The sequence below is a fragment of the Argiope bruennichi genome, chromosome 1 (assembly GCF_947563725.1).
Source record: "Argiope bruennichi chromosome 1, qqArgBrue1.1, whole genome shotgun sequence".
NCBI classification, from domain to species: domain Eukaryota; kingdom Metazoa; phylum Arthropoda; class Arachnida; order Araneae; family Araneidae; genus Argiope; species Argiope bruennichi.
The window spans coordinates 15,385,466-15,446,413 of NC_079151.1; the positions used below are offsets into that span (position 1 = coordinate 15,385,466).

At 30.1% G+C, this 60,948-nt stretch overlaps 1 protein-coding gene across 1 annotated transcript; it reads left to right on the forward strand.

The window, feature by feature from the left end:
• The first annotated feature begins 31,829 nt into the window (after nt 1-31,829).
• Nucleotides 31,830-60,742, forward strand: LOC129978635 (uncharacterized). The gene is made up of 7 exons (XM_056090651.1): nt 31,830-31,987; nt 42,855-42,957; nt 49,880-50,013; nt 53,906-54,002; nt 55,264-55,451; nt 56,710-56,830; nt 59,599-60,742. Exons 1-7 carry the CDS (start codon nt 31,918-31,920, stop codon nt 59,837-59,839), a joined length of 954 nt encoding a protein of 317 aa, XP_055946626.1. The 5' UTR covers nt 31,830-31,917; the 3' UTR covers nt 59,840-60,742.
• The last annotated feature ends 206 nt before the right edge of the window (nt 60,743-60,948 follow it).

Genomic DNA, 60,948 nt, shown 5'->3' on the forward strand with positions numbered 1-60,948 from the left:
CGATTCTGTTTATTTTCTTAATGTTTTATGCATTTAAAATTAAACATTGTTAATTAATCCATGTTTCAGATTCATTCTGAAGTACTTTTGAATTAAAATAACACAGAATAAAGAAAATTAAAAATATCTTATCTGCATAGCGTTACCCCAACTGGAGTAGAAAAATTCACGCATTTGCGTTAACGTAACTGGCGAAGAAAATCCACGCATGCGCAGTGTTCTGATTGTTGGCATGACAACCAACGGACGATTTAAATTATTTTTAGGTTAGTTGCATGCTTTTGTAAGTAAAATGTATTTATGTTAGTTATATATTTTTTGTATATGCTTATAGTTTTAAGTCCATCGTTTTTTAAGTAGTTTTTTTTTAAACCTGTTTTCGACCGATTATTTTAAAAGATTCATTTTATTTTCTTAGTGTTTGATGCATTTAAAATTAAACATTGTTAATGAATCGATCTGTTCATGATGAATCTGAGAAATTTTTGTTGACAAATTCTTGAGATATTACATAAATTAAGAAAGATATTCTTTAGTGACCATAAAGTTTAAACGCTCAGTGACTCTATTATCAGTAATCATATTATTAAAAAAATGCTTTGTTTCAGTAAAAAATATTATTATATTAATTGCAGATTAATCATTTACACTTTAATTTAAAGCATAAATTCTACGAGGAGTAACAGAAAATGAGAGAGATACATATCACTTTATGACTGAAGGCCTTTATAATATTATGAGTGAATTATATGACTATCAAAATTTGAAGTTTTAAAATATTTTGCTGAAGAATCTATTAAAGTTGGAATTGCGTAAAATATTTAATGGTACGACCGGAGTTTAACCCCCTGCTTAGCACAATTTTTTAAAATATCCAACAACGGCTTAGCGAAATGTTCAAAAGCAAAGGAGCAGATGTTCAATTATAGTGCATAATAAAGATTCCCAGCTTTGGCGCGTTATCGCAACTTGGCGAAGGGGGTTAAACTCCGGTTCAACCCATCTCATTAAAATTTAAACGAACATTAAGATTGGCGAACCGGCTGGTCGCCAAAGGCGGCTAGTTTAACAATAAAATATGCGGTGTTTTTGGAATCTAATTATTAGGCTACAATTACTTTATTAATGAAATATTATCAACTGTAATTAATGAAAAATAAATGATATTGTAGATTGTTAACTACATTAAAAGAGCTTAATCAAATATTCATTAAACATGTTGAATAAATTAATAAATTTATAAAAATTCTACGTTCAGTATCGTAACTATAAAATCGAAGAATTTTTTTCCTCCTTCGAATTTTCTTTGTTGGACTTTACGACAAATTTCAAGTGCTTCTAAATTTTTAGATTTTTTTTCTAAATTTTTTTTTGATAAATGTGTGTTAATTATTACTAAAGAAAATTAAGTATATTTATAAAAAATGAGAATATTCATAATGTTAGGTATCAACGCTCATTTTCCCTTCTTTATCCTCTCTCCTAAAATGGAATTTTCTGTTATATACTAATCAAAGCTGCACATGCGTGAAATGCTAGACATTTACGCCATATATTCACGATTGAGAACCAGTTGGATGCTCACTTTCCTCCTTGTTTTTTTAATTTTTTAATTTACAATAATATTTTCTGAAGCATATTGGTGTATAAAATGAATGCTTGATATTTAGCAAAATTTGTCGCATAAATCTCCAACACAGAAATATAGAGTGCAAATTTATTTCACGATGACATTTTAGATGTGCATATAAACTTGGAGATAGCTTTTCGATTCCTGGTTAAAGTCATGGTATTTTACTTTTTAAAAAAACTTAAGTAGCAAAATTACAACTATTTGATAAATATTTAAATATATTAAATATTTTGATTAAGATTTAAGTACATTATAAAATCAGCAACGAAGGTTAAAACATCTTTATACAATATTGCCAAATTCGCAGCTCAAAGAATCGAATCAAATTTTTATTGCAGAATTCTAATCATCCATAATATATAAATAGAAAAAAGTAATAAATATACCAAGAAAAAATGATTTTAAATCCAAAATGGCAATACAACTGTATATATTTAATAACTGATTAATAAAACAGCAGTCAAGAAAAATTTTAACTTATTTTCAGATGGAAAATAAGCAAAACTAGTGCAACGAAACTTCTACGTAAACTGTACAGTTCATATCCGACTTATTCAAAAAAACCATTTATAACACATATAGAAATTAAAAGTAAAAATTCTTATTTCTTAGACGACGTAAATGTATGTACCGTCTTAAGTCTACCAATATGTTAGAAATGTAGTTTCGAGAAAATACTGAACTATCAAAATATATATCCGAAAGACAAGAATATTTGGTAATTGAATAAAAATTGAATTCGAAATACATAAATTTTATTTGCAAGTTTGATATACAAAAACAGATGGTTTACAAAATTGTTACAGAATAAAAAGAATATAAATGTATATGAAATAAGGATTCTTAACAAGTAAATTGGCCTTTGCAAATTTTATGCAAAATTTGCTTAACAAGAATTCGTACAATTTTTTAAAGTAAAGCATTCACTACATAAAAATGATAGTTGAGTTCTGAATTCTGCTGTCAAGTACACACATTTTAACAATCTAATACATTTAAACAAATTAAAGTATGATAGACAGTATAGCAAATATAATAATTTCTACATTTTTTTTTCTCCATTGTATAGTACAACTCTGAATAAATACAAGATTTAATTTTCATTTAATATTCAAGAAAATGTTTTTCCAAATTTAATATTAAAGAACTCCAAATAATCAGCTGCTAAAAAGTTCCTTTTAATTATTGAAAAAGAAAATTAAGAAGCAATTAAGTTTTGGCTACATACATCAACATCCATTCACCATTTTTCTCAAATGCTATATTTTATTCATAAAATATTTCCCGAATAAAGGGCCTTCAAAATTTATGCACTTTTGACCAGGAAGGAACAAAGTTAAATTTTAGAATTCATCTTCATTCGAATTTAAATCTAATTAAAGATATTGGAATTTCCATGAAAACGATGAAAAAATAGCCAGAAAAAAATTGCAATTCGGCAGATTTTACATTATTTCTAAAGCAGGGCTACCTTTCTAATTTGTCATGTCTATACTCGATCAATAACTAGTAAATAAATTTAAATTAATAAGAGGATTTTACGTAACGGATGGAAACAAATAACTATTAATTCACTTTAGACATTTCTAATTTTCATTTGAATCAATTCGATATTCTTTTAACGACTTGCATGTATGCACGTCTTAAAGTAACAAATTCGTAAACTGAATTTAATTTTCCTGAAACGTCTCCCATCGAATAATTTGTTAAGGGAGTCGAGAATATTCGGAAAATTAAATGCAAAATTGAATTTGAAATACATAAACTTTATTTGCATGTTTGATTTACAAGAGCAAGCCATTTACAGAATTATTACAACATAAGAAGTCGAATATAAACTCATTAAGAATTCAGTACAGGTAAAAAAGCAGAGGCTTATTACATAAATTGGCTAAAGAAACATTCAGTTTTATAAGTAAAGCATTCACTTAGTGTTGACATACTTGAGTTGGAATATTTTAAGCAACATGAATTGCTAACTAGAGAAAAAACATGCAAATTAGTGCATATTGGCAGAATTTCAATTGAAAATTCATTATGAAGATTTTATTTTAATGCGTAATATAACACAGAACAAGTGAAAAATTAATATTCCATTAAATTAGAAGAAAAACATTTAGCGTATTTATTAATAAAAAGTTGTAATCCAGAATCCTAGACTTTATCACGTTATTGGAAAAAACTCAACCTGCACTACATTAAATTCTTTAGCATTCATCGCATCCATTCACTTCCTTCAAACAAGTGATATTTTATTAATTCGAGTAGAATCTTGGGTATAGTATTTTTTGTTAATCATTAAAGAGCATCATTTTCTCTAAAAGCATGCTGATCACCGTGGTGATCGGGCACAATGATCAAATGCTTTTCGAGAAATAAAGGATATTTTGATTGGCTGGCCGGCCGAGTCAATCAAAGTATCCTTTAACCACGAATGTACACATTTACATAAAATTAAAAGCCGAAGCAGCTGGATAGTTAGCGTTTTAAATTTACAATTAATCTTACTGTAATTTACTATTTTATTTTATGTTTAATATGAATAAAATCTTGCTTTAAAATAATTGCAAATGGATGCAACGAACAAATATCTAATACATCTACATAGACTACGCTAAAAATAATTTAAGTTTTAAAAAAAATTAATATCCATTGATACTACGTAATTAAATTTTAATTTAGAAACAATGTGATGCATTAAGTAATTTTCATAAACAAGCATTTGTAAGGAGAATGTCTAGAACATTAGAAAATACAAAATCCCTTGATATACTCTATACGCATATGGCCATTATAACATTTATTTGATAACTCATTTCATAACCACAAAGTGAAATTCTAAAAATGAACAAGATTATGAAATCGTTTTCACGAGCATTCACATTCAGTACAAAATGAAACCAAAAGACAGCAATTTTTTAAAAAATATTGCAAACTGAAAAGCATACAGATTATGCTTGTGAAAAAATGATAGATCAGTTTACAATAAAATATTAACATTTTTTTCATTGCACTTCCGCATCCTGATTAAAAATATCTAATGGCATAAAGATTCATTTTTCATTCACAATGGGGAGAGTAATGCACGACGCAAATTAAGTTTTCATAGTAATAAATTTGATTCCTGCCTATATTGCCGGAAAAATGAGTTCTGCTTGTCAACTCGTGTGTCTACTAAGAGATCGATACCCACAGAAATTTTAAAGCAAATCAAACATGCAATCTTCTTGCAAATTTGGTTTATATTAGTAGCAAAAATAAATACACACTAAGTAAGCATCACGTTTGATGGGAATGAACCACCAATATTTTAAAGTTGATATAAGAATTAAAATTTCCAAGGAATAATTTTAAGATAAAATATTAACTGAATTGCTAAACACTTGTTTTGAATTTACTCACTTCAAGCTTTGTAAAGTTAAAAAAATTGCTCCAAAAATATATAAATATCCAGTATCTTGTTCTTAGATTAGAATAAAACATTTCAAAAATATATCGACATCCTCAAGTAATGTTGACTGCATACGTTATTACATTTCCCCGATGCAGACCATTTATGTATTAATTTTTTGGCACTAAATATCAATTCAGGCAGAGTCAGAATGAATTTTGCAAACTCAACCGCATAAATTGGATCTCCGTCCATAGTTCCATTGAAAAGGCTCCGAATTGCAAGGTTGAAGGCTCCAAATGGCATCTTGTGCCTTGATCACTTGGTTAAAGCATGTCGGCATCTGAAAAGATTAAATCAATAGATTAAATTAAGCTATAGAGAATGCCATTAAATGTCAGAATATACAAGACTTAATTTTGAATTTTAAGGTGTATGTACACATTTGAAACTCCTAAAATCGTTCAAAATATCAAATTTTTTTTATTGCTTAATAATGTTCTCTGATCCTTTCGCTTTCAAACGATACCAAGATGTTAATATTCGAAATGTTTCTCGAGTTAATTATTTTTCTTCAGATGCTTTCATTAAAAACTCTAGTTAGTTTTTTTTTTTTTATGAAGAATATTTTTCTACTATGTTGCTTCATTCAAACAATCATAACTCAACTAGAAATGAACCAAATACAATTATTTATATATCAAAGTAATCTGTATGAAATAGCGGATGTTTTGTGCTTCAATCAAAGATATATTTATGAAAATATATTTTTACTAGCTATTTAAAAGTTAATTACTGAAAAAATCTCGTTTTCTATTTATCGTTGATGAAAAAATTGTTAAAAAACTATTTTTATAACTTGGAAGCAGACAACACGAAGACTAGTATTAGGCCTCATTTCCAACTAGAATTGTGTGTCTGTACAAATTAGAATTTAACATTCATTTCAAAAAATGCTAGTTTGCTTATTAAATATTATTTAATTAATAATTAGTGTAATATGGGTTTTCCTCACTGAAATGGGTTTAAACATATATTACTGATCTGTGAAAAAAACTGGATTTTTAAAGTTAACATTTAAAAAAATCTAGTGTGTTCGTACACCTTAAATCCACATCGATAATTCAATAATCTGAAGAAAAAAATGTGCTTAATTGCTATCAATAGAAGCGGAATCTACCTTTAGAAATTTGTCACGAATTGTGAAGAATGAAACGAATGATTTAAATAAAATAATTAAGCATTATTTAATTATTCAAGAATCTTCCGAGATTTACGCGTGTTTATTCTCTACGAGAGTCAGAAATGGCAAATAACGAAAGCTCAAATAGTCGTGCGATAGCCATAGCTATTGTTTAGGTTTTAGAATACGGTAGATTTTGCTATGTTCTCGAAATGTTTGCAGAAGCATCGAAAATAAACGCATCCATATATAGTGACGAAAAAAAAAGCCTGAAGTTTCGCTTGAGATATACGCACAGTTCCTTTGGTAGGAATTGCAAATGAATTTTCTGAATTGTTGTTTAAATATTTGAAAAGCATATGCGTTTGCCGAATTTACTAGCAATTATATAATGGTAACTGCGATTAACGAAAGATTGGAAATTTTAAATATCAACTGCAACATGTTTGGTTTGGTCTAAAAAATAACTTTAGAGGAGACACGACACAAAACATCTTTTGCTTATCTGTCGTGATGATCATCAATTGTCCGACTTATGAATAGCTAACGAAGTAACATTTTTACAATTGCAATTATAATTTCATAATCAAAAGCGATTGAATACAATCTTCATTTCGATTTGACAACTATAATTTGAGCAACTTACCGATATAGAGTACCGTTCTTTCCCAGAATACATCTCCCATATTTAGAATTGTCATAGGCACATGTCTGAAGAGGTTTGACCATACATTTCCCTAATGACAAGCAGAAGGCCTACACAGGCAGACTCCATTTTTAGGCCACGAATTATTTCAACACCCATTTATGAAAATTGATCTCGCAGTGTGATACAAACAGAAATTCGGTTCTTATGCACAAAGGTAGCTACGACTAATAAACGTTTCCAGGAAATTATGGTTTATGTACTTTTTGTACCTCCGGAATACTTTCCAAATGATTCAAATAAAATGGTTTCCAAATATCGTGTCATTCTGATAGTTTTATTATTAGAATTCAAGAACTTACCACGCCTTGAGAATTCGATACTTCAAATTGTCTTAAGGGAATTGGCGAGTATTGGCTTGTATATGAACCGTATTGCTGATTATAATGGCACACTTTTATCCAAAAAAAAATGCATCCATAAGGGTCATCAGTTGGCTGCTCTATGAATACCTAAAGAAATAAGAGCATTTCTATATTTATAATTATCATTTCATAAACTATGACTGCATATAATTTTCATTTTGATTTGATAATTATAATTCGTGCAACTTACCGATATAGCTTCAGTAGCCTTCTTTTTCCGACAATACAGATATCTCCCAATTTAGGAATTGTGGTTGGAGCCGAAATAGCAATCATTCCACATAAGGGGAGTGGTGTTAAGCCGTTGTTAAATTAATCAAATTCGTTGTTCAAGGAACCAAATATATTCTTTGCAAAGTGCTTTGCTTCAATATCAATTGCAGGAAATTCTGCCTCGTTTTCCATTCATAAAATGAAATTGACATCCGTTTTTTCTATTCGTCTTTACTAAACAGAACAAGAATATAATCGCCATGGCTTTCCCCTACCTCAGATTATAGATGAAAAATCAACGCAATTCAGACTCGCTACTTAGAATCCAATTATCTGGAATATGCAAGGATTATAAACATTTCTTTTGCTTTCAATCCACTATGCAGGCCGTTTTTAAATTCCAGTCAAGTTTCGTACAAAAACCATACATTTTAAGGTTGGTCTAATATTTCAGGCTTTATAAATTACTCAATAAATCTTGTAGGTCTGTATAGTTGCAAAGGATCCAAATTCCAATATGTGCTTGAAGATCCATACTATCTGTTGTGCCATGGTTATTTCCGTTAAAACCTGTCAAAATCGGAAAAGATTAAATAAATTAACATTGATTAGATAAGAAATCTATTAATAATACTTTAAAATGAAAGAATATATACATTTTACTTTTATCTACATCGAAACTTCTAAAATTTATTAAGAATCTGCTCGCAACTTCATTGACAGAAATGAAAGGTTTCCCATTTTAAATCAGGAAATCTTAAAGCTCACATATCAGTTTTTTTCCCTTCAAAAAAAACAAACTATTCGCAGTATTTTACATTGTTAAAAAATTCAACTAAATGCTTCGTTTGGTCTTTAAAAAATACTTCCAAATTTTTTCAAGAGCTGCAAGCGTATATGGGAAAATAAGTCGTATATGGAAAATAAATTGTTAATTACCCATTAAGCATAATTGATTAGACTTAATATTACAATAGGTTCAATTCATTAAATGTTAGAATAGTCTTCAAAACGACTTACACATGCCTAATGGTAAATTTATATAAATTGACTACAAAAAAACGAGATTTCTTTGAAGAAACACTCGATTTTAAATTTAGTATGAGTGCAATTCAAATTTTATAGAATGTTATTTAGATGCTTGAAAAAGCAAAAAAACGAAATTGTGGATTTTACCAAACATACTTGCATGTTTATTGACCATTGAGACTTATGAAAGATCCAATAAAATAATTCTAAAAATTAATAGAAATATATTTAGTCCTCCCAAAAAGTTTTCCCTCAGTCTATATACACAAAACAGAATTATATTGAGTCACTTTTTATCCTGTTATAGATGCGTGCTGGAACAGATTTAAAGCAGTTCTTGGCCCTGTAGTACTTGGTAATGACGACATGAAAATAGTCACAGTATGACATGTATTTCAATTCCGATAATTCTTATGTTGGCATTTCAAAAGTTACACATATTTCAATAAATATTTCCGAGAAATTATATTTCGCATTTCTTTCCAGCTTTTGGAAACTTTCTTTCTAGACGAACCGAATAAATATACTAAATGCCATGCCGCTTTGTCAGTTTTACTTATATAATTTGCAAACTTACTGTACCCTTGAATTTCTTGCACTTTGATATCATCTTAAGGGAATACATCCTCGCATCCAACATTGGTACAGGTGAATGGCATGTACATGGAACCGAGAAAGCAGTATTGGTGATTGACGGTGTCTCTTTGTCTAACAAAACGGCATGGATACACAAATTCAACCCATGAATATCTAATGAAATAAAACGAGTATTTTTATATTTTTATTACCACTGATGAATTATTGTATCCGATCTTCATTTAGATACGACAATGATAAATAGCGTAACTTACCGATATCACTTCCGTAACGAACCGAGAGAAAGCTCTCAGGCCATCCAAATGGCTGCTATCGACACAATTTTTGTCAAGAGCCGAAGAGGCATTCACTCCAGATATGGGGAATGGTGGTTTGTCATTGTTCCAGCAAACGGCTTAGGAGTCTCTACAGAGAGCTTCTGTAATTTCTTTCGTTGATGATTTCTGAGGTTGCATTTCTTCAAGATGAAAAATATTTCCATGATGATTCTGATGATTCCAACACAAACTTCCTAGTATGTGTGAGGCAGTTGAATGATATCTATGTTTATTTTGACCCCAGAAACTTATCAAATTAAATATTCATTCGGCATATTTTCAGAAATATCACGAGACAATCACTATGGCTCTTTCCTATATCATTAGACTATACCAAGTAAAATCCACATAATTATGGCACTTTCGTCACTTGGAAGCCACTTTGTAGTATATCCACTAATTATTTCTTCCTTATTCAATCAAAACATCAACTCTTCTCATTTTAATGCGTCTTAGAAGATTTCCTCTTAAATTTTTAAAATATCCGAATGGGCAGCTGACAGTTTAGAGGATTAATTTTAAATTCTAGAAGATAAATTACAAAAATATTACACCGCGCTTCGATTTAAAAAAATTGCACTCGAATGGAGCTCCCATCTTTATCTTAAAGTTGTACTATTTTTTTAAAAGGTTTATGAGAAGGTTAACCGATTTTATTTACGCATCAAAGTATAGAGAAAGGCAATACTAAATTTGTCCGATTTCAAATACAGTCAAAATAGCTTGATTTAAAGACATTATCGGTAATGCTTATTTAATTCAATTGCTAAATTTTTTTTATCATTTCTATCATTTTTCTTTTTTCTATTATTGATCTAGATGATTACTTCCTTTCATTCAATTGAAAAAAGGCAATTAAAATTCCTTCGCATTCACTATAAATATCATTCAAACTTCTGGTTTTTGAATTTTGATATGGAACAAACTAAATTATTTCTAATTTCTAGGAGAGTGGTTTTTTAAACAAGTTCAGCTATTTTATTCAATAGAAATTATACTTTATTGCACCTCAAAAATGACTGATCACTTTAATTCGTTCCCGCGTATTAATTAATCTTAAACGAGTTTTTACATACGAGATACGATCTTGTTACATCAACTAGGGAAATAAATTTATCTATAGAAAGAAAAGAACAAGATCCACAATCTTACTTTATTTAGGTTGATTTTAATACGAAAATTAAGAGAAAGGTTGTTAGAAAAATGAAATACTTCGCAATTATGTTGCCGATACGGAATTAATACCACCCTACATACCAAAAACCCCGAGCTGAAATTTAAAGGATTATTAAAAGGCGGTTTTTAATCGAGATGTATAAATTTTCAAATAAGTTTTTAATTTCTAATACGCGGTCAATTTGTATTGCCACCCTACAAATAAATGAATGTAATTTGAAAGAAAAAAATTATCTGAAGTGATTATGTAATAGAAATTAGGGAATTTTTTTTACGAGCCAAAAGATTTTTAATTCGAGTTTGTAACAAAGCATAGTAAACTAAAGACTCTGGAAATTGGATATCTAATTTCATCGAAAGATGAATTCGAATCTATTCTGTGTCATCAAAACTTTTCAAGTGTCATGTGTTGATCTTTTTACATCAAAGAATTTCGATTATTCATTACAATCATAAGGTATTTTAATTGTTGATTTGAGCACAGTTTAATTACGAGAGATTTTCCGAAATATCACAAAACGCACAGCATCAGAAACAATCGCTTTATCTTATTCAATCCCGTTCGAGCTTATTCCTATGTAAATTGGAAGCTTCAATACAAAAAGGCGATTATTCTCGCCGATATAAATATGTAGCTGTCAAATTAATGGTATTCAGAATGGTTTGTCGAGAAATACCTGCTTTAATAATAAACGTGTTTCACTTCGGAACCACCTAGACATTCTGTTCTTCCCATTGTTTTCCTACTTCAAAGCAACTTTTCAAGCTCGACACCGCCTATATTCCTACTTTCTTTTGAAATGATGGTCGTCAAGGTAAAGTTAAAATACCCTGAATGATTAGAACTGGCAAATTCTTGTACAATACTAAAATGTGGCACCGTTTTTCTTTAGCATTTCCCATTTCTTCAGTGTACACACACACACACTATCCCCGAAACAAACATTACCCATTCCTCCGACACCAGCCCCTGAAACCACAGCACAGACACACACAGGCAGCCATTACCCATTCCTCCGACACCAGCCCCTGAAACCACAGCACAGACACACACAGGCAGCCATTACCCATTCCTCCGACACCAGCCCTTGAAACTACATCCCCCCACACACACAATCATTACCCATTCCTCCGACACCAGCCCTTGAAACTACATCCCCCCCACACACAATCATTACCCATTCCTCCAACACCAACCCTTGAAACTACATCCCCCACACACAATCATTACCCATTCCTCCAACACCAACCCTTGAAACTACATCCCCCACACACAATCATTACCCATTCCTCCGACACCAACCACGAAACCACATCTCACACGCTCATTACCCAAGCCGCCAGTTGTACCTCCAGTCCATGGTTCTCGTGAATACACGCCACACGCTAACACCATTCAAAATTCTGACACTCGCATTACCTCACCAACTCCCAAAACTCAATATTAAATATACGATAACACGATTAGTTAACCAAGAAAACAGTCTCTTTTCAATAACTAATGGCAAAAGTAGCATGCATACTTTATCACACATTGGCCGTTACTAAATTTCACTAAACTGTCACTCCATTCACTGCCTGATGAAGCATTGCATAGATTAGAATATACACCCAACTCCCAAAACAAAGTGCATTCAATTCATTCCATGAATCATACTCATGAATAAGATAAGAGTGAGGTCTTCCGTGATGCACATCATTTGGGATTTTTCTTATTAGCATAATAATCACAACCTGATAATAGAATGCATATCAGTATCCTCATTGCTCAGAAAAGACTGAATATTTTACATTAAAATTCATACAAAAACGAAATTTAAGATTCTGAATCCAGCGGTTTTTATGCTAGTTCTGATTTACACAGTTGGAGCAAGATAATAGAACGGTGCATGCAATTTGTTAGAAATGCTTTACAAGTTGCCTACAAATATTAACAGTATTCTGCTCCGCTTACTCGGCCAATATATGAATTTAAATATTAAGAAATGATAAAAATTGCCAAAACCTGACATCTAACAATTGTTGATCATGTTTCTCAACAAATCGATTTATGACAATCATACGTTACGCGTAAATCAAATTTTGGTTGCAGTGCTATTTGTATCGAATAACGCAGGAATTTCTCAAATTTAAGAATAAATATTTGGAAGCACGATTCTGCAGGAAGGCATATCAAATTATCGCTAATTTTTTTCCTTCACATTTCTTTAATTTACTGTTTCAAATTTTTGATCTCTATATTCCAGATTTCTTTGTGCTCAAATCAGGCGGAATTTAGAAAATTATTGTGTACCTAGTTAATAAAATTTGAAAACGTTAAATTGAAATGGTTCGTTTCGGGCCTTAAACAGTTAAAAGAAATCGACTGAAATGTTGCGATAGTTCGTTTTATGAAATAGCATGTGCAAGAATTTGTGATTAAGTAAATAAAGAGAATACTAAACAACGAAACTAGATAACGCTAATTAAATGGCATTACGTAAAGAGGACAAATAAAATGCAGAGATAATAAATACGTCAAAATAATTAATTTGTTTCATTAATGTAAATTACACGAAGTTTCGTTAAAACAAAGACTAAGACTAATTACAGACTAATATTGAAAAGTAATTTAAAAGGTTTTATTTGAAACTTAATATCAATAAAATACTACATGAATTATTTCAAACAGCAAAAGAATGTTTAGGATTACTAATCGGCAGTTTCAATATAAAATACGAATTCCAAATACGAATTAGCGAGGAGTACTTTACTCTTAATTAAAAATGACGTTGTTTAACATCCTTTGATAGGGAAATTAGAATTTCATTCATTTTTTTACATTGTCCTGTCATCTGATTCTATTTTCCATTACCACTATCATCAAGAAATAATCATTTCAGAATATTTCGCAACTCCGAAAGCCACTTTAAATTAAAAATCTAATTCACTTTTACTATCCAGATGAAAAATTTCGTTTTTATCATTTTAACCTTGATATCTGAAATATTAAAGTATTTAGCACATGATCATTTTTAGCACATAGTGCATTAAGCAAATTCTTTAACCTATAGGTGTAAAAAATTAATATGTCTTGATGTTTGGATTTAGTACCTGAACTAATAGTTTATAAGAATTTTTTTTAAATCTGCTTTGACTCCAACATCAAGAAATAACCGGAAAACTAATTTTTATTCCCAACGCACAAGCGCGCCTCTTGATTGAGTCATTAAAGTTAATTTGACTATAAACTTCCCTACTTTAAGATTTGTAACACCCAATACGAGATTTGCGATATCCACTCATAAACAGAAGTTTGAATAACAGCAGGTAATCCACGAAATTTGATTAATTTAGAATATAATGACTGAAATAATTCAAAGTTATATTAGGAAGAAATTAGAAATCTACGAGTTCGATAAAGTGGTCCATTACTTAGAAATACCACGAAATAAAACTACACCGGTATTTAATTGAATGGTTTTTCCACAAAATTTGAATTACTTAGGGGACGAACTTACTCCAAACTATCACTCACAAAAATTAACGAAATTTTAGTTTGAGTGATTCATTTTGGAAAACCTTAATATGTTTAATAGGTTATTTAATCAAAAAAATATTCAGCTTCCGTTTTTATTTTGGGAGGATGCACTTATTGCCAGGTTATTGGTTTGCGATTTATTCGTTTGAATGGCTATTTAATTTCTATATTCTAGTCTGTGTTCCTTTAATATGCTTTCGACACTTCGCAAATTTGTGGAAAACATTAACTGAACTTCTAGTATTTTGAAAGAGTAGGGAAGAATTCATAATTTCCGAATATTCCACAAAAGTAACCTCCAAACAGCTAGGATGCCATAATTATGTAGACATACCTGGTTAGTCCAATGAGATGCGACAGCGGAAAATTCAGGAGAAGATTCAATTTCTCTATCCAAAGACAGCACAACACTTATAACGGTACTCTTGTCAAACCATCTTGAAACCAATATTAAATTTTGTGTCGAACAGTTGGAAGATCGACGCTTGCAACGATAGCTTCAAAATAGACAGTCCATAAAAGTCAGGCATAAAGATGCAGGTGTCGCTTCCACTTCATAATAGAAATTATTTAATGAAATGGCCTGAAAAAGAAATACTAGTTACTCCAGCGCAAATTTAAAATTATAAATTGAATTAAAAATTGTTTTTCTTTTTATGAAATGGGATGCGTTTTCCTACTTTATATCGATTTCATTGAAGAAATTTTTGCTTAATGAGCGTTTCTCATTGCGAATAAGATTCCAAATAAATATATACAATAAAATTTCTGAGCAATAATGTAATCTGTTGTAAGATATTGATAAAAAATATAAAATTACCAAAATTTGGAATTCCTCTGACCATTAAGTGAAATTTTGTACAATAGTATTTTAAAAAGTAACAAAAATCCCTAAATTCAGAATAAGAATTCTCGTTAATATTTCAAAAAATAGCCGAGAAGTTACATTAACACCCTTGAAATTATGTGCCAAATTTGGTAGCATTTGGTCAAATGTCCACACAGTAGAATGTCTGCACACACCCATTCAGATTTATTAGCAGACATGCATAAACTAACAAGCAAATTTGAATTTTGGGATATATTAAATCCTTGATACAAGAACTTATGGCCAGTTTTATAGCGCTGAAAATATACAACTACTTTTATTTAGCTCAAAAAAGAAATGTATTCGAAATTCAAGAGATTTGAAATGCGCTTTAGTCAAGTTTCGGAGTATTTTACAATGCCCCATTCTATACTTAAATTGAGCTACAATTATACGTACAGGCTCACAAATGAGTAAGTAAAGGAAAGAAGTTAAGAAGTCAATCTATCGAATATCTGCGACACTATAAAGGCGTTTTTGACACTAACAGAAATGAATTGAAAAATTTAATCAGACATTAAAACTAATTGGATCTTAGTCGAACGACGAAGTTGGGCTTTTTTTTTCCAAGTGTGCCATTTTCAGTACAAAAAGTTCTAAATGTTTCTATTATATACAAGTTTAATTTATGTAGGAATATTTTTAAAATATATCATGAAAAATTTATTTTATGCGGGATTTTCATTTAAATGATATCTTACAAGAACTGAAACTCTAGACTATTTTTGCCACAATAGAATAATACTGTTGATTTTCTAATTGAATTTTCCAATTCTAGAAACGAATTGGATGAAAATTCAGCTATATGATACTGCTACTATGTTTTACAGCGAGCCATTTACATGAAACTAATAAACAAACTTTCACATTTCAAATTGGTTTACTCATTTAGCTAGTAAAGGATAGTAATGGTTTATTCAATAATTGTATAAATTCTACTACATACTCCATTTTCTAAAAAAGTTGTTTAAAATATAAAGTTTTTTTTTTTTTTTTTGGAAAAGTTCATTGCGGTCGAATATTCAAAGTAAGTCGAGTATTCACAGTTAATATAGACTATTCTTCGAATCGTCAATACATAAAAAATAATTGCTCACTGTTCATTTTTATACCTATACAAACATAAAAACTAAGCAACTTACCCATTACTATTCAATTCAATACGAGTAGTAAGCAGTTCTTGAGACAGATGAGTATTTTTTTTTATTTCCTCTTTGAGCATAGTACCAAAAAGCTGCTAACAGTTTAAATAGTCTTTTTTTATTCAGTCTCGAAAGAGGCATTAATAGTTTACACAATGTTGCCAGTTTAACTGTATTAAGGACCATTTTACAAGATTTGTTATAAGAAATCTTCCACGTGGGGCACACAACAACAAAATGAAAACCGAACAATTCTTTGAGCTTTTATCAGTTTACAGGGTTCTAGAAATTTCTTATAAATCGTTCTCTTCTTCCAAAGATTCGTGCGAGGTGGTTGTTCAGATAGCGCGTACGAGATGGAATATGAGAGGTTTTCTATAGATTGCTCACTTTTTGAAAAGGAATCGAAAATATTTATCCAAATTCGAACCCGAAAAAAGCATACTCAATAAATATAAATATTATTTAAAAATGGCAATTATTTCGACAAATTTAAAAATAAATCTGCCGTCTTTCGCAGAAAATTAGGATAAGATGAAACAAAGGTGAACTATCATTCATTCAATCAGCAATTATAGGTTATTACTTTACATGTTATAAGCGGGATTTTCGCTTAAGGAGCATCAAAAACATGATGACCCAGTAGCATAGTCATCAATGAAGGTACACCATGATATTGTTTGGCACCGAATCCCAGCTAATTCTTGCTGAAATACTTCGGTATTGCTTCTTTAGATGCTGCAAATACCCATTAAAATTGCAACAAACGGAAGGCATAATCTGATGAACGTCAAAATCATAAGAAAGAAAGAAGAAGTTGGGATATGCAAATGATTAACATTTCAGCGCATTTAGATGACGCAGGTGGGCGAAACGACATCTGAAGCATTACATAATAAAGAATTTACTGACTTTCTCAGTTGGAAAATGTTTTGTGAGGTTGGAGTTTACTCAGAGTACCCTCTTATGACTTCAATAATAAGAAATGTTATGCACGAGGTTGAAAATTCAATTCTGGATGAGATTTAGTATATGGTAGTATACATTTAGAATGTTCACTCACGAAAATACTAAAGCTCAATGGATTCTATTTTGAGAAAATAGCCCTGAAACATTTTGCATAGTTTGTATACTGATACTGTGTCGCCGTTGCCGAAGCGTGAATAGTACAGTGGTTAAGACATTGGCGTAGCAATCAGGAGAACCGAATTCAATCTTGAACTAGCATTTTTTGCTTTATTTTTTTAAATTTATTTCACATTAATTTAATAACTTACAAACATTTATTCACCTAATTCTTGGATTATAATTTAGTTTTTAAAAGAAAAATAATTATACGTATGAACACATTTTTTTTTAAATATTCAAAATTACTCAAATTAAATTACAATTTAAAGATGGTTTCAGTTAATATGATACCCATTTTTATATGAAAGATGTGCATTTTCTCTTGATACAAAAGTTATAATATTTTAAAAAGAGAAATAATTTTGTATGATAAATAACTGCAATTGAATTATAACTATAATTTAATTTGAAGTCTTAAAGTAAATACGATTTTAACCATAAAAAATACTTCAAAATTACTACTTTTATTTTAAAATCATTAAAAGTTTTATATTTTTTGGATTTTAATAAAGATAAATTATTTTTATAACTCAACGAAGCTATATTTATACCAGGAATGAGAGAGTAGCTGAAATAAATAAAATATCATCAACATTTTTTGGATTATTAAATCAAAATATTAATAATCCAAACGAAAAAGTAGAAAGCAGGTGTTAAGTTTTCGAATGCATAGGCAGATGATTCAAAATTATTAGTAACATACAATATGCTTTGAGCTCATTCCGGATTTTCTAAAGAAAAACATTTTTTAATGTAAATAAAACTTGCTTTTTTTTATCGATTCCTGCGGATAATCATTTATGAATGTTGAAAGATTCAAAATATATCTATCTTGTATGAAATGTTTTACGGTAATTATCATTCAGTTTCTTGTATGTAATAAATTAATGAAATATTTTTATGCTGTCGGTAATTTAATTTACATTTATCATGTACGTTATATAACATTATATTTACGTTACATTATATGTAATTATTTTTCCTGCTTAAAAATGAAATTATTATTCAAGTATTAAGTCAATGAATATTTTTTTTGAGAGATTTATTTTTAAAACATTCGTTTTTGATTGATAAAAGAGTTGCATATTAATTTAAACTGTCTGTTATTTTATTTAAATAATTTAAATATTCTGATGGCCGTATACGTGTCTGGAGGCTCCTACATTGCCTGCTTACATTCAATATCGGATCTCGTAAGCCATTTTCTTATGCTTGTCTAGGTGGGCTGCTATCCTATTAACAATAGAATGGTGAACTGTCGCAGATTAACTAGCAAAAGTTACAGTAAAAAATATCATAAATGGTGGCAGAATATTTAAAAAATAAAAATATAATAATTTCTAGTGCATTTTGGATGTAGTTATATAGGAACATTAAAAATAAACAATAAAAGCTCGGAATTCTATAAACAAAAAAAAATCAACTCCCAAATCAAAATTAAAAGCTAAAGATAGACCGAAACAAATAATGATCCATTAACGAAAAAATTGCAATGGCGAGTACAAAATCTTTAAAAAAAAAAAAATGCCGTTGGAAAATATTAAAAATAACTACGATTGATGCAAATGGGTAGAATGAAATGAATAAATATAAAATGATAAAAGATGCTGATTTCAGCTCATTAAACTTTGTTTCAATTCAGCATAAAATAAGATAAATAAAGCGGGAAGTTTGAGTCCATAACAAATTTTTATTTATGCGCAGTTTTGTTCAACAAATATTTTAAATATGTAAGGAGGCGGAGGCTTTTGGAGTTGTTTGACATGAAATTAAAAGTTGGGATTTGCACATCCGGTAGACAACTGAAAGAGGGAGGGGGGGGATATTTTTGAACTCCCTCCAACGTTACGATGGCGCTGAACGATTATCTTGTATTTAATTCACAAAGAGATTTCTAAAATGGTCATTTTTTGAGTTTGCAATTTCATTTTCTAGTTTAAAAAAACTTTTTTTATTGACTTTAGATATTTATTACATACATCTTAAGATGTAAATACCCAACCTTTTTTTTTTCTTTTGTCGATATTGTTTATCATCTGTATTTTAAAATATGTTGAAAATATTTCATATGAATGTACATATGTTCTCGTATGAATGTACATATGTTCTCGTATGAATGTACATATGTTCTCGTATGAATGTACATATGTCCTCGTATGAATGTACATATGTTCTCGTATGAATGTACATATGTTCTCATATGAATGTACATATGTTCTCGTATGAATGTACATATGTTCTCGTATGAATGTACATATGTTCTCGTATGAATGTACATATGTTCTCGTATGAATGTACATATGTTCTCATATGAATGTACATATGTTCTCGTATGTACATTCATATGAGAAATACGCAATAAGTACTATAATCTTCAAAAAAAATTCCTTTAACATTTTGATGAATGCACGCAGTTGATTCAAGAATAGAATAGATTCCAAGAATACATTTTTTTTAACTCTTCTGAATCAGAAAAAATTTCAGTTTTGAAATTATGTCAGTTTCTGAATGCATTAATAGTAAAAGGAAGGTTAAATCGTTGAAATTTGACAAGTGGATTAATTATTAGAATTGTAAATTTGTATCGGATTTCGGAACAAATCCAACTACATGCTCATTACATACCCTTCATCCTATTCAGGTGCATGATAGCATGGAAATACAAACTTCAAAGACTATATGTAGTCAATATCGAAGATCAAGGTTTGGACTAAAAATCTAAACCAAATCTTGCTAGAGAGAAGAAAAAAAAGATAGATCAGTCGGGTTTCCCCATGGTACCATGAACACGAATATAATAAGCAGTATAACACGAATTGTATCTATCCCACGAATACGAATTGTGTCAGAGTATGAGGATAGAAGTTAGTTATAATCAATTGATTTGTACTTAATTGTCAGTTGGTTTATATTCAAAATTGCGCTGACTATACATTTTCGTATGAAAAGTCTTCCAATGGAAAAATTTTTTTTTTCTTTATACAATCTGAAATGGAATAAAGCATGGTTCAAGTCAAATGTGTCCTCCAATTTAATCTCGAAATCCATAGCTTAAACAAAAGAAATCCTGAATTTCGGTTTGATATTTATAATCTGAGCATCCAATAGAAATGCTAACTATCAAAAAGCGCAAAAAATATCAAATAAAAATTAAATAAAACAAAATCAAATTAAGAAACAAAAAAAAAATAAAGCAGATGATAAAGAAAAATAAAATTTTATATTTAGATATTGCAATTACCAATTTCCCACCATCTGATTCATTTAAATTTTTGGCATTATTCAGGTCCTTTCGTTTTTTATACAGTAACATTTAGGAACTAGAATTCCTCAGAAGCTAATTCTTTCTAAACATTAAATCCAGTGAATAATTTTTAAGTTAATATATGCAAGTAAAATTTGAAATATTCCACGATAAACAACTAAAATACGAGATTTTTCCGACTGCTCTAGATCTTATATTGACTGAACCCCTTTTGCATTTTGATTAAAAAATTAGGGTAAGCAATAGTTTAGGATAAGATTAACTAAGCTGTTGGCAAATGATAAAAATAAATGACCCGCCCACAAGCAAACAGAAAAATCTGAATAACCAGCCACTGTCTGTTTACTAAATCGGAATAACCAGGACGCCACCACAGCTTATAAAGATTTATCTGCTTTATAAAGACTTTTAGTACTAGATAGTAGGTTTTGAAAATTTAATTCAATAAATTCATGGATAAAAATATTAAACGCATTGTGAAAAATTTCATTATTTATTCCAGAATCATAAAATCGTATATACTGTACAGTGTGTATGAAATACTCTTAAAATAAACAAAACAGGAATGTAAAACATAGACATAATTCTTACAAAATGATCTCAACATTTTTTTTTTACTGATAAAGGACTTTTTTTTATTTTTCATTAATAAATTATATTTTTTTACTGTTCATTGATAAATAAATTTTTTAAACTGTTCGTTGATAAATTAATTTTTTTAACTGTTCGTTGATAAATGCATTTTTTTAACTGTTCGCTGATAAATGCATTTTTTTTAACTGTTCGTTGATAAATGAATTTTTTTTAAACTGTTCGTTGATAAATGATTTTTTTTTTTACTCTTCATTGATAAAAAAAAATAAGCGGACTAAGAAAAAACATCTAATTTGGCAGTCTGTGCTTTGAATATCTTAATTTCAGAAACTACTAGAAACGTAGGGGGGGGGGTTTGCAACAGGTGCCCTTTTACAATGATATTTTGGCAAAGCAAATTATTTATTTTATGATGGAAAACTAGTATTTCATTTGACTGATGAACACAAAAAATTGAATTTAGAATTGCACTGGAGGACTGTTTTAAAGTATCGCTTTCTGTTAATAGTGAGCACCCGCTAAAAACATCCATCTAACAAAAACGGATCACTTCCTCTTTGTTGAGTCATAGTATCTAAGATTCTTATCAAAAACGGAGTAAATTATTCAGTGCTAACAGAGTGATATTTTGTTGTGCCTGAGTTACACACACAACCTTCGAAGCAGCAGCATTTCTGGAAAAGACCACAAAAGCACCACAGGCGATAGGGTTTATTTAAAAATTTGGTGATCTTGTCCTTCAGAAACAATAAGGGCGAGCGAAACGGCGGGCTCATTTCGCTTGTCTAATGAGCCTGTCCGCAATGATTTGTTTTTCTTTCGTGATCGGTTGCTTTATGTGGACAAAAGACCAGGAAAAACGCTCTCTTTACAGAGACCTTGAAGTTCCTCTGTCCACACCGGATGAGGAGAAGGTCCTCAGACAAGGCGCATGCTCAGTCGGATCCTCCGAAGATCAACAGGTGATGTTGCGGGTGGGGAAGTTAAGGTAGAAACAGAAGTTGCGCAATTGGTGCCGCCTTTAGTTTATGTATGCCTCAGGCAAAGTTATGTCAAAACGAAACGGTTGACAGCAAACAAAAAAACCGATGAAACTGAAAGTGTTTTGCTTGAAAGGCTTTCAGAATACCAAGCAAGAAAAAAAAATGTGTTCGATTTGTTGTAGAACCAGAATTCCCTTTTTGGAACTGTCTCTCTTCCGTTTTTTGCGTTGTTTTGAATTATCATTAAACTACACCTGCGCGGTGAGAGCAATGAGCAAAATTAACTTTCGGATCTGGCCTTTACATACAGCGATATGCATTTAATAAGTTCGGTGTTTATAAAGTAAGAACGAAAAATCATTAACATTCCTATTATTATTAAAATTATTCATTTAAGACTCTATCTACGAGAAGTCATAATCTTTAACCAGCGGAAGTAAACTTTCTTGCGTACTTTCAAATAAAGATGAATTTGTGTTTTAGACACGTTTTTTCCCAAGCGATTGACGCCAAGTTTGACACAGAATTCCAACTGAGGTCAAAAAATCGCATAACAAATTTCATATATTTAAGTCATCGCGTTTACGCGCTTCTGAATGTACAAACAGACAGATGTCCAACCCTTTGCTCAATTTCATAGGTGTCTACTATATAAATGCTAAATCTGTTTACAATTTCTTTTTTTCATTTAGCTTTTTCATTTTCTAATAATTGTGTTAACCGATATTCGAACCGACAGACTTTCTCTGAATAGATTTTGCTCAAACTTTGGTAGAAATCTACAGATTTGGTATAAAGACTGCCAAATTCCATCCATCTAGCTCAAAGGGTTTTTGAGTCATCTTTATCACAGACAGATGAACACACATACTTACATGATAAGGCCAACAATGTGTTTCTCGGATTCGCGGAAGACTAAAACGAGGAGACTCATAAAAATCTTGAGTTTTTTTTTTTAAAGATTATTTGTACTTCGTATAAATGAAAGTAAAAATTAGTTAATGACTTTAAAGTGAAACACAATTTAAGTCTTGAAAATTAGGAATATACTCCCGAAGTTTTATATATTCATCATTATATAGTATGTTCCATATTAAACTTCGGCGAATCGAGTAAGAGAATTATCTCTTACAGTTAATTTATTGAATCCAAAGTTTGATACAGATTCATAGTTTCAGTGTCAAGACAAACCTAATTTCACTCGTGTTTATTGCTGATACTTTGAACTATCGTCTTCACATAAACATAGTTGGACATAATTCCAAGGATATGTTTCTGAGACTAAAATGTTTAGATTCCACAAAATTTCGAGATCCAGTTTCTTTGCTGGTTACAGTGTATTTATTCTCTTTGTGTCATATTCCAAAAAATAATAAAATAACTCTTTTTTGAAAGTACAAGTTATAATTAGGAGATATTAGAGGTTATACAAAAACCGACTTTTTGAAAATCCGGTTTTCGAATTCGATATTTCAAAAAAAAAAAAAAAAAAAAAACGGCTTTAGCTGGTTTTCGAATTTTTGTCAAAAAAAATATAATAGGGAAAAATATTTTACTTAATTTATATAAAATAACAAAAAACGAAATCAATATCAAACATATAAAAAACAAAATTAAAGATTACTTACACAAAAAAAACGAAAACTCAAACAAAAATTTCAAATAATATTTATATTATTTTCACTAATTTTAATTTCTCCTAAGAAAATAGGATTTAAAAAAAACATAAAATATCCACTGAACGGTGGCTAAGTCTGGTTCTTATTTTGGACACAGTATTGCCTGAAATTGAATATACTCCTTCACCAGTTACTGACCATGGTTTTATAGTTTTCATGGCATCAAATAACAAATCAAAGTTTTTTGTTCTTTTATTCGTTTCTTCAAATAATGAAAATTCAGCTTTCAGTGTCTTTGGATTTGTAAGTTTTTCTTCAGGGTCTTCAGGAAACTAAACATTTATATTATTTCCGATAATTATTTTATGAACTGCTTTCAAATGATTATGTAGATTACTCGTAAATGATCCTTTGCAGCTCAACATTTTATTACGATGATTGCAGATTTTCTCCTTGTCTATTCCGAACTTTTTGAAACTATCCCAAACTTCCGACTTACTCATTTTTATCTAAAAATGAAATTAAAGTTATTGAATAAATATTTTTGAAGTTTATTTTACAATTTTATTATTTTAACTATTAATATTAATGAAATTTAAAGTAATCTAATCTACACATTTTCTAGGAATTAAAAAAAAACACTAATTCCGAAGCTTGCTAAAGACATAATTTATGTTAAAACGCTGCGAAAAAAAAATATGGAATATTTTAACACCCTGTGTTTTATTTAAAATTCCATTAAACAGAAGCCAGAACTTCTTATTTTACACTAATTTTTGATAGAAGAAATTTATATAATAAAATTTAGATTTTAAAATGTAAAATAGAAAATACAAACATAAAAATTAAACATACTTAAACCTAAACTTTTTACCAAATATAACAACTTTATATTTTTGTTTCCAGTTTTCACTTCATAATATTAAGCAAGCCTGTCGTGACTCAAGACGGATCGGATTCTGAGACCACATTTCGACGATTCCATTTCATTAAGGGGTGAAACGCGTAACGATGAGCACATTTGACCTTGTATTTCTCGCATTAGATATTCTTTTAATTCTATTTTTTTTTCATGTGTATGTGAGTGTTATGTCATTTCTGACAGCATTTTATTTTAACTGAATATTTCGTATTGATATGGCTAGTTCAAGTGGTGTAAAAAAGCTTTCAGGAGTGGTACGAAGAAAATTTTATATGATATCATTAAATACTGTGACCAAGAAGCAGAAAACGCGGAATTATTTATTCTTTTCACACGTTCTTCGAAACGAGCCAGTCAAATTGCTGACGTTTCTATTAGCACCGACTTCATACCGATAGACAAAACATCCGACGAAAAGCAAGAGATTAACTTTATCAAACTTTTGTTTCATCTAGAAAAAAAAGTGAAAAGGGATGTTCATGAAAAAACATAAATTGAAGAATTCGAGGAGCAACTGTGCTGGCCAACACAACTCGCAATGTTGAAAAAATGTGTTTGCTGCCCATTGCATAGAATGAATAGCAAATCAAATAAGTTTAAAATTAATTTTTACATAATAATATGAATTTTTAAAACCGGTTTTCTTAATTTAAAAACTGGTTTTCGAATGTGACAAATTTACTTTAAAAAATCGGCTTTTTAAAAACCGAGCTTGAAAACCGTCAAACCCTAGGAGATATGTCAAGAAATATTTTCTCTTAAATAATCAATAAAAGTTCAGATAAAATCATGATTAAATTGAAATGATATTTTCCATTACTTTGGTTCTAAACTACGACTAGAATTTTAGTGAAATATCTGTATTTGAATAAAATTAAACAGAATAATTAGAATTTAGATAAATTAAATATCTAAATTCTTCTGTATGCATAATTTCCTCATTCATAATCTAAATAATGAATTATTAGTAATCCCATAGGAAACTTTAACACATTCAGTCATCCTCTCCCTCAGAAAAAACACATTTTAATATAAATAGGGATATTAGAAGTTGGTAAAAAATCCTATCCATTGCTATCTTACTTACCGCTAGCGGCTTTATATATTTGAGAAAAGGGAATATTCACACCAGAAATAATACATAGAACTTTGAAATATAAGAAATCAACAAATGTTTGATTTCTCAAATAAAAATAAGTAAAATTAATAGCCTGCTAATTAAATGATGACATTTTCTAAATTAATATTAACACAATGTTCCTGAATTCAATAAAAATAGTTTAAATTTCAAGTCATCAATGTAATCTGTTGTAGAGAATGAGGCAAAAAAGAATATTTTCAAAAAATTGTCAAAATTCTAAAAAAAAAATCACGACTATTGAAATGGTATCATCAAAAATTGATTTTTATAAATTTTTAAACGGTGTGTCATTCATTTTTATGCTGTAATATTTTCAGAAATCCCATCAAACGCCAAAGATTCACTTAATTTTTAATTAATTAAAATTCTAAAAAATTTTTGAAAATAATATATCGCATTGAGGTGCACATTTTTACTCTCCAAGGTATATATATGAGCCAAAATTTGTTGCTTTAGGTCAAACGGTCGGGCCTGTAGCATACCAACACACATACATTCATTTTTATTAGTAGTATAGAAAAAAGTACAAGGAATATCTATTGGAATCAAAAAATGATGCCTCAAATATTTGCTTTACAAAAACTTGCAAAAATAGATTTTTATTGTTATCTTAAGAAACTCTAAAAAATATTAAAAATGAATGAAAGTAAGCATATTAAAATGCTTACCTTAAAAAATATGCTTACTTTGATTAATTTTTATTCCTTAAATAATATTTCATGCATTAAATAAAAAATTGTATCTAGATACACTAGATACAACGTTGCTCCACAAGTGATGAATTAACATAAGAATAATTCGAAATTAAAACAGTAAAATCTCCATACACTATTTTTACAAAATCTTTATATCACTATATTGATTGATATTGTAAATGCATTACTTAAAAATGTTAATAATAAAATGCTAAAAATGTTTATAATCATATTAGAAATAATTAAATGATAAATTTGCGATTTCTTTCCCATTTACGAAACTTTCATATGTTAATTCAATTTGGAAGGAAAAAATCTATCTTTAACCTACATTCTAAGATTTAACATCTGAGGAAACTGGTTGTATCAAATTCACCCGTAGACTTTTTTATGTTATGATCGATATAATAGCCACGATAAAACAGATTTATTGGCGAGATTTGGCGATTATGGAGCACCCGCCTGGCATAGCCAGGCTATCTCCTTCCTAGCAGCTTGGAGTCTTGACTGAATATGTGCCCTGGACTGCGAAAAAACTGAAATCTGAAACTTTTCGTACATAGACAAAATTTCACCTATGTAGCTTACCTCTTCACAGATCTAACAGACTGATCAATAGTCAGACTTAATTCCAAAAACAATTATATCATACTCGCTAAGCTGTAAAACATGAAAAGTTCTCAAATGCCCGGTGGCCAAATTTTTTTTTTTTTTTCAGTTTATCTTAAATGTTTTTGTATATTTCGTAAAAAGAGAATAAAATGAAATGAATTTAAAATGTCTTTAAAAACACGCTTTTATTTGTCTTTTACTCTATCGATATAATTAGTCATTAAATATGATTTTATTTTCAACAGCGGATTCTTTAATTTTACTGTTCCTGTTTTGAATTTTGGGATTTAATGGTTTTCAAACCAGTTGGCAGAGGGCGCTCAAAGTATGAAATCAAATTTTTATTTAATAATTAAATTCTGAAAGTTGAAATAAATGTCGAGTATATATAAGAAATTTGTGAAAAATTTAAAACACATTTATTGGTAAATTTTTGCATTTTATAGTTGCACGGCCTGTTATCAAGCTCCTTTTTTTTACCAGAAAAATATCAACAATAAAAATTATTACACATTTAAATTTTCAAAAAAAAACGAATGCTGATAAAAAAAAAGCGATTTGGTTCATAAATAAATAAAAAAAAAACGCATAATGCAAATAAACATTTCGAAAATAAAAATGGCATGATTTTTGGTGGGAAATGTTGATTGAAGTAGGAGATGTAATGCAAGAAAAAAAAGAGAAAAAAAGACTTTTATAAGTATACAGAAATATAATTATAATTTAATCTGTGGATATAACATTCAGAAATCCTGGAACAATCTTCCTATATTTCAGCTTCTACGCTACCACACGGCCATTTTCGAATTTCGAAGAACAAATAGTAATGAGTCATCAGGTCATCGAAATGAAACAATTTCTGTTTTGACGAAACAATAAGAGCACGATTTTAAGATCACTGATACGTGTTCTTTTGTCCAAATCTAGCAATCTATTTTGCATTCTTTTGTGCGCTTTTAGAAATAATTTATCTGCTCGTATGTTAAGAAATGAGGCATTTTAGTTTATTATGTAAGATTTTCCTAGACACATAAGCTGACCTTGCATTTAATGAAACTTTTGAAATTGGAGTATTTTTCTTTATCATGTTAGAAGATATTTTTGAAAACTTGAAATACAAGAACAAATAAAATGACCGGAAGTCCCTGCTTATCCAGGCTTTGATTTTTTGGCCCGATTTGTCCTTTTGTCTATCAATAAAAATTTTTAAAGAATAACTAGGTTTAATCTTTTATGTAATTATTAAATTATGAAGAATTATCGCTTATATCTTGTTATAGTTATAATATCAAGATTTATTATAACTATATATCTTTTACTTTTTTATGAATTGTTTCAAGAGTTAACTATATCAATGTATCTACTCTTTTTATTTTCAACAAATTCATAATCTGGACTCAATTTTAAAAGTTATAGAAGTTATTACTACGACATTATAATTGTGACTTCAATATAATTTTTAATGTCGAAATTTCAACATCATTAAAGTAGGATAATTTCTCAAAAATGTAAGACTTAAAATAACTTCGGTATAAAGCGTTTAAGAAAAGCCTCGAATTTAGTTTTTCATTTTATATAGAGGAAGTTTATTCATTCTTTCCATTTTTATCTAATATTATCTTATTATCTGAAATATATTTTTTTTTACCTATTTATTCATAAACTGAAAATTTTTGCACAAATTATTATCGATAATATATTAAATTATATACATAACTAAAATATATATTTTCGCATTTACGTTGGGACGTAACAGCCACTGAACAATAGCAGAGACAAATTCTAGACAGTAACTAATTCTCAACCAAATTCTATGCAAAAAGTTAACGTGCTTTCTCTTGTTCATAAAATGCAAAATAGAGTCAAAATATTTTACACACCATCAATGAAAAAATGGTGATTTATTACAAAAGATGGGGAAGAAGTGAGTGGTACTTTTTTTAATTTTAAATTGTTAACCCTATGAAATAGTTAGCTTACTATATTAAAACGTATTCAAAAATTCAAAACAGATAGAGATTTAAAATTAAATAACACATTTACAATAATATTATATAATTGATAATGTATAGCAATCATAAGTTGCTATTTAATACTAATTAATATTAAAATTATAATAAAAAAATTGTTTTAAAGCACTTTGAATCGAAAATATTAATTTTAACGTATTAATAAAGAAGTTATATTAAAATTCGCTTTATACAAACTAACTTATTAGAATACGATGTTAAATAATGAGCGTAAAGGACTTTTATATCATAAAGTTTTGAAGTGGAAGTTTATTGGTACATTGAACCGTTTGTTCAGATATTTCGCAATAATTTTTCAGTTTAATCAGTAAGTAGGAATTGAGAGTTATAAAATTTTTAATGTAACGAGTAAAAATACAGCTAAAAATAAAATTGTGGAATTATTTAAATATATACGCTTGTATAATAAGAATCATATTGAAAAATAAATCATAAATATCACTGTTCGTACAAATGCAACATGCTCAGAACCTTCGATACTTAAAATTCCGTTATCCATGAAATATAAAATTAATTAAAACAAAAGCAGAAATCCCACGCGATAAGGCACCACTGACACACATAAAAAATTAAGAAAATCATAAACAATGTGGTTTTTCCAACAGAAAAACATAAAGGGAGAATATATTCAAATAGACAATATGATTTTTTAATAATTATTAAATTAACAAATGTAGAGTCTACAAGGTCTTTTCATAAAAGAAAGATTATTTTGCACAAAAATTAAATCACAATTAGGAGACCAAAGTATTGATCAGTCATTACTCTTACACGCTTAATTTTCGTTTCATTCCTTTTTTTTACATGCTTAATTAGTTTCTCAAACGTTTAATACGTTCCATGTAGGTAAAGTGCCGGCGTCCTGGCATAGGGGTAGCGCCTCTTCCCCGTGATCTGGGCGTCTCGGGTTCGAGTCCCGGTTGGGGCATGGTTGTTCTCCTACTTCTGTGTTCTATCTGTGAGGTGTGAGAATGTACCCTCCTGTAAAAAGGGGTTGTGCAAGCGAATGAGTGATGCGTGAGTAGTCAAGTTGTACTCTTAGCCCTAGTTGGCTCTACAATAAAAACAAGAGCCGCTCCTCCTTAGGCTTAAATCGGCTGTCTTCGAACAGCGGGTTTGTCCGTGGCAAGTGTCATATGAAACAACAACAATGTAGATAAGGTATTTAAACACATTCTTACAATTGCTTGCATTGAGAAAAATTATCCCTATGTAGGTATTACCTATACAATGTTAAAAAATTTGCAGAATATTTATTATTATCATTAACGTTCAGAATACAATTTATTTTAATACACAGTGCACAAGAATCAAATCAAGTGCCTTTTAATAAATTTCTTGCTCCTCTCTTCTTGTGAGGTAGAATGTGTTCCCCATGCAAAAATATTATGGATTTAATAATTATTATTTATTTTTTAATTAATAATTATTTTTTATTCCCTCCGTTTTTTACTTTATTTTATTTTACCAGAGGCATTGTGTGATTTACTATGCACGCATAAATGTCTGATTCTTGGATACTATCGGGTATTAGGTGCCCCAGTCCTATACATTTTTGAATGCAGAAGATATCGTTACTTTTGATCAATTGTATTGCTGCAAATCACAAGAGCGAGCGAGCGGGACTGCTATCGCCAAGACTTTCCCACATTACTCTCTAATAAAGGAGAATTTGTGTTTTAGATGCATTTTTATCCAGACGGGTTGAAACCAAAACTTGTCACAGAACTACAATTGCAGGCAAAAAATCACATACCAAATGTGATATGTTTAAATCGTCGCGTTTTTGAGCGTTTATATGCTTCTGAAAGTACAGGCCGACAGACGGTCAATCCCTTGTTAGGTTTGACTCAAAATTTGATAGATGCCTACACTTTAGATGTTTTAACAGAAAAAAATCTGTTAAAATGGTATATCTCTTGAGCATAATTTCAGGGGATTTTCGGGTCACGAGGAATCATTTTTAGACAATGTCTGTTTTTCCTCACAGAAAAAATCCCTTTCTTTGAATCCCTGCCTGAGGGTGACCCTTGAAAAAGTCTTCAGGCCGGATTCTTTTTTTATATTTTTTATAATTTTTTGGTTTAATTTTTTTGATTTTTTGTTTTTCCTATTAATTTGATTCTAATACTTTTGTATCAATTCATCTGTGTTTTAGAAGTAGCTGCAATTGCGCTCTCTAAATACTATGAAGTTCTTTTTTTTTGGTTTTAGTTTAAATAGGTTATAAATTTTAGTTGTGATTTCGAAACTGTTTTTGTTTCGTTTTCATTTTAGTTTCGTTTTCAAACTTTTTCTTACTTAAGATTGGTTATATATATATATATATATATATATATATATATATATATATATATATATATATATATATATATATATATATATATAGTATTAATAAACTGAATAGTATTGAAATGAAAGGAATATGTCTTCACTTTAATTTTCAGAAATCTGACAAATGGAAGTTTTTAAAAAAATAATTTTCTCTTAGATCTAACTTATTTGTTTTATAATTTAGTGCCTCGTGGTTATCTTGTCCAGAACAGTTGCCATGTTTGCCATCATCATTACGTCACGCCATTAGCACCGCATGATGCATAGTAAAGAGTGTTCTGAATGAGGCAGGCTTTTTTATTGACAGGCGGGAAATGCGCAACCAATTCCCTCTGATGTTGCGAGAGAACTCCTTCTTGCTCAAGAGTGAAGGAGGGAGCAGGTGGGGAACCGCACCTTGGCCTTGAGGGAAGTGGAAACTCGGATCTCACTTTCGCCCGGACACTCATTCTTCATGCTTGCCCAAGAAATGACCAGTCCTCTGCTCCTGCTGTTCACTCTCTCCCCACTCCTGTGCCAAACAGGTAAGTGATTTTCGCAGTGAAAACGATCAACTACGTAATTTTGAAAAATTATTTGTGGAAATTCAGTATAAAATGACCACTTTATGAACTATATTAATGAAATATTACTTGTATAAGTTGCAGGAAATTTTATAATAGATCTAAAACAGTATTTTTTCTTATCGGGACATTACTTTTATCATTATTTATTTATTTAATTGCATATATACTCTAAATATGATGTTTCTAAATTCAACTGAAATCTTGTAAAATGATTCATAAGTACATACTTTTTGTTACAAGTATTATAAAAATTTTTTATTCATCTCAAATTTTCATTGCCTAGCTTCTTAAATTACGAGTCGTACAAACTTCCTTTTCCGCAATCCTTTTTCAGATTCTTCTTCGGTTGTTAGAAATTTAAGAGCAGAAAATTAAAAGCAAGTCTTTAAAAAAATTTTAATAACAATTTTAAAATTGAAATTAGACTTTTTTTTCTTTATTACTTACTAGCTGGATATAGTTTTACACTCGGGAAAATACTGTAAAACATATATTGCGAGATACAGGTATTTACGTAGAATACTACTAAGAAAAATTCTAATGCCGCATTTTTTGAAAGTAAATTATTGCATATGACCAATCAGCGTAAGAGATTGTAGGTGGTGCAGTTTTGCGCGTCAAATTACTGGCATCTATGAATCGCTTCCAATAGTGAAAATAAAATATAGAAAATGAGCGTTGAATCCCGGTAGTATAACTGCTACCACAAGATTTTATTACCACTGCGACCACTTATTTTTTTCCCCCGGAGTTTGGAATCACAACAGGACTTGGGGTAGAGCGGGGAAATTTCGCTCACCTTAAAGAGTTAACAATCGCAAATTTAATTACGATTTTTCACTGTCCAGTTTTCAATATTCATCAAGTATAAACATTAAGCGGGATTTAAATTTTTTATTTAAAAGGAAATTCCTTTTATTTAAAAAAAAATAATCAATTTTCTAAAAAGTTCATTGCGTTGTATTATCCTCTCAAATTGAGTAAGGAAAAACTTTGTGACTTTCGGCTAAATTTCTCGAATAAGAAGTAAAAATACCATATCTTAACAGTTCTATAATCATAAATCTAAATATTAAACCAATTTGATCAAAAATCTGCCTTTTTTATTAAAATAAAAAATAAATTAGTAAAATAGAGAACATTTTAAAACGAATTTAAAATTCATATAGCTTTCATACCAGTAGCTATCTTTATGCGTCCTAATAGAGTAAATTGTTTAATTAAATTTATTATCATCTTTACACTTTCCAAAGCTTAGATTACAGCAACATTAAAGCAATTTATTTAGTTTTCCAAAATCCTAAAGAAACAAAACCAGGTCGTTCCTTTTTGCCTTCCTTTACTACTTTTGCAAACAATTGCATCGTTTTTAATTGTATATTTATTCTTCAATTGATTTAAGTTTTTTAAAAATGGCTTGTATACTTTTAGAGTTATTGACTTCTTCTTAATTAAAAATTATCAATACGATGTCGATATGATCATCGATACGCTTAAACTTGTCGGTTTAATTTTTTTTAATGATGCGGGCAGAGTACGTTTAAAAATAACGCCAACTAATCCACACTGGCTGTTTTTGTCTATTTTTTAAAAAAAAATCAGTTTAAGTTGGTAGGATTCAGAAAATTGTACATCAATTTTTAAATGCCCTTAAAATAGTCTGTCTATCTTCAGAGCTTGTTCTTGGGAAATTGAAAAGGCCGGCTTCCTTCAAAAATAATTTTCCAAAAGATTAGATTTGAGAAATTTGTCGAGTATAAGATGGATTCAGTGATTCTAAAAGATCCTCCTACTTCTCTGATTTCTCGGCCTCCTTATAAAATAGCTTCAAAGGCCACTTTTAATTTAGTCTGGTTCCAAGGTCCCTTGTTAGTACCCCGTATCTAATTTCGAGTCAACTATAAAAAAATTACCTGTTAGATAAAAGATTTCTGGTGTGGGTCTTCTAAATTAATTACTTTAAAATTTGGAGATCTGAAATTATAAGTAAACATCGATTTTTTTTAATATCTGAAAAACTTCGGACAAAAATGAGAAATTAGAACGTGAGGAGTCCTAATCTAACACCTGACCTTTCCATCATCCAAACAGGTTGTCCAAAACCTTTTCCCGCATCTTTTACTGCCGAATATAGCTGCTAGCGAAATTTCCCACTGCACAGTATTATCTGTTCTCTCCTACATCGATATGCCAGGAAATATATCTATGATATATTTCAAAGTGTGATGATATCTCTTAAGTGTAATGATATCTCTTAATCTAAATTAAATACTATTTAATTTCCAAATTTTTATTTTAATTTAACCCATATTAACTTAATGCTAAAATATTCCCTTATTTTCTTATCCAATTCCACTTTTTTTTTATTTAAATAGTTTTACACGCGCTCCGTAAAACCGTAAATTCGGCATTTTCTCACGCTCTGAGCGAGGAGATAAAAATCCTTAATACTTAGCACATTCTTTTAAAGATACCTAAATTTCCCTATCCTGAATATACACGTGTCTTAGAAATTCTTGTAAAAATCTCATTGTAAAAATCATTGAAGGGAAAATTTCGTTCTTTTTTGTTCTTCTACTCTTGTGCCGCGAGGTAGACTGCCGTATCTTGTCGCTTCTTCCTTGTACGTAATATGTCTCCCGTCGTAAAATAAATCAAAGTTTTAAAGTTTCAAAAGCTTCTTCTTTTCGGCCACGAATCTGCTAAAAATATGTTCACATATATATAAACTGAAAAATTTCATGATCAGTCGCATTGCTGATTTTCTTTATAGTTTACTATTTTTAAATTGTTATGAAATTCGGACAAATAAACATCAGGAAACGAAGACATTGAAAGGAATGTGTAATAAAATGTAGCGGCAGAAGTAAATTAAGTTTCAAATCAATTGAATTTTTCAACACAACCAAATAATGCTAATTGAAAAAATACATGTTTTTACAATATATTTCCTGTAGTAAAAAAATTCCTGACAGGAAAGATAAACATTCTTGTATCACTAAAAAAAAAAAATGTACAGGAACAAAATGAAAAGCAAAAAGAGAGAATTGGGGAATTCCACGCTGACCAATTTTCAATATTCTTTTAGCGCACTTATTCAGTACGAAGTGCGAGCAATTCTTTTTTGTCCAATTAGTTTACTTTTTTACAAAATAACCAATTTTCTAAAAAGTATCTTTGCGCGATATCCCCCCTATGACTGGAAATACCTCGCAGGCTTTTAAATCTTTGTTATTTGGTTTTTTTCTAAACTATAAATTTGTTTTTCCATTAATTTGTATTTTTCAAAAATTACTTGTAAATTTGTAAAATAATTTTCTATTCCTTTTTCTTTAAGTCAACGACTTGGTTTATGATTTTCGATTTGAGCATTTTTTTTCAATTATATGGATTCTTTATAGAAAATCTCCTTTAAATATGCCGCCATATAATTTCGACCATCCATAAATTTAAAAAATATCCATTAGGTAAAGTTCTCACTTTCTCTCTCTCTTTTTTTTTTTTTTTATACAGAAAATATCGAGCTCCAATTTCCATGCTACGCGGAAAACTCAGAATTTATTTATTCAACAGGTCTTATTTCGATTAAATATGGATAAATTGATTAAAAAATTGGTTTATTTTGATGGAAAATGCCATGTCTGACGATATTTGCAGATGCAAGCTGTTTTTATTTTTCTGAAAAAGAGTAAACCTGAAAAACTTAAAGCCGGATTATGTAATCAAAACTTCAGTTTCTTTCAATATCTAATAATGCTGTAATAAAACGAGAAATTAGAAGATAAGAAGACTTCTAACAACTCATAGTATACCTTCCAACATGTAACTATCTTCTGACACGTTCGATGCATGCAGGCGGTTCATCGTTATTTCCCGCGTTTTTTATATCGAAAACAGCTGGGCGCGGAATTACTCATCTTGCCAAGATTTTGTTTAAAATAATTCTATAAACCATTCGCGAATTTATTTTAGATAGATCGTCTGCAAAAAAAAAAAAAAAAAAAAACTGAAATTTTGTTTTCAGCTGTTCCACATTATTATTGATAATGCTAACGATTATTTATTTTTATTATTACAATAGCGAACCATTAAAAGTATATTTTCATCTATTATGAAAAACATTTTTTTTTTTTTTTTTTTTTTTTGCTATCGTCGATTTATTTATTTTTAATTGGTCTTTATCGAACGATAAATAAACATAGTTAAAATGAACTTTACGCTATGCATAATGATTTCTTTTCTGAAACGTTTTGCTGGATTATTTTTGAAAAGAGAATAAATTAACGTTAGTATTATTTAAAATACATAATTAACTAGTAGTAGAAATAAGAAGTATTTTAAATACAATTCATTGATTGGCAAACACCAATATGACGAACAACAATGAAAATTTAGCACACATAATATATAATATGTTCTATGCATTTTTTAAACTTCATATGCAGGGACGCTGATGATGTCATTAGAACAAACACATTAAATAGCACAATACTATTTGTAAAAAAAAAAAAAATCTATCGTTTTATACTCCTTAACACTTCAAAGCTTTTTCTGATTGTTATAATGTATATACTTTGTTTTAGATGTATTGCTGCGACCAATTGTTTTCGTTTATACAATTTGGTGAAGAAAGCGTTATTTTCTTTTTAAAATAGGAGTCTTGCTTTTAACTTTCATTCTTTTTGTGTACGTATGCTTGTTTATTATGGTATCTGACCAAAACTAAGAGGTTCATTCCTATATAATTCCAGAGCAGCTTCATAATAAAATATAATTTCAATCTAAAATATTTTGATAACACTTTCCGTTTGATAATGTTTTTTAAATGCATTATTTCTTATATCCAGCATTATTAGTATTATCACTTTTATTTATAAGAGTTTTATTAATTAAAGATTTTGTTTTTACTTTCCTTCAATTACAATGGATTCATATTAATTATAATCCAATTGAATTGAACGAAGTGACTTGAAATACTTAAAGGAGTAACCATTATGTGGATATAATAAGGAGTTAGATTTGTTTTTTAGCAGTGGGTTCTTTTAATTAATCGAATTTATGGATTGTTAAGGATATTATTATGTATTATGGATAGTATTAATTTAATTTAATTAATTGAATAAATGGAATTTTTATTATTACTCTCTTGTACATCAGGTCAAAAAAAAACAAATAACAATTGATGCATTTTTTTTTCTTTTTGCGTGGGCTAAATAATATTACAATGGAGAGAAATAATTTTCACGTTAGAAAATATCTAGTAACCTTTTTTTAACTATATAAATGCAAATTCTGGATGCTAAGTTCTTGAATTTGCTTGAGTGTTTATTGCTCTTATTACCATCTTGCCTTCTTTGGCACCCAATGGGTCTACAAGGAATGCTGCATTTAATTTTAATTATTTTTTTATGTATAACTATGTTTATGATTTAATAAATAGGCATTAAACCATGTTGTTTTAAAAGCTTCACAACCGTTCTGTTTATTGTATAAAAGAGTGTTCCTAATATAGTCGAGTCCAATAACATCATAGTATCATTAAATACGTAAAACTTTGGGTAATCCATCTTAATCAACTATACAGGTAATCCATCAACCATACATTGTCTGTTGCATTACTGTAATTTCAGTATAATATCTCTCGTGTAAAATGCCAGGTAATAAACCGAATCATTCTTCTTTGCCTTTCAATAATGGTAGGAAATCACGTGATTAAATATCTGATGGAACATTGGAAACAATTTGAATTTGTGGATGATAGTAAAATCTGTAATTAAAAATTATGCAACAAAATAATTTTGAAAAATCATATTATATTATAACTTTTGATACCTCCCCTCGCTGTGTTATGCTAATTCCCATTTCCTTCTCTATTCTTCTTCGGGCGATAACTTCTTACGATCCTGCCCTTTATTGGCCAGACAGGAGAATCGGGAACATGGTAGACATTCGGACCAAGTTGTCACTTTTTGTTGGCGATAAGTCACCAAATGTGACAAGCTTCTTCATCATTTTCTAATAAGCCTAAAAGCGATAAATTTATGCCCCAAAAGCGATAAATCGCCAATTTTCTGTCTATGCATTTTGAGGCTTCAAAGCCCTAAACCAAAACAAGATCATGTTTTCACATGATAAAAATCGTCAGAATTTAGGAAATACAATTAAATTTCTATCAAGAAAAAAGATAGAAAAAGATATATCTATTTCTATCAAAAAAGATTTATATCTATTTCTATGCCTAAAATGGATATAAATATTTTTTTGAAATATAAAGCGATGTAATAGTCATATTGGTGTAATAATATCGCCTGAAATTATGTTGCAAAAACGCTGGAAATTTTTGATTAATTAAATTTCTAATTCAAGTTTTAAAAAAAAAGAGAGAGTCCACTCTTTTTCACTTTTAATATTTCACTTATATCTATTCCATATTTGCTCTTCAACAGCCGGTATGATCTGTAATATACGCAAGCACACACATTCTCACGTATTATTAGTAGAGTTTACATATTTTGAGCATGCTCCACAATAACATGTAGTGCGATCAATGCATCAAAGACAATATTGCTTGTAAATAATAGCAATTCTCATTCACCACTTTTTAAAAGTATTTGAAAGAATTTAAAAAAAAAAAACTCATTTCAGGAACGTATTGGAGAATTTTTTAAAAATCATTTTTTTAATTCTAGTCATACAAGTACGCAATCAAATGCAAGATGTTCTATTAACGTATCGATAAATTTAGAGGATTGTTAGCAGGCATCAAGAAGGTGTCGCAAATAACAATGAGAAGGGGAAAATCGCGAAGAACGCAAGAAGGTTTTCGATGTCACACTGAAACGATAAAAATACAATAATAACAACAAAATGATCTTATTTGATTAATTATTAAAAGAACTGTAGGGAAGTGTAGGCCGCTGATGTCACTGCGCAGTCTACAAAAAGAAATCAGGTATGCTTTTGATTCCTGCCGCATTCTTCCATTGTGTCCACAGGCGCCGCATAAGGGATATAAGGTGACCACGTTGAAAAAAGTCATACAGATTATGATCTGGCGAACTATGGATCCCACGCATTCAGTCCACCCCTTGTGTATATAACATCGAGGTGATTAGGCACTTCACTGGAAAAATATTCAGAGATGCAATTATGCAAGAACCACATGTGCAAAGTGTGCCATCCACATAGGTTGGCATACTTTGCAACATTTTCAGGGGGATCTATTACAGAGAAATAAGGTACAGTGCTGTATTCAGATGTTCAGACAGCAAGTTTGGTCTTAAGGAATTATCACCGAGGATTCTTTCCACTCGTTGACACTAAAAAATATCCAGATGGTGCCATTCTGCAAGGACTGCACGGACACGCAAGGATGCGTCACTGCACTGCGGCCAGCACACTTTACAGCATTTTGAGGAGGCAGTTTTGTAGAAAAACAAAGTATGTTGCTGCATTCAGGCGTTCGGGAAGCAAGTTTGACCCTAAGGAATAATTACTGAGAAATCCTCCCCACTTGTTGATGCTAATCCTCTGTTAAGATTTCCCATATATTCTGGCATGGGAATTATCCATCGACCACATATGTGCATGACGTGTATTTACAATGTCTTGTGGACTGTGCATGCATTTTTCGCAATTTACACCCTGTCAACATACTTTCAGACACCATGTTCTAATGTAGTTTTCTTCCTTTTGGTGCCCAATAGCAATCCTCTGATTGTCGGATCTTTATCAGAAACCCTGTATTTTTAGTTTTTTTCACTGAGCGAAGTAGCAAAGTGGATGCAAATGAATGCAATAATTAAAAAAAAATATCATATTTTTAGTTGATCTCGAGTTTCAATAGGAAGATAAAAATATTCATTAAATAAGATTGTATTTAATTTGAATTAGAAAGAAATATGTTTCTGAAATTCTTAAAATGTTTTTAAGAAAGACTGAAACTTAGTTTTTAAATAAGAAGTATTTTTTAATGTAATTAATAAATGCACTACATATTAATGAACACGTCAATAAGTATTTTTACTTCTACACAAGGTCGGTTTGTGGTTGTCTTTTGTCATTCGTCTCTGTAGGTATCCCATTAAGGAGCCGTGCATCACGTCCTATTTCTCAAAAGCATAGAAAGAACACGCATAAGTTTTTATACTCACTCCTTTCATTTGAATCATAGTTTCTAATAATAAAAGTTGGCAAGAATTGTAAAGACAATCGGAATGTCAATTTTACGCATTATTCCTTTCTATTTTTATCACTATAATAATGAGTAACCAACTGGCTATTACTTTCCAAAAGATTAGAAGAATATAACAATAACCGGAAAGAGCTATCTAAAGAAAGGAACTGCAGTTAATTGGCTCTCGTTGCAACCTTCATTAATGTAAACATAATTATTTGATGTGTCATTTCACTTCCTGTTGGAATAGTAAATAATACTATCTGCGGTTTTGGTAATTTAAATTTCCTTGCATTTAAAACAATTCAAAGAATCAATTGCAAATAATAATGCAACAAATAAATTAAAAAACGGTGTTTGCTTCGATAATAGAGCCGAATCAGCCATTTCCTCATTTAAAAACAATTAATTGACGATATCTCCTTAAAATGTTACTATTTAATCTCTTTAAAATATTTTCACTAATTAGACTCGAGCATCGAATAATCGTTGACTGACAAAAGAAAATTATTGAAAAATCTTAGAAATTATTATTTTATGTAATTATTATTAAATTTCAAAGTGCCCTATGGACTGCTAGATGAATCCAAATGAAAATAAAGATGTCCAATCTAAATGGATAATATGTGTTAATATCACCGTGATGACGTTAAAAAGTGATTGTGTATTGAAAACAAATTTCATGTAAATAATATTCTTTCTCAGTTTATTTTACAAATTACAAATATTCGTCCTCTTTTTGGAACGCCTTTATTACATTTTCTAAAAGAAATTTGTCTTTCAAATACATTTGAAAATGTATATCTAATATATTTTTGACGTGCTACAATTACAGACGTGCGATTGAATGAAAAGTTTTGGCGGTCTTTACGAAAATAAGGAATGCACAATTTCTTCCAAACTATTTAACAAAACAAAACAAAAAAAAACCTGAAAAAAGGATAACATAGTTTGGCGCCTTGCTCGCCAATCAAAAAATTGTTCAGATCAGTCTAGAAATTATATTGCGGGCTCAGATTTTAAGAGAATTTTTTTTTCATGTAATTAAAATCATGAAAATATGCGTGGACTTTGCAGACAGAATTATATCATTCATTTGTGAAGCTTTTATGTTTTTTCATTTATAAATTGAAATAACTTTTATTCCTTATTTGCTTTCCGCTAGGAATTTTTTTAAGTCATATTTTCGAAAGAAATAAGCATATCGATCAGATTAAATAGAAATTTCTATATTTCAAGTTGAACAAAGAGTATTTTCAATATTTTGTTTTTTGCAAATGACGAGGAAACATCGAACTGAAATCAGATTATATTCAAAAAGTCAGTTCCATACTCCTTGCATAATTTACTACTGAATATAAAGGCAATTTTCGTGAGGAGTTGAACAATTACTTAAGAACAACTTAGTAAACGCAAGCCAGTATGAAATTGGAGAAAAAAATAAATTATTTCGACACTTGATTGAAAACTCTATCCAAAATTTGTCTCCTTTTGTTTTGGGTTCTTTTTTATTCCATCGGCTTAAAAGCCACAGCCAATTAGAATGTTCTGCTTCACTGGCTTTATCTGTTTTTCATAATGTCCGAATAAGTGCCGACCAACAAAAAGACTGTTGAGCTTTACACCTTTCTTTTAATAAACTCTCCTCACGTGACCATTACACGCTCGGACGCCTGTTCATTCATGCAGGAAATATTACACGAGTATTAAGTTGTTTACAATCGACAGCTACAGCCATTTCGTTTGCAAATCGAATCTAATGTAAGGTTTCATGTAAAAACAAGTGAAAAATAATTGTTTGTATGCATATTAGATAAGGCCACTCTACTTAAGTCAGTTTACTTTCTGATGAGAAATGCAACAGAAGTTACAGGATGTGATTCCCATGTGAATTTCCTGAAGAAATAAACAAAAAAAGCCATATTAGCAACACTCATGAATTGAATAGACTTTATTGTTTTGTTTTCTCACGTGAGATTTGTTTTTCGAAATTGGATTGTTTATAAAGTGGAACTGAAATCTATAACTTGGCAATCTTTTAACTGAACCAGCAAGAGTGGTCACCTAAAAACTTTCTCGTATGCTGTCTAATAAAGGGGAATTTGTGAGATGCGTTTTTTCTCAACCAATTGGAAACAAAATTTGGTACACTACTAAAATTGCAGTCACAAAATCATATACCGAATTTTAAATATTTAAATCATTGTGTTTTTGAATTATCGCGTTTACATGGTACTAAATGTACTGACCGACAGACAGTCAATCCGTTGTTGGTTTTGGTTCAAAATTTTACAGATGTCTATACTATAGATTTTAAAACAATATATAAAAAACTTTATCTACTAGCTCTCTTCGTTTTGTAGTTATTGTGTTAAGTTACATTCATCATAAGCATGTACTAATGAAACTAGACTAATTTCCATCGGTTGTCTGTCACTTGAGCTTAGTCGCATTTGTGCTCACTCATTAAATAGTGTTATTTGCGCTCAAGCATTAAAATAGCTGCAGTATTATAAAGTTTATATTTATATATAAGTTATATATAACTAGTTAATGAGTGAGCTTAAGTTCCACAATCCCTTTTCATCTGACTCTGGTTTCCCATGAAGTGAGAGAAAGCATTTAAAGGTTCATTCCTTTTCTTTGCAGGTGTGTTGGCTCAGGAAGAGGAGTGTGACGATGCTGCCATGCGACGATGTCGCCGTGAAGGTTTGGAAGCCATAGATGGGCGCAAGGACAATGATCCTTGCAAGTGAGAAAATTTTAATTAATAATTGGCAAAAGCACGCAAGTGAATGTTTCAATGGATGTTTATTAAGATGGATTCCATCATAATATTTATAAACATTGTATTGTATCAATTGTGCATCAAACTGAATTTAAAAATATTTTTAAAGCTAAGAGGAAATAAGATTCATATCAGTAAGAAAATCATTTTTTTTTTAAATAATGCAAAGCAATTTTGTAAGATAATTATTTTGGAAGATATGAACATCTATTTTCGTAGGTAAATCATTGCGATTACCCATCTAGCGACAGTTACGCCTAATTTTTCACTCGATTTTCTCATTTTTAAGCTTAATTTTTCATTCGATTTTATCATTTTTAAGCCTAATTTTTCACTCTTTTCTGTTTGAAGCCTATTTCTTATTTCTATATTATATATCTTCTGTCCTCTGAATGAACTTTTCGGTGACATAGTGAACACTTTCCAGAATATGTCTAGTAACAATTTGGGCATCCATTAATTATATAAGGTCTTGTAATTATATAGTGTTGTAAGCAAAGCGTTGTAGCTGTAAAAACGTTCATTGAAGAAGTCTGTAATTCATAAGATATTTTGTTAACATTTGACTGTTGCCATTCGACAGTGAGTAATAAGAGAAATTTCTGTGCTGCATGCATTAATGTTTCTCTATTTAAAGACTACATACAATCGTCATTCTAAATAATATTTTCTTATGCAGATTCCTTCGTTATAGCATATTTTACATTTAAAGAAAACACACTTCAAAATAGTTTTCGATAAAAAGAAGCGGCATATGTGCAAAATTCTATGAATATCTCAGAAAAAAAGGCGAGTGTTATTTTTAAATTATTACTTAAAAGATAAAATTAATTTTGAACATTTCTATTTCAGCATGCAGCCCAAATACAAGTTTATATCGGAATAGTATTACAAGTGATTAGGAAATCTATTATTGTAAAAATAGTATACATTTTATAATCGCTTGTACCTAATTAGGAAATTAAAAGTAATAGCAAAAATATTTTATATATTTGCTTCCAGAGAGATTGCGAAATTTTTGCTTTTCCTTTTGTACAGAAGAGATACACTTTTAAGTCTTATTTTCTCGGAATATATAGACAGGAAGGTGAACTGGAAAATACTTAGAAATGACCACCATGATAGAGCTGATTGAACAATATGCAATTCTACTGCACATGAAATAAGTTTTGATTCTTAACGGCACTAAAATAAAGATAGGAGGGGGAGGGATTTTTTTTTTCAATCAGCACTTACAAATAAGAAAATAGCGCTATTAAGCAATTCCCATTTTCTTTTTCCTGGAAGGAAATTAAGGGGAATTTCTATTATTGATATCTAATATACAAACTTTTTGCATCATATTATATCACCTCTGAAGCGAGCATTCCCCCCTCCCCCTTCAGTGCGTGGGAGGCTAACAATAAAATAATTCCGTGGTATTTTACGCAACAGCAGCTTCAATCGGAAACAGTATCTTTTTCCACCGACAAGAGGACTCAGTGGTGCGGAACGGACTTTTGAGGGATAGAATAGTAAGTGCCTGGCACATAGAAGGAACGGAAAACGATTGACGCAAGAATATTTCAAAAGGCATTCTCTACTCTCGCTTGAAAGAATTACCTTTTCCGTTTCATTGCTCACGGCCGGCAATGATTTGTCATTATTCAATAACGATGTGGTAGGATTGCCGGTGATCAGCATGATCTTGAAATGTTAATTTTACCATTAAAAAGTAATCATGAGATATTTTATAGTCTTTGTTATGCTCCTTAATTCAAATTCTGCTATAACTTATATGAATTTGCTTGTATGCTTATAATTTTAAGTTTCAAGCTATTCTCTCTGAAGTTTATTACCATTCTTTGAAGATCAACTAATTTTCCGTTCACAACTTGTAGCAAGATTTTTTTTATCCAATATTTCTTTCACATGCTAAGCTTTCACTTGCATGCATTCACTTAAAAAACAATCACTTAAGCTCTTCGAAAAATTACCCCAGATTCGCAATGAGTTACTTCAACTGCCAGCCTATGATCCTGCTGTGCCCAGTTTTAGGAAGAGACCTAGGGGCTGCAACTCCCAATATTTACGTTAATTTTCAGTCCATAAAAAAACAGGAGACTTCTCTAACTCCGTTGCCAATCTGGTAGATTAAAAAATTTTCAAAAATATTACTGTTTTGGCCCTGGATATCTACGATGACTTGGGTGAAATTTTCCGGATTTTTTCAAAAATAACTAACTAAAATAGTTAATTAAATCAATCCCCATAATAAAAGGCATGTGCAAGTAAGTTCTCTATTCCCCCATAAATAATCAAAATATTATTTTTCTGTTAATAATTGTATTATAACAATTTAATAATTATACCAAATTTCATGACGTTAGAACTTTAGGCGCTCGTCTAAACTAATTTCAATTAATTTTAATCTTTCCCTAAACTTACAAATTATAATTGCTATTCCAAATTATGATCTGAAGGTGCTCGTGACCACTTAGTCACATCTTGGAACTCCGAAGCATTATGACGTTGCTGTTACTAAGTTGTGGGGAGTTTTTTCCTTGTATGTCTAGCATATTATTAATGTTTGGCATATTATTTTTTTGCCATAGTTCATTGTGGATGTTCATCACAACGAAATCTCTAGCATTATTTATTAGAACTGCATTTTAAAAATTTGTTTATGAACTCGGGCAATCGACCAGATTTTCAGGGACTGATTGATAAAATGATATTAAGAGATCCACTTTACTGATTTCATAAATCTTGAATCAAAGATAGCAAAGCATACTAGTGCCTAAAGAATATACAAGTTGGCCGTAAAACTTTTGGAACTCGACTAAAAGACCCAAATGTAATCCAATTTGGTCTATGTACTATCCTATTTATACGGGGGGGGGGTGCAATTTTCATCACAAACTGCATTATGACATTATCCATGCAATTAATTTCTACTCAAAGCAATTGAATGATTCATAATTGATACTACAGATTTTATTTTGTCATTGCTAAGCATGCTATTCTAGGAGTTACAATCAGAAAAATAAAAAATGCTGTTGAAGCAAGGAAATGAACAGTTAATTATCTGTCTGTTCGTAAAATGCTGCTGTTTAAACGTTCTTATACTAATTTCCAGTACGATTAAGTGCTCCATTTTAAATGGTGGGTTGTAATCACCAACGCTTTGTTTACTAACAAAGTTAAGAAACACTCTATAAGTCTGTGAAATAAAGAAGCCAATGGCTGGATCGTCAGCACTCGTTTTTTAAGACCCAAAACGGACACCTTCTTCTTCCGTACAGCCAACCAACCCGCCACCACTGAATGTAGCAGCATCGACAGACCCCCAAAACGGACACCAAAGGGAGTCGATTGTAAACATGCTTGAACTTTTGACTTTTGCTATAAATGATGATGATTGATGTCTGTTAAAACACAAGAGGATTCTGTAAGTCCCGCATACAACAATGATTTTTGTTCGCAATTTCATGAAGAATAGAATGCAAATTATCACTTTATAGAATGTTATAGAATACGGTTAAACGTTTTTTACTTCCTTGGAAGCTATAAATTGCAGATTAATTTGAAAATTTACATAACGGCATCAACTTGTACATTTTGAATACTCATATCTCTAATAGAAGTTGTCTATTCAATTTCACTATTTGAAAAATGAGCAGAGTAAATTCATTGAACTAAATGCTTCAAAGATTCCAAATTAAAATACGAAGTGGAAATCTTTAAGTAATTACACTTTTCTCTGATTAATTGATTTGCTCATCTATTTGTGTAGTGCCATATTGCTGTGATGGTAAAAAGTTTTGCATAAATCAGGATCCTGTGGTTTGAATAATATGGAAATTAATTTCGGTTGTATTTGACAGAAAAAAAATTGTTACTATCAAGCACCAAATAAACCAAACATCTCATTGTGTGGCGACCTCCTTGACCTTCAGCAATATTTTTATTAAATCTGTCTAAAACTTCTAAAATGATATATAATAATAGAACAAGTGTTTTATTAAGTTGAACACAAACGTATAATGAATGCAACTGAATTATGCAATAATTTTTCAAAACTTTAAATAAAAACAAAAAATTTATAAAGAGTAATTTTAATAACAGAGTGAAAATTATAAATTCTCATTGATTTTTTGCTGTGTATAAAAATTATTATAAGTAAAATATGCATGACAGGAAAACCTATTCCGTTCAGTCACATTCGGTCAAAGGAAAATTCAATAAGCGAAAGACGTCTCGAAAGTAATCTCGATCATTTTCTCTAATAATTTCAGAAACTGACTGCATATCGGAGGGAAAAAACCAACACTTCCCATTCTATCCAGCAAAAAGACAGTGAAGTGGAAATCAAATTGGATAATTTAATGAATTATTTTCACTAAATTATTTCCTTTTATTCATTTTCGGGTCAAAATAAACAATCGAGAGTTTCAAATTTGAAATTCGTGATTCGATTACATGATACAAGTTACTTGAGAAATGTGAAACTACCGAAACTAGTTTGATGGTCTTGTCAGTGAGATAAGAAACCTGCAGCCATGCGACTTGTGAATTGATTACTATTCTCTAAAAAATACGGAAATAAAAAAAGTGTTGCTTATATTTTTACTTAAAACAGGGTCATTGCAAAAATAAGCATGTATGTAGACGAATCATGATGGTTCTTTAATATTTTGTTATATGTATACAGGGTTTGAAAATGAAAATGAGAAAATTTTACAATCCTAAAAATAGCAGGTTATGAAATGAAGAATAAATTTGAAATGATTTCATTTAAAGCAATAAATATGATCACTTATACTGCGAAAAGTATTCGGTCTACTCTTACAGTCGATGTTAAGTAGATATAGAATGGATAGCTGCTTAAAAACATTTTATAAAGACAACAGCAATACCTATGAGGCCATGCTACGTGCAAATCCAGCTCATCCTCAGTATACACTGAATCGTAAACAAATTCACACATATATAAAAATACATTTCATCAATTTTCCTAATACTGTTACAGTGACATATGCGACATATGCTCATCCAATATTATAACAATAAAATTTTATTAAACAAATTGCAAGTTATTAAAAAATTTTAAAAAAAATAGTATTTTCTTAAAACTTCAGACGAAAAGGAAGTGAAACGAAATTAAACATGATTTAAGGAATGGTGCATCCATTCTTGTTGACCAGTTCATAAGTACGAGTTCCCATTGAAGAAATTAAATCTTACATAGCTTTGAGGTTTGATTTTTTACCATACATTCATTTTCGATGATTCTCTTCAGTTCATTTACAGAAAAATGTTGTCTTCCATTACTGTAAATTTTGAGATACTTGATGCCCCAAAGATCCTCTGTTTGGTTTAGATCTGAGCTACATGCTGGCTTCTCGAGAACTTTTATAGTTTAAGAATTGAGCCTAACTTTTGTGTTGTTTGTAATGTGAATTGAAGTACTGTCTTGCTGAAATCTCCATAAAGGATCTCTTTGAAGCTCAATGTCAACAGGTTATCTTCCATTGTCTTAATACAATGTTGGGATATTTGGAATCTACTGAGAAAGTACAGAAAAATTTGTCCATTGCAGCAAAAGGCTGCCACCAAGACACCGTTTCGTCTGCAGCTTGAAAAAAAAAAAGTTCCCTACGTAGGTTATAGCCTACGATAGTTCAGATGGCCCAGCCATTTTGACATCTATATTCCATTTTTTTCATCGTTCAAAGTCACTGTTTGTCATTTCGATCCAACTCTCCAACTGACTAATGAATTTATAATCCACAGATTCTTTGTGACTTATGATGTGACTTCGAATTTTTTTTTTCCTTTTGCAATAAACAATTGTTCCTCTATTCAAAATTCGTGGTTATAAGTAAATGCCTATAAATTTTGAGGATGATTTATACCGAGCAACAGCAGTTTGTTTACGTTATCCCATGCAGATATTCGAACTGGGAATTTTTTTCCCATTTTAGTAATTGAAAAGCTAGAAAATTTTGGATTTTAAAGTTTTTACCGGGGAGTGTTTAAAGTAGATGTAAAACGTAGTACGCTGAAAAGTCGATTTTTTTTTTTCAAAAATATCAAATATTTTTTAATGTAACATTCTTAATTTCTGTAAGGTCATGTTCATAAACCAGTTTGAATATTGCTTTTATGTTTATTTGTTGGGAAATTACACTAATTTTTATATTAGCATAATATGTGTTTTAATGCTATATCGCATCTTTGTATGCGATTTTCACAAATTCTAAACTTTGGTACAAAAAAAATTAAAATTAAAATGTGATGTATATTTTTTGTTCATGTTTGATATAATAATTTCTCAATATGCTCTCCAATTTTTTGAATTAGAGAATAAATAATCTGTTCATTTGAAAATATTCCACAGTTGATTTAATGCTTCACAATAAGGAAAAATTGAAAATTTCGTATTATTTATTATTCGAATCCTGTTATGTATCATTTGAATCATTCATATTTAAAGATTGGATATAAATACAGTTTTAATTCAGGGTCTAGATAAATAGAAGGTTTTTCTTTTTATATATCTTTAGCCAAAAATCCCACATTTTTTCCAATTTTGAACAAAAAAATATATAGATTTTTAAATGATACATGTTAGTTTTATCAGATTCCAAAACATACCACTTCCAATCTATTTTACGCAAAAATGTAAAAATATGGGAATTTTAGAACATTAAAAATATCATCCAGAACGCAGTCACTTAAATCTTATTCCAAAGATTCTTAAATTCATCAATATATCTGTGTTTTTAAGAGACAACTCAAATATATCTGTTTGCATTTTTATATCAGAAAGTATTTCTAACTACAGCGAAATAGTCACATGCTTCATTAGCTCTAAAATTAACACAATTTCCTTTTTGTGCAGGACCATTCGCAAGAACTTCGATTGTCTTTTATGGCAGACGTCGATGTGTTTGGATAAAGATGAGCAAGATGAGAACAGGGAATCCATCATGAAAATGTGGAGATATTTGCAAAGTTTCTGCGAATCAGAAGGAAGTGAGGGCTCCTTTATTATTATTATTCTATTATTTTACAAATATTTATAATAAATCGAAAGATATATTGCGAACAAGATAATTTTATGACCCTTTTCTGTACATAACGAATACTTCAAAAGATTTGAATTTTATCAATCGCTGTTTTGCTGGCTTTATATAGTTCAATTTAATGATTATATCGCACACCTCAGAACTTTGCTTATTTAATAAATCTGTGAACTTTCATAACATTTTCTCAAGTAAGTTTAAATGTTTCAAAATCAAATTTCGTCTTTTAAATTGTTCTCTAATGTTTTCTTTACTATATCAAGAAAATAATTCTGTTAACTGAAATACGTTAAAAGTACATAATAACATAACAGCTTAGGTTTTCTCTCTAATCATGGCACTAAACAACTAATTTTTAAATCGTAAGATAGACATATACTTCCAGCAGAAAAATGTTTAAAATATTATGAAGAATTAAATTTCATGATGTTACCACTCTTCTGCTTTTAAAAATATATCTTTGAAATTTATTATTGTGAACCAAGCAACAACTATATTGAAGAAAAGCCTTGACTAGTTGATCTTCCTCAAGGCAGCTATGAAACTATGTAAGATAGTAATACTCAAAGTTTCATAACTCGGTCAATTTCAATCGAAAAGAATGTGAGGGGGAGCGTCCATACCGGTGGGAATGCATTCCTATCTACTTTCTCATACACTGAGTGCATAATGCACTTCAAAATGTAGAGGAGAAAACTAAGTGTTGTCCAAGTCGATACACTTCTACTTTCTTGTATACGAAGCATATAGAAATAATTGTTATCGTCAAAAATTCAAACTCGAGATTTTGACAAATTTTCGAATTTTAGATTTCCCTGCGTTCGAAAAACACACTTTTGGTATTAAGTCTGTCCGTCTGTGACAAAGATAACTAAAAAATGCTTTGAGCAAGACGGATAAAATTTGATACATGGTTTTTACACCAAATTTGCAGATTTTTACTAAATTTTGAACAAAATATATTCACAGAAGATCTGTCTATCTGGCTGTTCCAGTTAAAGATAAACACGGTAACTTACAAAACAGAGAGAACTAGATGGATAAAATTATGTGCACAGATATTTATATTTTGTACATAATTTGTGACATAGATTGTGTACATAATTTGTGCATTTATAGTAAAGACACTTATCAAATTTTGAGAAATAACCAACAAGAGGTTCACCTTTTCCCAGTCTGTACTTTCAGTAGCATGTAAACGCAATAAATTAAATATGTTAAATTTAGTATGTGATACCGATACGATTATAGTTTTGTATGGAATTTTGGTTTCAATCGATTCGGAAAAATTCATCTAAGACAAAAATTCATCTTTATAAGAGAGTATGCTAGAAAGTTTTTGAGAGACCATTCCCATTGGTTGATTTATTGCACTCACATATTCAAAACTACAATCGGATTTAGCTATTTTGCCGCTGTAGGCATTGCACATTATAAGGCATCCCTCTATCAAAATTGATCAATTAATTTTCATATTTCAACATATTTTTAACATGTTAATAATTTATTTTATGTTAATCATTTTTATTTTATTAATTTGGTCGAAATACAATTTTTATCAAATGGTATAATGGTTATTATGAGGACTCACCAGCATCCTCATTTATACGCCATGTTATTGAAGTTAAGTTTCGGTATTTAATAATATTTAAATAACTGAGTGAACATGATGCGACAAATAAGGATTTGACTAATTATGCTTGGCTTAGCTTAGTTATATTAATGTCCCGTTTTAAAGCAACATTAGGGCGGATACGAGGTTTTGGAACGGATACCTCGTAATTTTGTACCGAGGTCGGATGACGAAGACGACATCTGAACTAGTACCCTTTCTCCAAACTTCCACACCACTCCAACGGGACAATTATGTTTGATAAAGTGTTAATAATATCCCAATATTTCAATATTTATACAATTTATGTTTTTACAAACTTATTTGTTTGACTACTATGAAAATAAAATCTTTAAATCGACAGTCTTGTGATCCTGTCTCAATCTAAAGGTTCTAAGTACCTGCCTAGCTTCTAAATTTCGCCCTCGCAAAAAATGCAAACCGACAGAATATTAACACTTGAATACAAAATTTGATACAAATTTACAGTTCTAATGATAAATCTGAATGTTGAATTTTATCTGTTTAATTACTTACAGTTTCCAGCAATCGCTCCTACACAGATATAGTAGGATAAACACACAAAATTTTCATAGAGAAATTTCGTTCAAAGTTTTATGAAAATCTGCAAATTTCATAGAAAAAGAATATACCTCATTTCACGCCTGCAGCAGTAGCATTTTGATGTAACTGACTGGCCTAAATTCAAGAACTGAGATTTTCGGATCTAGGAAAGTATAAAACAATAAAATTCCTCAAACTTTTGAAGCCGAGATTTAGTTTTATGATTTTCATTCTAACTTCATATATGAGAAAGTGAAAAGGTATTAATTACAGAGATATTTTTAACAATTTATTCGCTAAATTCGGCAAATTAATTTTTAAGAGTAACTAAATACAGACTTTCTTATTTGAAACTGCTGTCAGATGATTAAGGAGATATGACTGCGACTTCACAATAAACTAGCCGGAATGGTCTCTCACAAAATTTCTCTTATATTCTCTAATAAAGGTGAATTTTTGTCTACACCAAAATCTGGCGCAGAACTATATTTGTAATCACAATATCCCATACCGAATCTGACATATTTTTTAAGGTCCTTGCATTTTTAAGTTGTCGCGTTTACATGTTTCTGAAAATACAGACTGATAGATGGCGCCATATCACAGTTGAATATGGGTCACAATTTCACAAGAGTCTGCACTACAGATGTTAAAGCCATATACCAAATTTTATCTATCTAGCTCTCTTTGCTTTGTAGTTACTGCTTTAATTTTTAATCGAACCGCTGACAGACTTCCTCTGAATGGATTTTCTCAAAATTTGATTGAAATCTATAAATTTTGAGTCAAGACCATATATCTGTTTAGCTCAAAGTGTTTTAGAGTTTTGTCGCAGATAGAAAAACAGATAGATCTAATATTAAAGACGTGAGAACTCGGAGAGGTCTAAAATGTGAAAGTTCATAAAAATCTCGAGTACAAGTTTTTTAACAATTACAATGCATTCTCTATATTTCGTATACGAGGACAGAAGGAAGTAATAAAGGGGGGATAATGAAAATTATTTCTCGAATTTACAATCTTTCGATTATGAAAATAAAACATTGCCCAAATCATAATAATCTCAAATTGAAGGGCCGACTCATTGTATCAGTTAGCTTAGAAATTTTTCGTTCTCTCTGATTCGGAAGAATTTATAGAATATTATTAAAAGTATTATAAATGCCTCACCTTCCTTGTCGAAATTAAAAGGCCAGTGACAAGGAATTTTATCCTATATTTTGTTTTTCAACAATATTTACATTGAATGCTAATATATATACAGGATATTCGGCGGCTATGGTGTGACTTATTTATAAGATAATGCCATTTATATGTTTACATTGAATAAATCATCATTCTGAATTAAAATTTAAAGAAAAAAATGGGTCTCCTTTTGCATCCTAGTGAAGTGCTCTGCGAAGCATCTAATTCTCACAGATATCTCATAATACCATTTATAAACCCTCTTAATAATGATTGAGAAAAAAAGTTTACAATCTATGAGAGAAAACAATTTATAAATTGTGAAACAATTGATTATCAGTAAGATAGTTTGCATTCTTTATATAAATAAAATGAGTGATAAGCATATGAAAGGGAAAAAATTGTTACAATATGCAAATTTCTGTATTCTTTATTATATTCTCCAAAAGAAAATGCGATCATATATTTTATCCCTTTCCAGACTGGTACACGAAGAGTTGCTTCCAAAGGGAAGATGTGAAAAGATGTGAAGGACTTCTACCTGCAAGAGGTTACTCCATAGACACCACTTCTTGCAGGTAATATTTTTGTTATTGACATTTTTAGGCAAATACTGCAGTAATCTATGGCAAAATATATTATATTATTTATTCAAATCAAATTTGAATTAAAAAGTATTCAAATTGGATTGATTTTTACTTCAAATCATTATCATTAACACTTAAACCAACAAGGTTATTTAATAAAACGATTCAAGGTTAACTCGGTGTAAATATGCTCTTGCCATAAAAAAAGAATGTTCATTTGAAAGCTTAAGGTAAATGACTACGCTTAAAATGGATGTTTTATGAAAACATATATTTTTTTTCATTTCATATTTTTAATCTTTAAACAGTTTTCTCTATAAACCGTTTGGATTTTAATGTACAACTTTACGTGCTTAAATGCTATTTTCTCAAATTCTAATTTTTGGTAGAATTCTTTTTAAAACAAACTTTATAGATTAAAATCTAATTTACTTTTTTTTCCTGCCCAAATTTAGTCTAATCATTTTCTCAATATGTTCTGTAGTTCTTGAAAACTGTAGAAAAATCAATCGATTCATTAAAAAAAATTCCATAGTTAGTTTCAACATGAGTTAAGTTGAATCAGGTTATTGCAAATTAAAATGTGTATATAAGCGAAATAAAAGAAAAGGTGAAAATCTTAATTCGAAGTTAATGATTAGCAAAAGCATGCGATTGAGTACTTTGATGAAGGAGTTTGAATTCTGTCATAACATTTCAAAACCGATTAAGTATGGAACATTATTAAAAGTACTGACGATCGTCGTTGTAAGATAACTGTTTCGGAAAATATGAATATTAATTTCTGTAGGCAAGTCATTACGATTACTTCTGATATGGTTACGATTAAACCTATTCCTGCGCTTAATTAACTTCCTATTTGAAACTTATTTATTGATTTCTTTGATACCTTCCTCTGATTCAGTGGAATTTTCGGTGACGCGGTGAACACTCTCCAGAACATTTCTAAAAACATTTTGGGCTTTTATTAATTAGCTAAGCAAAGTGACGAATTCAGTGCATGCAACTATAAAAATGTTCAATGAAAAAGCTTAAAATTTGTATGATGATTTGTTTGCATTTGATTGTTGCCATTCGAAATAAGTAATAAGAGAGATTACTGCGTCACGTACGTTAGCGTTATATATATATATATATATATATATATATATATATATATATATATATATATATATATATATATATATATATATACAGATTTCTGTGCTCATTTCTCTCCAGTCTTAGCAATGACTTCTGTTGTCTTTTCCAGAGCTTTTTCAAGCTTCCGTGACTGCGTGTCCACAGTGGTGTTGGTAGACTGTTCAGCTTCAGACCGCAGACTCTTCGGAACTTACCTCATGGAGAAAGGGCAGCAGAGAGCTTGGAACTGCCCGCGCAGCACAAGATCTCCGAACAGCGCACCGTTAGCTGCCCAGGATGTCACAGACATAGGATCTTGTAAATTTGCTTTCTATTTTTTTTAAAAAAAATTAAAATGATTATTGCAAATTAATATTTTTTTTTCATCCGTCATAACCGATCTTGTATAAAATAAGAAAAAAAAACTAATAATTCTATTATAAAATACGAAAAGAATTTTTTTCAAGTCCCACTATACAAAAAGAACATAAGATTTGTGAAGCATACTTATTGCTATTTACAAACATTATCTTTATAATTAATTAAAATGGTTTTTCTTTTGATCACTTCAAAACTATTAACTAGAAATTCATAATACACTAGTGTGCTTGTATGCTATTTTTAGAAAAACTGAAATAAGTCCAAATTATTGACTTTTTAAGTAGTAAAACTATTAATATTTAATATATTTTTTTAAAATGCCAATGTGTTATTTGAAAGATTGTACGACACGAATTTAATTGAATCAGTCTATTACAAATTGTTGAGATACGAATCAAAAATGTATATACTACGAAATAAAAGCAAAAGTGAAGCGAAAATACTTCTTCGGAGATAACGTACAAAAAAAAGAAGTTTTCTTTAAAATTGTTTTGAGAAAAGAGATTGAATTTCATAATAAGATTGTTTCACGTTGAACAAAAAAATATTGAAATATATATATATATAATATACAAAAATGAAATTGATATTATTAAAAGGGCAATTTTTTAATTTTAAGATAATGTAAAAGCAACTTTTGTGAGATAATAGTTTGGGAAGATATGAATATTAGTTTCCAAAAGCAACTCATCACGATTACCCATCTGGCAACAATAAGCCTATTTTCGTGTACGATTAAACTTTGTTTGATGCTTGTTTCTAACATCATGATTTCGTTTACATATTCTATGCTGAATTAAATTTTTTTGTCGACATCCCAAAATTCCTAATAATATTTTACAGCTTCATTAATTAGTTAAACGAAGTTCTAAAATAAATGCAGCTGTGAAAACGTTCAATGAAGCTGTCTGAAATACCTGTTTGACATTTCGTTTGCATTTGAGTGTTGCCCTTTGACAATAAATAATAAGTATTATTTCTGTGCTACGTACTTTAACATTTCATTTATATAGATTTATTGTCGAAAATGCATATTAAGTATAATTTCGAAAATAATTTTTATAGCTTTCTGAGCAGTAAAATTAACTTCACGATTATAAAAAAGATAAAGATGTTAGAGATGAACGTATTTAGAATAAAATGACAGTACCAAAATCCGAGTAAAAATATTAATATTGTTCCTTTTCATTTGCAGACGGTTCGTGCTCATTGGATTCCCGTACTGATTTGGAAGAGTGTCGAACGACCTTTTACTCAGCGCAAAGGGAGGCTCGAAATAGAAACGACAGTGACATGAGGCATCATGGAACATGTTGGTGTGTATAAAATGTTTCATAATGCTCACATTAGAAACTATCAATTTGAATATTCTACTAAATTAGCCACCTTTGGCGATAATCTTGTTCGCTCAGGATTTTTTAAATGTTAAGCGATTAAAAATGAAATTATTTAAAATCATAAATCACACAATGTATAAGTAATAAATGCATGAGTTTTAAAAGGTTAATGGAGTCAATGTGAATTTGATGACTGATGTTGCAAGCGCTATTAGATAATATTGAATTGTATTCTTTATATAAAAGAATTAATTATTGCTGAATGTTTGTCGGGAAAATAACAGCATAAAGTAAGACATGATGAATTACCGAAGACATGATGAAAGGCTGCTGCTTATAATCTGTGTATTTTCTGTAGGCGGTTCAAGGTCACATTTTGTACCTCGTTACTGGTTGCCTGACTCGCAACTCTGAGCCAGATAACAGTGTCACTCTTTTTTTTTTTTTTTTTTTTTTTTTTTTTTTTACTCAGCTGTTAAGGTATCCCGAAGGTAAGATATCCCCGAAACGTTCTGTTGTGGAAAAAACAAGCTTTGGCAACGGAGAAGGAGAAAGAGTGAAGAGTAGGTAAAACTAGTGTCCGTGAGACGATTACAGAAATTACACAGACTATAGTATAGACGGTTTTGCCATTCTAGAGCAAGCAATTCAGGATGTATAAGACGCTTTACTAAATATATATGAAAACCAAGAAATGGATAATTTTATAAAAGACGATGATACCTCGGGTTTATTAAATTGAATTAAACAATTTAGACTTTTGTGTTCGTTAGCTATTTAATATAAAATACTAAATTGCATTCATCCATACGCATGTTGGTGCAAACAAAAGATTTTCATCTAGCATCCGCACTTGATTTTTTTACAAAATTGTGAAACATTCTTTAAGACGCTCCTCTCGGATAAATCCTTAAATGAAACTATTATTGATTCTAGCAAAGTTAAATCTGCGGCTGATTTTAAATTAACATAACATGGCCCCGCATAAAAAGAAAAACTAGCGAAATTTTCATCGCATACTCTCGATAAACGTGCATTAAATATCAAATATATCGTAAAAGCTAGACATGAAACATCAATTCATTCAATTATTTTCTTTTACTGAAATAATAAAATAAATCTTCTTTTGTCGCCGATCGAAGTCAAAACAATTCAAGAGTCATTTGCCTTGTTCGGAAATTTTCGATTTTGACGAGAGACTGTAGATATATACTAAACAGGATTCACAAATCCTGTACTACAGGATTCACAAATCCTGTAGAAATATACTAAACCATGACATAGGTATCCATTCAGAAAATGGATGCATCATAGAAAATTCTGACCCCAGAAAAATTTTAGCCGAGCAATGATTACCAAGAATAAACACGTCTTTCCGCAGCTGGGTCACAGGTGAATTAGGATTTCTGTAACTACCAGCCACTCATTCAAATACCCAGCGATGTTTGCTCTTCAATAAGATTCTTTTGTCTCCGACTGCACCCCTCAGATCCCCAATTGTAATGAAGGTTCTTTTATTTATAATGTCTTTGTAAATGTGGGAACTCCAACTAGCGATAAGGAAAGACGCTTTTAGTCCCATGGTTATTAATTTATACATTTAGCTAAATGAATACAATACCAAAAGTGTTGATCGTACTTCTATGAAAAGAATTTTACATAGACCTAAATATAAGCAAAGCGGGGGAAAGAACCATCATTTATTTTTATGATACATCAGCCATTCATTTCCAATATTGGGATTGTTAATTTCCATTGTTGTCTCTTGTTGAATAGCTGGTTGCATTTTACTCTCATTTCAATGAATGCATTTCGAGATTTCACATAGCTAATGTTACAACGGCATTTAAGCGATTTGTGTGCATATGACTATGTTTGAAAAGGGGAAACATTTTCACTTTTCCTGTTCATCAAATATGTTCTTTATTTTTTATTTATTTATTTGTGTGTGTGTGTGTGTGTGCGCGCGCGCGCGCGCGCGTGTGTGTGTGTGTGTGTGTGTGTGTGTGTGTGTATGTGTGTGTGTATGTGTGTGTGTGTGCATGTTTTCACATCTCATAATTATTTTGTTTCTTTCTCCATGGCTTAAGAATTATATATATTTGAGGGAAATCTTTCATTTCCTTCAAATTTTCAAACACTAGCTTAGTAAAAATAAATTTTACATTTCTACAGTATTTTTTGAATAACGTTATAGATTTATTTTTAATATTATTCGATCTAACTCAATTAGTTTCAACCTATCTGCTATAATGCTTAAAAATTAAGATTTTTTTTTTTTTACGTTAAGAAAATATTTTTTACGTTAAGTAAGAAAGTTTTACATTAAGAAAATATATAAATGTTGAAGTATTCAGCAGATTATAATTTAAGTATTTAAAATTGTAATTACAATAAACTCTCGATTTTCAGCGGTTTTAATCCTAAAATGTAGTTAAAAAATTAATCAGAAATAAAAGGATGCGTTCTAATTTTTTAAAATGCACTTCCAAAAGGCCGATTTTTTTAAAAGGTAAACTAGCAAATTTATCAGTACAGAAGTCATCTGTTTACTCACCCATAATTGCATGTGCACATTTACAATTGTAAATAAAATATGATCAAAAATTTTTTTCTTCTTGCGAACTGTTGTAGCGACACTCAATTGCGTGGATAATCCAGATGAACTGTATTTTGTTTGAAAATCTATAATGTTAACCTTGCCTATACTGAGTTTCTAATTCATCTCATCATTTCCTTCCTAACAGTGCGCTAGTGCATTACGAAGAATGCGTAAAGAAAACCTTGAGGAGTTGGTGTGGCGACACCAGCAGAGCGAAAACAGAAGCCAGAAATATTATTGCTGATATGAAGGAACGCTTTCCAAATCACAGCTGCGAGGACCACACCGAGACAGAATGTTCTTCAGCCCCAGTGATGCTGGTTGTCGCTGGATTACCTCTCATCACCATGCTGATCCTCCTCTACGTACAAAGATCTGTTCTCTAAATCTCACCATCTTTCCTGCATTCTCAGCATAGCAGTAAAGACAACCATTCGTGGATCAAGAGTTTTGTCCACAGAGCCGAGATGTCTTAAGACAGTACAATATTATTTTTTTGTGAAGTCTAACTATAAAAAATTTTATGACTTCTTCTATTGCAGGCCTGCAGTAGGAATGCTTTTTTTCGTGGATTAATGATTCCGTAAGAAAAAAAAAAGAATCGTTTATTCTCTTTTATTGGGAGTTTATTTTTGAAGCTCGATAAACTTTAATAAAACCCTTTGAATATGAGCTTTTAAATATTGCATCCATGCTACACTGTTTGTTGAATAAACTCATACTAACGGGGTTTTTTTTTTTTTTTCATAAAAGATTTGAAAAATCACGAAGGAAATTCTTCAGATATACATTAATATACTAATATAAACCTTTAACGCCACGAAAGGTTAATAAAACACTGGCAAAGTCACGTCTGTCTTGATCGACAAAATTAGAATTTTTAAAAAACCTTCCATTGGCATTTTATTAATTCGTTTTATTTTACAAATAGATGTATTTTATTAAATATCTTTTTGATTGTCCTTAATTCTTATTTTGATTCCCTGCTTATACTGGAGAGCAGAAAAAGATTCTTCGCTTGTGGCTATGATCGCATTTTTTTTAAACTTGAAATGGAGTCATAACTGGAGAAAATTGGAAAGTTTGCAAAATGTTGGTGGTTATAAGCTTCATTTAATCCTTTAATTACAATCTGATTTAATCCCTTAAGAACAATTATGACGACAAATTATTCAAAGGGAATGTTTGGCATCTTATATTTATCATTGTAAATCTGTGTCTTATATAACAAAACATTTTTTCGTGTAACAAGTGCAACGTCTCATAAATAAAATATTCTTAGTAATAAATGTGTTGGCGGCTATGTAATTTCCCACACACTATGTTTTGGATATATATGTTCTAGCTAATGGATTGATTTCTGTATTAGAAAGTATAATTGAGATTATACATTTAGTTTATCCACTACCTCTTATGATCATTAAAAAAAAAAGAGCGAATTAAAAAAAATCTAATCTGAAGGTTGTTTTCGTGCATTGGTTCAAAGACAACCCTT

Coding starts and splice junctions, on each gene's coding strand:
- LOC129978635 (XM_056090651.1), top strand. CDS start 31,918: ATGCTTGCCCAAGAAATGACCAGTCCTCTGCTCCTGCTGTTCACTCTC. Junction 50,014..53,905: donor TTTCTGCGAATCAGAAGGAA/GTGAGGGCTCCT, acceptor ATCCCTTTCCAG/ACTGGTACACGAAGAGTTGC. Junction 54,003..55,263: donor ATAGACACCACTTCTTGCAG/GTAATATTTTTG, acceptor TGTCTTTTCCAG/AGCTTTTTCAAGCTTCCGTG.